Genomic DNA, 72,089 nt, shown 5'->3' on the forward strand with positions numbered 1-72,089 from the left:
TTTTCTTATCTCGTTTTTTACTACGTGAAAGTACATGCACCAAGACTTTGTTGTGTTTAGTATTAGTTTATTTCTATCCATCCAGTCAATGACGGCAGACATGGTGGAATCTACTGCATTACATAACTCAACGTAAGTTTCACCAGTTACTAATATATTTGTATCGTCAGCATACAGATCAATTTTAGCAGAGTCTAAACATTGTGGCAAATCATTTATATATATTAAAAATAGAATAGGGCCTAAGATGGAACCTTGAGGAACTCCAAATTTTAACTCTTTGGTATCTGAATAACATTTGCTTACTCCCTGAGTTTGACAGTTAATTTCAACAGTTTGCCTTCTGTTGGAAATATACGATTTAAACCAGTCATAAGCATTTCCCCTAATACCATAATCTTGCAATTTTTTAAGTAAAATTTGATGATCAATTGTATCGAAAGCTTTGCTAAGATCAAGAAATATGCCGGTTGTATATTTCTTAGCGTTTATTGAATTTAAAGCAGAATAGATAAAGGAGTAAAGAGCAGTTTCAGTAGACTTATTTGATCTAAAGCCATTTTGAGCAGGAGATATTAAGTTAAAATTATTTAGAAAGCTAACTAGTCTTATATACATAAGTTTTTCAAAAAGTTTAGAGAAGGTAGACAGACATGATATTGGTCTATAGTTCGATGTAAGATCTTTCTTGCCACTTTTATAAGGGCTTAACAACTGCTAGCTTCAATGCCTCTGGAAAAACGCCACTACTAAGAGTTATTTACTATGAAGCATAAGATATCAGCAATTTCATAGGAGCATTGCTTTAGAATTTTATCAGGAACTTCATCATATCCTGAAGAACTCTTATTTTTCATTTTCAGTGTAGTATTTAAGATTTCCTGACTAGTTACTGGGTGCAAGAACAATGATTTTTCGAAAATATCGTTGTGTCTACTAACGTATTGTTTGCTAGGTAGTTTATTGTTCGCGTTATTAGTGATAAGCTTTTCCACTTCATTCGTGAAGTAATCGTTAAAAGTATTTGCAATTTCAGTCGGATTTTTAATAATTTTATTTTGACAAGAAACGCTAGTTATCTTAGAGGAGGGTTTTCGTTCCCCAGATTCTTTCCGAATAATTTGCCATGTAGCTTTCATTTTATTGGAAGCTTTCCCAATGTAAGTATCATTCTCTAACATTTTTGCCTGTTTTATGACCTTATGTAAAACTCGTCTGTACATTTTGTGGTATCGTTTAAACACGGGAGTACGGCACCATCGGGATAGTTGATGTAAATAGCGCATTTTTTCTAGAGAAACCTTTATTCCAAAAGTCTTCCACTTCGAACTGACATTTACCGATTTATTTATCTTAAATTTTTGTTTAGGAAAAGCAATATTAAAATAATGAGTAAATATACATAAAAAGGAATTAAATTGGTCGTTAACATTACATTCAATATAAACATCTTCCCACGACTCAGTTTTCAACAAGTATCTGAAATATGCCACGTTAGTGGGTGTAAATGAACGCCGTTCAGACCATTCCACGCCCACGTTTGTATTCTTATTAATTATTTCTGTGTAAAAATAGAGAAGTTGAGCATTATGATCAGAATAGCCTAGGTTTAGTACATCAACATGAGATACGAAATCATCACGTGGAATTATAATTTGGTCAAGAGCAGAGATTCTTGTTTTGCCTATTCTGGTAGGAGTATTGACGATAGGTTTCAGATTAAATGATGTGCAGAGCGAAATGAGATCTTCTTTTTCTTTGCTATTACTTAGTAAAAAATCAATATTAATATCACCACAAATTACTAACGACTTTTTAGAGGACGAGAATTCCGATATAAGCCTTTCTAATTTATTCAAAAAGTCATTGACATTACTGTCTGGCGTGCGATAGAGACAGGTAAGTATTAAATTATGATTTTGATTCCAATTCAGCTTTTTATCGAGATGTAATCTTAAATATTTGATAACATTTTCTGACAAGTTTAATATTTATATTGTAGGTAATATTGAGGTATAGTTTTCTTTCTAGTGAAGATTATAAATTTCGTTTTACGCCAACTTAGCTGAGGACCATTATTCTGCATCCAAGTATTGATTTTATGGACATTCATTTCCATTTTAGGTATACTCTGTTCTATCTCAGAAGCTGGAACACTAATGATGACGTCATCGGCGAATTCAACGAGGCCATTGAGTATTTCTCGTAGGCATCGCGAATTCAATAAGTGCTACTTTATATCCAATGTTGCAGCTGACTTGAAAAATTCATAACGTCAAGTTTCTTTCTATTTCGAGGAATAAGGATCTTTTCTAAAAGGACTAGCTCAGGATAGTAATGCTCCCGGAAGTAGGAACGAAAAACAAAATTCTGATTGGTTGGCGTTATCCATTTCTTGCCACGTTGCATTCAAATAGCAGAAATCAAACGATTGTTGTTGTCCATCTTCGTGGCTGAGTGGGCTAGCGCTATATGCTAATAACGAAAATCTCTTTTGGCGTGAGTTCACACCCGGCCCGAGGAGTTTTTTTTTTTACATTTTGATAACATTTTTTACATTAAAATAATATGAAAATAATACTCAAAAAAGTGATTTACTTACTTTTGTGCAGATAAGTAGTAGTAGTAGTAGGAACGGGTTAGAAGCCCCGCAGGGCTCGTTTAGTTCCCCTTGTACTCCATGATATAAATTTTGTGACCAACTTAAAACAACTGGCTAGAATAGCGCGTAAAACAGCTGGCTAGAGTAGCGCACGAAAAAACGTACTTCCAGGATCATTACTCTCCCGAGCGGGTCGTTATCTAAACCCATGTTAGTAATAATTCATTGGGTTTTATATATAGTCGTATCGATTTAGCCCAGTCGATCTCGCCACTAATATTGCTTTGTATAAATGTTATAGTATTAAGTTACCAGTCCACGTGGACGATAAGCCTGTTCCAGTGGCGTAGCAGCTACCCCCGCAGTGCGGGGGGGCCCGAAGTCTTGCGATGAATAAAGATTTAAAGAAGTAGAACTTCAACCTTACTTCTGTCGGCTTTACAACTAGGGCCCCTTCTCTATACTTTGCGGGGGGGCCGCAAAAGTGTGCTACGCCACTGGCCTGTTCTAAGTAAAATTGATTTAAAATTAGAATTGTAAAAATAGTGGGGATACAATCTGGAAAAAGGAACGTCAAAATTAACAAAAGATCAAATTCAGGAAACAAGTTCAGACGGAGTAATAGGGCTAAATACCCAGACGGTCGGAGGAAAAAAGTTGGAGAAAAGTAAGAAATATGGAATGAAAAAAGAAAAAGCGTAAAAATGAAGGGGATATATGTACGAGTAAATGTAGAAAGAAAAATGTAAATGTAGTACATAGTGACGGATCCATGGGGCAATTGATCCCCCCCCCCCCCCAGAAGAGCAAAATGTTTTTAATTTTATATAAAAATAAAACCCATCCCAGAGTTAGGAGCTCTTAAAAGTAGCTCTAAGTAGCAGTATTACACCCCGCCCCCAGAAGCCCGTCCTCGATCCGCCCCTGGTAGTACATGTGTGAAGACAATTCTATTTTACACCCTTTCTCTTGACAATATTACAGTAATACCTTGGGCACACGATTGCGGTCACTGACGAACTCTTCCATACAATGATTAGTTTGAAGGCTTCCAGCTGTGCAATGTCGGAATAGATTGCTACTAAGGTATCCACCGTAAATCCCATTCCGTAATAGTTTGGGTAAGCGCAACACAAAATCTGCTTTCTAAGGGGCCTTGCCAAGCTACAAGAACTTGTAGCTGTCAAAAAAAATCTTGAAACCCTAACATATTTCACCATGTAAACAGTCTTGAAAGGGGCACACATTTTTTTTTTCGTCTTGCAAGGAGTTAAACCATGTGCAACTTACTGGGACGTCTTGCTTGCTACCTGCTATCGCCCTCTCGCTGACACAAAGGAAAAACCAGTTTCGCCGCTTCCGAAACAACGGATTCTTTTGGACAGGGAGGGGAAGTGCGTCAAAATACGTTTTTAATGAAGAGGTTCACTGTTTGTCCACTAGAGTGCAGTGCTGCATGGGTGAAGATAATCTACCTTTCTTGCTTTCAGAAAGTTGTAACATCTAAACAGTAAATAGAAAGTTCGGGCTGCATTTTTTTTATGACAGCTACAAGCTCTTGTAGCGTGACAATGTGCCTTTAGCTAATTATAATAATTTTGAAAGTATTAGAAATTCTACATATGTCACGGATTAATAGTATATATACCCTTTTCGGGTTTAGTTGTCTTAAATTTAACAACTAAATAAATTTACCGAGTAGTTATATGGGATTTAGTTGTAATATTAATATTCTCTGCATTATTTTCCTTCAACTTAAATATATGGCTTGTTACTATGACTGTACCTAGTCTAGCCATAAAAACTGTTACAAAATCTCACGCACGCTGTACATCCGGGGGAAGAGGAAAGAACCGCCAGTATGCTCACGGGAACCTTGAACTGTGTGCTTGTCTGTGGAAGAGGAAGCATTGAGCTGCAAGAGGAACCATGGAATACGCCGACTATGAAAACCGTGCTGTCGCGATAGGGTCACATTAAGTTGGATAATCTGCAAGTGGCATTTTCAAGACGCTACAAAAGCTCCAAATCAGTCATATGTTTGTGTATCACATCATTGAGCGCTTCAATGAAACCGAGACTGTAAACAAAGGATAGTCTGAGAACGGGTCGTCCATGCAGTGTCAGGACCCCAGCAGATAATACCAAAGCGGTGGCGGCTCGTGGTGCGAAGAAATGCAGAAGGAACCAGGGTTCGTGAAATGAACATTTCGAAACGGTCAATGTTCAAGTTTCTTTGCGAGAAGCTTGGACTACGGGCTTATTGCCGAGGTACTGGACATTACCTTGACCCACGCCTAAAGAAGCTGAGAGTGGTAAAATGTAGACATATCCTGCAGCGATACGCTCATAACGTTCATCGGAAAATTCTCTTTACCGATGAGAAAATATTCATCATTGAACAGTCGTTCAACCGGTAAAACGATAAGGTGTATGAATCAACCTCTCAGGAACCCCATAAAAAGGTTCCAAATGTTCAGAGGGCCGAGCATCCTTCCTCAGTGATGGTGTGGTGGAAAGTGAGTCCTTCCAGCTCCACCCAGTTGTATTTTTGCGAAAATGGAGTTAAAACCAGCACCGAGTGTACAAAAGCACAGTTTTGGAGCCTATTGTGAAGAAAAAAATGAAATCTTTGAGTTTTACGTCTCACGTGTATGCTGGTTAGACTAAAAGAGACGTGGAGAGAGAAATGAATGAAATGGTGGAATGAAGAAAGTGGGAGAACCTCGAGAAAAACCACACACACGGTGTTTGTCCGCCACAAAGTTCACTTGGCGGGGGCTGGGATCGAACCCGAAATCCCAAGCACCAGAGATGAACGCTCTACCACTGAGCAATCGCGGCCCCCTATTGTGAAGAATATAAATGGCATATTATTTCACAACCAACCCTGGACATTTCAGCAGTATTTTGCACCCCTCCACAAGGCCAGGTCAACTCAAGGGTGGTTTCAGCGTCATATCCCTGAGTTCATTTCGCCTAAAGATTCGCCCAGTAGCAGTTCGGACCTCAACCCTCTGGACTACCGGTTGTGAGCAATGGAGGGCATCATCTGCAAGAGAAGACACCCCACAATTGACAGTTTAAAGCGTTCTCTGTTGGCAGCAGTGGCAGACTTTCCCTTGGATGTCATCTGTTCAGCAATAGACGAGTGACCACACAGACTGAGAGCCTGTGCCCATGCTAAAGGTGACCATTTCGAACAATGATTAGTGCTATGTGTAATGAATGCATGTAAGAACAACATACGCAAATTAAAATCATTCTCATGATTGTTTCGTTATTCAGTTGTAACAGTATTTATGGCTAGACTAGGTATTATACAGTATTGTTTCGATTTCCTCGAAAAAATTTCATTTTTTTAAACCAAATTTAAAAATTGCTAGAAGTAAATATGAGTTGTCAGCGAAACCAGATAATAATTCCTTTCCCTTCCGTTCATCCACGACAATAGCCCCCTGAAGTCACTTGCTCCGTGTCCAAGACTCGCAGAATCCAATAGAGACAAGCCTTGTCAACATGTTACCTCAGTTGCTTGATTAAATGTTGATTCATGAGTCATGAACCCTGCAACACAGCTTAAGCGGGATTGGAGTGGCAGACGAGTATAAACTACGAACTATTCTCTCTCAGAATCATCTAATGTGTGTGGAAGCATTTACTACGATATCGTCTCAGGATCTTGTTCTCAAATACTTTCAGTCTATGTTCTTCCCTCAGAGTAAGGGACCGTGTTTCGAAACCATACAGAACAGGCATGATTATCGTCTTATAGATTTTAAGCTTCAAATTCCACGACAGAATTCGCGACGATAAGAGAATTTGAACTAAATAATAACACGAATTCCCTGCTTTAAATAGACGTTTAATTTCTTCGTGAATATGATTTTCGTCTGTTAACACTGATCCTAGATATTTGAAACTATCCACTTTATCAAAAGTATTAATATCGCATCCATAATTTGCCAATAAATAGTCCCGACGCACTTCCATGTATTTAAACGGCGTGATAAACACCTTGGCATTTGAAGGCGGCGCTCCAAGATACCTTTAAATGCTACAGGCCAGCGGTATTGCCACGTTTATTTTGCACACATCCACGTCTATCCCCTGTCACCTGATCACGCTGTAGTTTGCTTATCCATAGCCACATCCATTTACCACTTGGCAGCTTCACGCCAGAGCTTGCGTTTTATTAGTTTAGCTGAAATGCCAAGATGTTTGTCACAGGCCTTAGTTTTCTCTGCATTTACTTCTAAACCCATGTCCCTGCAGGCGTTTAATAAGATCTCTGCATTTCTTTCTATTGATCTCCTGTCATCCACTATTAAATTAACATCATCAACATTTGCCATAACCTGGTGAATACCGTTCAACTCTAGACCCTGGTTGCTATCTTTGATATGTCCGTGAACCTGGCCCCACCCACATCGGCAATAATTTTAAAACATATGCCAAAAATTAGTGCCCAATTAGTGCTGACGCCTGTAATGTTTAAAAAAAATTGTGCCGTTACACGGACTTCAAAAAACAAAAAAGATTCTGGGTGGGGCTAGGTTCACGCTAGCCCCACCCACTCAACAGATACAGATGAAACCTATATCCAAACTTACGGTTAAATTAGTGCTGTCGATACCGCATAAAAAGAAAATTAGTGCTATTATCACAAGGCCAAAATATATTCGAAAATGTTCAATGGCGGCATCATCAAAGAAAACAAAAATCCCTCATTTTTATGATAAGGTATATAGCACTAATCTTCTTTCTATGCAGTATCGTCAGCACTAATTTTTGGCATAGTTTACAAAATTAGTGTTCCATTATTAAAAGTGGGTGGGGCTGTCTTCACGTGAACTTGGCCCTACCCACAGCGGCACTAATTTCAAAACATATGACAAAAGTTAGTACCCTAATTAGTGCTGACGACCTATAATGTTAAAAAAATTAGTGCTGTTACACAAACGTCAAAAAACCAAGAATATGTGGGTGGGGCTAGCGTGAACCTACCCCACCCACTCAACCGATTGATATGAAACCTATGTACAATGTTAGTGTTAAATTAGTGCTGTCGATATCGCATAAAAAGAAAATTAGTGCCATTATCAATGGGCCAAATATATTCGAAAATCTAATATGGCGGCATCATCAAAGGAAACAACTGATCCTCATTTTTATCATAATATACATAGCACTAATTTTCTTTCTATGCTTCATCGTCAGCACTAACCTAGCACTAATTTTTGGCATAGTTTACAAAATTAGTGCTGTTACACAAACGAAAAAAAAACATAATATGTGGGTGGGGCTAGCGTGAACCTAGCCCCACCCACTCAACCGATTGAGATGAAACCTATGCACAATGTTAGTGTTAAATTAGTGCTTTCGATACCGCATAAAAAGAAAATTAGTGCCATTATCAGTAGGACAAATATATTAGAAAATCTAATATGGCGGCATCATCAAAGAAAACAATCGATCCTCATTTTTATCCTAATATACATAGCACTAATTTTCTTTCTATGCTTTATCCTCAGCACTAACTTAGCACTAATTTTTGGCATAGTTTTCAAAATTAGTGCTGTTACACAAACGTCAAAAAACAATAATATATGGGTGGGGCTAGCGTGAACCTAGCCCCACCCACTCAACCGATTGAGATGAAACCTATGCACAATGTTAGTGTTAAATTAGTGTTGTCGATATCGCATAAAAAGAAAATTAGTGCCATTATCAGTAGGCCAAATATATTTGAAAATCTAACATGGCGGCATCATCAAAGAAAACAATCGATCCTCATTTTTACCATAATATACAAAGTACTAATTTTCTTTCTATGCGGCATCGTCAACACTAACTTAGCACAAATTTTTGGCATAGTTTTCAAAATAAGTGCTGTTACACAAACGTCAAAAAACCAAGAATATGTGGGTGGGGCTAGCGTGAACCTAGCCCCACCTACTCAATCGATTGAGATGAAACCTATGCACAATGTTAGTTTTAAATTAGTGCTGTCGATATCGCATAAAAAGAAAATTAGTGCCACTATCAGTAGGCCAAATATATTCGAAAATCTAATATGGCGGCATCGCCAAAGAAAACAATCCATCCTCATTTTTATCATACTATACATGGCACTAATTTTCTTTCTATGCGGCATGGTCAGCACTAATTTTTTTGCATAGTTTTCAAAAATAGTGGTGCCACACAAATGTCAAAAAACCAAGAATATGTGGGTGGGGCTAGCGTGGGGTTAGCCACACCCACTCAACCGATTGAGATGAAACCTATGCACAATGTTAGTGTTAAATTAGTGCTGTCGATATCGCATAAAAAGAAAATTAGTGCCATTATCAGTAGGCCAAATATATTCGAAAATCTAATATGGCGGCATCGTCAAAGAAAACAATCGATCCTCATTTTTATCATACTATACATGGCACTAATTTTCTTTCTATGCGGCATCGTCAGCACTAATTTTTGGCATAGTTTTCAAAAATAGTGGTGCCACACAAATGTCAAAAAACCAAGAATATGTGGGTGGGGCTAGCGTGAACCTAGCCCCACTTACTCAACCGATTGAGATGAAACCTATGCACAATGTTAGTGTTAAATTAGTGCTGTCGATATCGCATAAAAAGAAAATTAGTGCCATTATCAGTAGGCCAAATATATTCAAAAATCTAATATGCCAGCATCGTCAAAGAAAACAATCGATCCTCATTTATATCATACTATACATGACACTAATTTTCTTTCTATGCTTTATTGTCAGCACTAATTTTTGGCATAGTTTTCAAAAATAGTGGTGCCACACAAATGTCAAAAAACCAAGAATATGTGGGTGGGGCTAGCGTGAACTTAGCCACACCCACTCAACCGATTGAGATGAAACCTATGCACAATGTTAGTGTTAAATTAGTGCTGTCAATACCGCATAAAAAGAAAATTAGTGCCATTATCAGTAGGCCAAATATATTGGAAAATCTAATATGGCGGCATCATCAAAGAAAACAATCGATCCTCATTTTTATCCTAATATACATAGCACTAATTTTCTTTCTATGCTTTATCCTCAGCACTAACTTAGCACTAATTTTTGGCATAGTTTTCAAAATTAGTGCTGTTACACAAACGTCAAAAAACCAAGAATATGTGGGTGGGGCTAGCGTGAACCTAGCCCCACCTACTCAACCGATTGAGATGAAACCTATGCACAATGTTAGTGTTAAATTAGTGCTGTCGATATCGCATAAAAAGAAAATTAGTGCCATTATCAGTAGGCCAAATATATTTGAAAATCTAACATGGCGGCATCATCAAAGAAAACAATCAATCCTCATTTTTACCATAATATACAAAGCACTAATTTTCTTTCTATGCGGCATCGTCAGCACTAACTTAGCACAAATTTTTGGCATAGTTTTCAAAATAAGTGCTGTTACACAAACGTCAAAAAACCAAGAATATGTGGGTGGGGCTAGCGTGAATTTGATATTTCTGAAGTTGGCCCCACCAAAAATGTTGATTAAATCCCAAAATTCGGTATCACTAAGGTCAGTGCTTAGTGCGTTTAAGTGTACTAACGGCGCACTAACGATTGCAGTTAACCCCGTATTTCTACATCAATGTGTATGGAATTTGATATTTTTAAGTTGGCCCCCCACCAAAAATCTTCAATAACTCGTAAACTCTGATATCACTAACGTTAGTGCTTATTACGTTTAGTGCATTAATGATGCACTAACAATTGCGACGTTTGTTGTAATTTGGAAGGTGGGGGGGGCAAACTTCAGACACGTCGCATAGAAAGAATATTGGTGCTATGTATAAATGTGCTTGAAGTTGGCTCCCATCTCTTCCAAATTATACCAAACGTCGCACATCGTTAGTGCACTTAAACGCACTAAGCACAAAGGGTAGTGCTATCTGAGTTTACGAGTAATTGAAGATTTTTGGTGAGGGGGCGAACTTCAGATATATCAGATTCCATACAAATTGATGTAGAAACATGGAGTTTGAACGGCAGTCGTTAGTGCATCGTTAGTACACTTAAACGCACTAATCACTAACGTTAGTGCCATCATATTTTGTGATTTATTGAAATTGTTTAGTGGTGGGGCTGTTTCAGAAATATGAAGTTAGACCCTACCAAAAATCTTGAATATCTCGGAAATTGTGATTGCACTAACGTGTACTAACGAAGCACTAACGACGTACGACGTTTGTTGTATTTTGGTAGAGGTAGGGAGAGGGCAACTTCAAACACGTCGCATTGAAAGAAAAATATTGCTATGTATACACGTGCTTGAAGTTGGCCCCCCACCTCTCCCAAATTATACCAAACGTCGCACATCGTTAGTGCATTGAAAAGTGCACTAATTTTCTTTTATGCGGTATCGACAGCACTAATTTAACACTAACATTGTACATAGGTTTCATCTCAATCGGTTGAGTGGGTGGGGCTAGGTTCCCGCTAGCCCCAACGACATATTCTTGGTTTTTTGACATTTGTGTAACAGCACTATTTTTTTTTAACATAGGTCGTCAGCACTAATTAGGGTACTAACTTTTGTCATATGTTTTGAAATTAGTGCCGCTGTGGGTAGGGCCAAGTTCACGTGAAGACAGCCCCACCCACTTTTAATAATGGAACACTAATTTTGTAAACTATGCCAAAAATTAGTGCTGACGATACTGCATAGAAAGAAGATTAGTGCTATATATCTTATCATAAAAATGAGGGATCTTTTGTTTTCTTTGATGATGCCGCCATTGAACATTTTCGAATATATTTTGGCCTTGTGATAATAGCACTAATTTTCTTTTTATGCGGTATCGACAGCACTAATTTAACCCTAAGTTTGGATATAGGTTTCATCTCTATCGGTTGAGTGGGTGGGGCTAGCGTGAACCTAGCCCCAACCAGAATATTTTTTGTTTTTTGAAGTCCGTGTAACGACACAATTTTTTTTTAACATTACAGGTCGTCAGCACTAATTTTTGGCATGTTTTAAAATTAGTGCCGATGTGAGTGGGGCCAGGTTCACGGACATATCTTTGATTTCTTTTATAGCGTATTCCACAACAAAGTTGAATAATAATGGCGACAACGCATCTCCTTGTTTCAGGCCATTTTCGACGTGAAAGCTCGTGGACAAAGATTTTTCCTATCCGGCTTTACTTTGGGATTCATTTAAACATATCTTAATTAATCTAATTAGCTTTATCGGTATTCTAAATTCAGTAAGAACGTTGTATTTTTTTTTACTAACCGAGTCGTACGCCTTTCTAAAATCAATAAATAGTTGATGTACCGGGGTATTGTATTCCCACTTTTTTCGAGTATTTGGCGAATGGTAAATATTTGGTCGATAGTTGATCGATTTCGTCTAAATCCGCACTGATAATCTCCAATAATTTCATCTGCGTATGGGGTCAGCCTTGTTAATAGAATATTTGAAAGGATTTTATAAGATGTTGACAGAAGAGAAATGCCTCGATAATTATTAGTCAGTTTTGTCGCCTTTCTTGTGAATTGGAACAATGATTGATTCTTTCCACTCTTGTGGCAATTCTTCCTTGTTCCAGATAAGAAGAATGAGTTTGTGTACCTTGTTCCACAATTTTTCGCCTCCAGCTAAAATTAACTCAGCCGGAATCTCTCAGCCAGAGGTTGCGTTTTATTAGTTTAGCTGAAATGCCAAGATGTTTGTCACAGGCCTTAGTTTTCTCTGCATTTACTTCTAAACCCATGTCCCTGCAGGCGTTTAATAAGATCTCTGCATTTCTTTCTATTGATCTCCTGTCATCTACTATTAAATTAACATCATCAACATTTGCCATAACCTGGTGAATACCGTTCAACTCTAGACCCTGGTTGCTATCTTTGATATGTCCGTGAACCTGGCCCCACCCACATCGGCAATAATTTTAAAACATATGCGAAAAATTAGTGCCCAATTAGTGCTGACGACCTGTAATGTTTTAAAAAATTGTGCCGTTACACAGACTTTAAAAAACAAAAAAGATTCTGGGTGGGGCTAGGTTCACGCTAGCCCCACCCACTCAACCGATAGAGATGAAACCTATATCCAAACTTACGGTTAAATTAGTGCTGTCGATACCGCATAAAAAGAAAATTAGTGCTATTATCACAAGGCCAAAATATATTCGAAAATGTTCAATGGCGGCATCATCAAAGAAAACAAAAATCCCTCATTTTTATGATAAGGTATATAGCACTAATCTTCTTTCTATGCAGTATCGTCAGCACTAATTTTTGGCATAGTTTACAAAATTAGTGTTCCATTATTAAAAGTGTCTTCACGTGAACCTGGCCCTACCCACAGCGGCACGAATTTTAAAACATATGACAAAAGTTAGAGCCTAATTAGTGCTGACGACCTATACTGTTAAAAAAAATAGTGCTGTTACACAAACGTCAAAAAACCAAGAATATGAGGTTGGGGCTAGCGTGAACCTAGCCCCACCCACTCAACCGATTGAGATTAAACCTATGTACAATGTTAGTGTTAAATTAGTGCTGTCGATATCGCATAAAAAGAAAATTAGTGCCATTACACTAGTTAACAAAGGTTTTGTTACATAAAAGGAAATACCTGTTCTTAAAGGAACTTTTTGCGCTGAATTCGAATATGCACTCGGTTTTTCTCCATCACGTACGATTTTCCTGTAACAGAGGGATTTTCGGGAAAATCCCTCAAAAATTTCCCTTTTCGTTTATTTTACACCCCAAGATCTTGTCCCCTTGCATATACTAACATAGAAATTATACCTAAGTATACTTTGATTCATATTTAACAAACCCTCCAAGTTTCGTAATAATAGCTTTATTCTTTCTAGAGAAAAATATGTTTGTATGTATACTGTGTGTACTGTTTATTGCACCTTATAGTAATGCTTTCAGATCTCTTAAGTTGAGGTAAAACGTTTTGCTTTATTACCACAAACACATATATAAAATATAATACAATATAATTTACATGTGTGACAATTTACAATAAACAATAATACAAATGTGCCAAAAGTTCATGAAAAGACAATCAAAACTATCACAATATATGAAACTTCCATTGGGTTACAAAAACGTACACTACTTCCTTCTTTTGTAAGAAATGTTGCATTCTCTAACAAGACCCCAACAATAGTCCCCCATCATTGAAGGATCCCATCGTCCCTGGTACCTTTTCTCCATTGCCATTATATCTTGGTGGAATCTTTCCCCCTGTTCGTCGTTGAGAGCACCTAGGTTAGCAGGAATGAAGCTGAGGTGGGAGTGCAAAAAGTGGATTTTTAAAGACATCCTACAACCCAACTCTTTGTATTTCTGTATCATGTCCTGTACGATTTCTGTGTAACTCTCAGCTTTGTTATTGCCCAGAAAGTTGCGCACAACACACTTAAATGCTGTCCAGGCAGCTAGCTCAGCACTGTTTAACTTGCTGTCAAAGCTATCATCAAGCATTAATTTCCTAATTTGGGGACCAATAAACACTCCCACTGAAATCTTAGCATCACTCAGGTTAGGGAACTTATCTCGCAAATACTTAAAAACCTTCACCAGATGTGTCCATGGCTTTGACAAAGTTTTTCATAAGTCCTAACTTGATATGAAGTGGCGGTAGTAGTATCTTATTAGGATCTACCAAAGGAGCGTATTTGACGTTGCATTCTCCAGGTACGTAATTCACTCTAGGTTCCCATTCCTTCACTTCATAATGTTTGTCATCAGCTCGGCTATCCCATAAACATAAAAAACATTGGTACTTCGTGTAACCGCACTGCAGTCCTAATAAAATACCAACTACCTTGAGATCAGAACATATTTGCCAACAATGGTCCTTGTAATTTATAAGATTTAGCAAAGTTGACATGGTGTCATAGGATTCCTTAATCTTCACTGAGTGCGCAAGTGGTATAGAAGCTTTTTTATTTCCATTATGTAAAAGAACAGCTTTAAGGCTGACCTTTGACGCGTCGATAAATAACCTCCATTCTTCTGGAACGTAAGGAATTCCTAGCTCCGCCATCAACCCATTTATATCGGTACATACGCACATATTATCTTGCATTGAGAAATAGCTTGAAAATTGAACATGCCTTTTCCTGTACACTGATATGTTCGTTTCTGCATCCAATAAGTTCCACTGCTGGATCCTTGATCCCAGAAGTTCCGCCTCTTGTTTTGTCAGGTGCAAATCACGGACTAGGTCATTAAGTTCACATTGCCGGATGAAATATGGCTCGCGAACACAGTCAGGGATGAACATGTTGATGTGATCCTTGGATGTACATGTTGATGTCGATGGTTCATCAAGGTCATGATCATCATCCGAGTCTTTTGGCCATATCTCTTCCCAGTTGGTAGAAGGCTCGGAAAGTGGAAGTTCATCCCCGTGCGGAATAGGTCTAATTGCGGATTTAACGTTGGGATAACTTATTGTGTATTTGCTTTTTTTAGAATGTCCCTTAACTACTGTGAGACAAAAATAACAATCATCCAGATGGTTGGTGGGTTCTCTCCACACCATTGGTACAGCAAATTTCATGAACCTCCGTTTCCCTTTGGCCCATGCAAGTAAAGTGACGTAGCACGACGCACAAATTATGTTGGGTGCCCAAGTTTTGTCCTGATCTCCCACACGACATCCGAAATATATATAATATGCTAGTTTCACCGATGGCGTAATGGAGCTACACTGTCCTTTAACCACAAACTGGCCACACACATAACAAAAACTATTTGGTGAGTTAACACACGAACGCCGTCCTCTTGACGCCATTGTACTGATCACAAACTAAACTTCTGGTCTTAGTTGGGTATAATGCCGTTAAGATCAAACATGAAAGCACTCTTAGCAGCAAAGACAACTTTGAAAGTGAAGTAGTGTTAAACCACACGTCAATATAAAAATGTACAAAACTCCCTCACCAGGTGTCAAGAACACAAGAAAGAAAGAAATGCGCGGGGGGAGGGGGGAAACGATACCGTAGTAGAAAATTCAGACTGCATTAGTTCATTGTTGTCAACAATGAGTCTGTATTCCATTCTTTCTTTTGCATTCTGTTACATTTGATAACAAATATTGATAACCATTTCATGAACAAAACGAAAAAACTTGGAGAATTGTGTATATATATGTATTAAGATATACATATACTGTACGTTTAAAAAAATATACGTTGGAAGTACATTCAATTTTTATACACGTTTCTAATTTACAGAGAGCAATACAAGTGTGTTGTTGACTATTGTAAATATTCATTTTTTTGTCTGTGTTTGTAGTAATAAAGCAAATCGTTTTTGCCCCAACTCAGGAGATCTGAAAGCATTACTATCAGGTGCAATAAACAGTGCACACAGTATACATACAAATATATTTATTTCTCTAGAAACAACAAAGCGATTTTTACGAAACTTTTAGGGTTTATTAAATATAAATCAAGGTATACTTAGGTATAATTTCTATGTTACTATATGTAAGGGGACAGCAGCTAGGGGAATAAAATATCTGAAAAAGGGAAATTTTTGAGGGAATTTCCCGAAAATCCCTCTGTTACGGGAAAACTGTACGTGATGGAGAGAAACCGAGTGCATATTCGAAATCAGCGCAAAAAGTTCCTTTAAGATCAGGTGATTTTTCTCATGTAACAAACAAAAAGTTTAAATTTGTTAACTAGTGTTATCAGTAGGCCTAATATATTCAAAAATCTAATATGGAGGCATCATCAAAGAAAACAATTGATCCTCATTTTTATCATACTATACATGGCACTAATTTTCTTTCTATGCTTTATCGTCAGCACTAATTTTTGGCAGTTTTAAAAAATAGTGGTGCCACACAAATGTCAAAAAACCAAGAATATGTGGGTGGGGCTAGGGTGAACCTAGCCACACCCACTCAACCGATTGAGATGAAACCTATGCACAATGTTAGTGTTAAATTAGTGCTGTCGATACCGCATAAAAAGAAAATTAGTGCCATTATCAGTAGGCCTAATATATTCAAAAATCTAATATGGCGGCATCATCAAAGAAAACAATTGATCCTCATTTTTATCATAATATACATAGCACTAATTTTCTCTCTATGCGGCATCGTCAGCACTAACCTAGCACTAATTTTTGGCATAGTTTACAAAATTAGTGCTGTTACACAACGTAAAAAAAAACAATATGTGGGTGGGGCTAGCGTGAACCTAGCCCCACCCACTCAACCGATTGAGATGAAACCTATGCACAATGTTAGTGTTAAATTAGTGCTGTCGATACCGCATAAAAAGAAAATTAGTGCCATTATCAGTAGGCCAAATATATTCGAAAATCTAATATGGCGGCATCATCAAAGAAAACAATCGATCCTCATTTTTATCATAATATACATTGCACTAATTTTCTTTCTATGCTTTATCGTCAGCACTAATTTAGCACTAATTTTGGCCTAGTTTACAAAATTAGTGCTATTACACAAACCGCAAAAGCCGCACTAATGTTTCCTTTATTGCTTATGTGGAAGTGCAGAGTTATGTCATGAAACTCCCATATGAAATACATGGGGATATTTTATTGCGCCAAATCCTATCACATTCGAAACCACTAATTACCTCTAATAGTGCAATTTTTAGTGATTCGTAAGTGCTTCGTAGTGCACCAACAACTGAAGTTAATGCTTTATTAGTATAGGTGCTACAAATAAAATAGTTTTGAATGTTAGAGTGAAGTTAGTGCTCCCACTTCAAGTACTAACTAAAAAATAAGTGGCATTCGTTAGTGCATTGTTAGTGCTTCAAAAAACTAATAGATTCAATAATGTTAGACTATTAGTTTAGTTATGGCCAATTACATGTCACGAAATTCACATAAAAAATTTATGGGGAATTTTTCATTGCATTAATTTCCGCTAAATAAAATGCACTAATGATCTCTTCTAAGGAAATCGTTAGTTCATTTTTAGTTCTTCTTTGTGCACCAACACCTAATGTTAGTGTTTCGTTAGTATAGGCCGTGCGTGAACTTGGCGCCGCCACTTCAAGTACTAACGAAAATATTAGTACCATTCCTTAGTGCATCTTTAGTGGTTGTATGAAACACTTAAGTCTCGTTAGTGCTTCACTGTAGTGTAATTATGGCCAATTACATGTCAGGAAACACAGATAAGAAATGTATGTTGAATTTTTCATTGCGTCAAATTTCCGCCAAATTCAAAAGCACTAATGATCTCTTCTAGTGCAATCGTAAGTGCATCATTAGTACTTCTTTGTGCAGGAACCACTAACGCTAGTGCTTCATTCGTGTAGGTGCTAAAAGTAAAATATTTTTTGGTTTGCTTGAACTTGCCCCGACTTCAAGCACTACCGAAAAAATTAGTGATATTCGTTAGTATATCGATAGTGCTTCCATTAAACACTAACAGCTTGTATGGAATTTGATGTTTCTGAAGTTGGCCCCTCAATAAAAATCTTCAGTAAGTCACAAAATATGTTAGCACTAACGTTAATGCTTAGTACGTTTAAATGCACTAACAATTACAACGAGATACTTTGTATCGGTTGATAATTACTTGTATCTTGGGCAGAAAGTGCTTCTACACAAGCACTATACCTGATATAATGTTAACTAAAAATAACAAAAGAAGAATGTTTTAATATATGTAAGAAATATACATTATTGTATATTTGGTTGCTATGTAGTTGTTTATAGATACTCAATGGACATGTTTGATTGCAAGTCAGTTTATGTGAATATACGTTAAAAGAGAATCAACGAATAAATTATCTAATACTTATCATGGACTTGTAATTTCAGTATAAAAGGTGATAATACTAGTGACTATAATTACGGAAGATATTTTAAGGTGTAAACAATTATTGCCACTAAAGATTTACTTATATTATTAGCCGAACCAGGGTTGACGACTACCTTTGGTGAGTCGTTGTACAATGCTATAACGATTCACGTTAACCCCATGTTTCTACATCAATTTGTATAGATATGGATATTTCTGAAGTTGTTTCCCAACCAAAAATCTCCAATAACTCGTAAACTCTGATACCACTAACGTTAGTGCTTAATTCGTTTACGCGCACTAATGATGCACTAAGGATTGCCATTAACCCCAAATTTCTACGTCAATTTATATGGAATTTGATATTTCTAAAGTTGGCCCCATCAAAAATGTTGATTAAATCCCAAAATATGGTATCACTAAGTTTAGTGCTTAGTGCGTTTAAGTGTACTAACGGCGCACTAACGATTGCAGTTAACCCCGTATTTCTACATCAATGTGTATGGAATTTGATACTTTTAAGTTGGCCCCCCACCAAAAATCTTCAATAACTCGTAAACTCTGATATCACTAACGTTAGTGCTTATTACGTTTAGTGCATTAATGATGCACTAACAATTGCGACGTTTGTTGTAATTTGGAAGGTGGGGGGGGGCAAACTTCAGACACGTCGCATAGAAAGAATATTGGTGCTATGTATAAATGTGCTTGAAGTTGGCTCCCATCTCTTCCAAATTATACCAAACGTCGCACATCGTTAGTGCACTTAAACGCACTAAGCACAAAGGGTAGTGCTATCTGAGTTTACGAGTAATTGAAGATTTTTGGTGAGGGGGCGAACTTCAGATATATCAGATTCCATACAAATTGATGTAGAAACATGGAGTTTGAACGGCAGTCGTTAGTGCATCGTTAGTACACTTAAACGCACTAATCACTAACGTTAGTGCCATCATATTTTGTGATTTATTGAAATTGTTTGGTGGTGGGGCTGTTTCAGAAATATGAAGTTAGCCCCTACCAAAAATCTTGAATATCTCGGAAATTGTGATTGCACTAACGTGTACTAACGAAGCACTAACGATGTACGACGTTTGTTGTATTTTGGTAGAGGTAGGGGGAGAGCAACTTCAAACACGTCGCATAGAAAGAAAAATATTGCTATGTATACACGTGCTTGAAGTTGGCCCCCCCACCTCTCCCAAATTATACCAAACGTCGCACATCGTTAGTGCATTGAAAAGTGCACTAATTTTCTTTTTATGCGGTATCGACAGCACTAATTTAACACTAACATTGTACATAGGTTTCATCTCAATCGGTTGAGTGGGTGGGGCTAGGTTCCCGCTAGCCCCAACGACATATTCTTGGTTTTTTGACATTAGTGTAACAGCACTATTTTTTTAAACATAGGTCGTCAGCACTAATTAGGGTACTAACTTTTGTCATATGTTTTGAAATTAGTGCCGCTGTGGGTAGGGCCAAGTTCACGTGAAGACAGCCCCACCCACTTTTAATAATGGAACACTAATTTTGTAAACTATGCCAAAAATTAGTGCTGACGATACTGCATAGAAAGAAGATTAGTGCTATATACCTTATCATAAAAATGAGGGATCTTTTGTTTTCTTTGATGATGCCGCCATTGAATATTTTCGAATATATTTTGGCCTTGTGATAATAGCACTAATTTTCTTTTTATGCGGTATCGACAGCACTAATTTAACCCTAAGTTTGGATATAGGTTTCATCTCTATCGGTTGAGTGGGTGGGGCTAGCGTGAACCTAGCCCCACCCAGAATCTTTTTTGTTTTTTGAAGTCTGTGTAACGACACAATTTTTTTTTAACATTACAGGTCGTCAGCACTAATTTTTGGCATGTTTTAAAATTAGTGCCGATGTGAGTGGGGCCAGGTTCACGGACATATCTTTGATTTCTTTTATAGCGTATTCCACAACAAAGTTGAATAATAATGGCGACAACGCATCTCCTTGTTTCAGGCCATTTTCGACGTGAAAGCTCGTGGACAAAGATTTTTCCTATCCGGCTTTACTTTGGGATTCATTTAAACATATCTTAATTAATCTAATTAGCTTTATCGGTATTCTAAATTCAGTAAGAACGTTGTATTTTTTTTAATTTTATTTTTTTTACTAACCGAGTCGTAAGCCTTTCTAAAATCAATAAATAGTTATGTACCGGGGTATTGTATTCCCACTACTTTATGAATATTTGGCGAATGGTAAATATTCGGTCGATTTCGTCTAAATCCGCACTGATATTCTCCAATAATTTCATCTGCGTATGGAGTCAATCTTGCTAATAGAATATTTGAAAGAATTATATAAGATGTTGGCAGAAGAGAAATGCCTCGATAATTATTAGTCAGTTTTGTCGCCTTTCTTGTGAATTGGAACAATGATTGATTCTTTCCACTCTTGTGGCAATTCTTCCTTGTTCCAGATAAGAAGAATGAGTTTGTGTATCTTGTTCCACAATTTTTCGCCTCCAGCTAAAATTAACTCAGCCGGAATCTCATCCCGTAAAAGAACGTAAAATTTCCGGAATTCACAGATCCATTTCCTTCCCACCTAACTTTCTGAACTCCTACTAGGTCCATCCTGTATTTCTCTAACTCACTCGTTACAGATTTTAACGCCCCTGCCCTATAAAGACTTCTAATATTCCATGTTCCAAATCTCATGTCCATTTTTTTTTTGCTGAGGTCTTGTCAAGTTATCAGTCCTTGTCCGAGGCGTATGTGAATGTTTCTGAACAAGTTTTTTTTTTTTTTTTTTTTTTTTTTTTTTTTTTTTTTTTTTAATAAGATGAGGTTGTTAGCCTTACCCAAACCCCCAAGCTGGAGAACCAATCGTAGTCGTATGTTCGCGACTTCTTATTCAGTATATTCGCAGCTAACCTCTTCTATCTAGAGGCCTTCTCTTCGATCCGCAACCTGAGGACGCGCCATGCCGTGGTGACAGGAACCAACGTTACACGGATTTGCCAACGGAACACGCGACCAAACCATGAAGTTTCTTTCCAATAGTACTTAATCGTTAGACCCTATCACCATGTGGATTAAGATGCTAGTTTCAGACTTACATTCGATTAGTGTCTCAGAACGGTACGAAATATCCAATTTTGTTTGTTTTAAACAATATACGAGGGTCGTTCGGAAAGTAACCTCTAATTGGTTAAAAAAGAAACACCAAAGTAAATAAGAATAATTTAGTATATACATCTGAAAACTTCTTTGCACTATGTTTTAACATAATTTACATAGACATTCAAACATTTATCATATCATATGGTAGCATTAGCTTAGAAATTGAATCATCACAAAAATCTCCCGCGTATGCCTTGAGTCAGCCTGTGGCCGCATCTTTCAGCTCCTCCTCATCATCAAAGCGCTGAAATTCAAGATACTTCTTCATATGCATGAAGAGATGATAATGACCACTTTCAGAAACTTTTCCATCAATATTCTGAACAAATTCATCAGCGACCACTGACGGCCTGCCACTCCTATCTTCGTCCACTTGTTCGTTTGTTCGTCCACTTTTAAATGAACGAAACTATTCACGAAAAACTCATTCATGCATCACACTTGGTCCACACACGGGACAAAGTTCCCGGTGAATAGCTACTGCTGAATATTTATTGTCTTAAGAAAACGTATAACATATCGCACCTGTACTTGGTGCGGTTTTCTACTGCAACACACATTTTGAGATGCTAAAAAAAGTGGAACTACTGACCAGACAACATTCACTCAACCACGGCAGGATGTACACTGGTCTTCTGCACACGTCTGTGCAATAATACTAGGGCTACCCCCATTACTTCACGCATAAGTGACCCATCGGAGATTATTTTTCGAACGCGCCTCGTAAATTGTATTTAAATCAAAGTTTTTTATAAAACAAATCATTCTATTTAAACCACTTTGATTTAAATCAATCGACTTTGGCATAACGAAAAAACAACAAATAAATAAATACTATTTAAACAGCAATTAAAGGCCGGTCTTGGACAAGAGAGAAAAATCTAATGAAGGATTTTTACGGGTATGTGTATTTCATTTGTTTATTTTTTCGAATATTAAAATATGTTGTGAAGTTTATAAACACTAATATTTACATAGAATAAATAATTTCAATAAACTTCCAAGTACATAACAAACGCACACACATACATAAATATGTCTTTTTCTTTCCTTTCAGGTACCTATCTTCAGTCAACGTGCTAAACATCTTTAATTTATAGCGATAGTATTTCCACGAAATTCTATTTTTAAAGTGAACACAGAACTGAAAAATTCAAGCCAATGAGGAGATCATTAACCCTGGTCCTTCTAAAACTGGCTTTTCTTGTGTTTGAGCACAAGTTTCTGTTTTACCTAATATGTCATTAACCTGTGTTAGAAGCTCCTTTATTTTACTTTTGGCCAGTGATGCTTTTTCTGGTGGTAATTTCTTTATGTAGCATACAACACCCGCACAGAAAATGTCATCGTCGTCTGGAATTTTGTTCTTGCAATGAGACCTATCACTCGCACATTTGTCTGTCTTCTTTGCACTCAATAATGATCTTTCTTTATGCGGAGTTATTTTAGTAACGACATCTTCTACCATTCTTTCTACCGAATCCTTGTCTTTTTCTGTTATACTTTGTCCAATATTATAATTCGATTGTCTTTTGTCTTTATATTCAATGAATGACTGCTTCTCACTTAGTTCAGATATTACTTCACCACTGTCCGACTGGGACAACTGATCCGCACAGACATCTTGTAACAATTGTTGAATTTTCATCTTTATAAATGTCTTTTTCTCGGAAGGTAAACTACGCAGTGATTCTGTCATCGTAACACAGAAAACCTCATCTTCGTCCACTGTATTGTTATCAAGTGCCGTCTCAGTCATTCTGGCACCAACACGTGTTTGAGGCGTCTCTCGGTCAGACAACGAAGATTCTTTACACTTCTCTTCATATTCATTATCACTGAGACGCTCTTCTTTGACTATTATTTCACAGATCTCACTTACATTAAAAGAACTATCACCAGTTACTACTTCACCTGCAGAATTTCCAGCTGTATCACCCGACCTTAATATGACTGTGGGATCTGCGGTGAATTGGGATGTTTGCTTCGAATATCTGTGAACAAATAAGCAAAAAAAGAAAAATAGTTAGCAATTAGTGTTAACTATTTATATATAAACTTATCTTTTAAGATTAAGAATGTGTATATTAGCATTGTTCCCTCTCCGGGACCTCCCTAAGTAAATCCTCTCCTGCGGATTTCTTTCCTTAATTATTCATCTACATGGAGGACACATCAGACAACGGAATCTGCCGAAAAATCTAATAAACTCATGTGTGCCTTTTAAATCCTCATACATTTTCAATTATAAATATTTATTCGTGAAGAGTAAATTTTAGCCACTTACTCAAGCCATATGTTAAGTGGCTAAAATTCAATTTTCAAGAGCAGATGTCCATAAGTAAAGGTGAGTTAGGATCTACATGCTACATATGAATTTACTGAGTTTTCGGCAAATTTCAAGTTAATGATGTTTCAAGAATGTCCTCCACATGGATGAGTAATTAAGACAGCAGCAAAAGAGCAGTCACTTAGAAGGTCCTCAGAGAGAGTAGAAATCGTATAACAAGAAATAATCTTTCTGGATACAAGGCTAGAACCTCCAAGTGAATGAATATTTAAGGGGGAAAAAATAACAGCAAGTGAAGAGTTACTCAGGAACGCTCCAGGGAAGGTCGAAATCATGTAAGAACAGGAAATAATCTTTCTCAATATACAAGATTAATGCTTATTTTTAATCTATAAATTATAACCTATAGCACCCATTAGGAAGTTATCTAAGGCAGTTTTTAACGTAAAAATAAGCGAACGTATTAACTATTTACACAAATTTTCGGCAACAGATAGTCGTTGATAATATTTTATAGTAAGACAGAACCATGTACAAAATAGACCTTTGAACAACCTAATTAATGATAATAGTAATATTATCCAAGTATCCACCACATAAATAAATAAATAAATACGAAATCTTTTCAACCGAAAACAATTATCTACAATCGTACTCAAATTATGATTTTCTATTACAATCTCAAAATGAGCTACCACAACTGAGCAGTTGTCTTGTTAGCTTTTGATGACGCCAACAACACGAAACTTCAGAAAATCTGTTACAAAGAGAATAATTACACATACAGGAACACAAGATCAGTAAGAAGCATAAGATTTCGTTTTCAGATTTGCAAATAACAGCAAAATACAGGGTGATTCATTATAGGGTTTACAACTTCAATCAGTTATAATTCTTTATTGGAACCACACACAGTCTTGGTTTATATGTCATTATACTGCAAAACACTTCAAAAGTTTGACTCACGTAGTGAGTAGTTGCGGAGTTGACCACACGCGGAGCCACCGGTCACTCGTTGAAAATGCAGACTTTCACTGTTGCGGAAACAGCTAAGTGCGTGTTTTGGTTTGAAGAAACGAAGTCAGCAACGAGTATACAGCGTAAGTTTCGCACACAATACGGCAAGAAACCATCCATCAGACCAACAGTGTAAAAATGGCATCAGACATTTGTTGAAATAAGTTCTGTGAGGCACACAAAGGCTCCGGGGCGCTCACCCGTGACTGACGATGTAGTGGAAGCAGTTAGGGAGAGGTTTGTCCTCAGTTCTCGAAAATCTACACGATGTGCACCACAAGAAACTGGTATCACTCAGACCACTGTTTGGCGTGTATTGCGTAGACTTTTGTCCATGAAGCCATACAGACTGTCCTTGGTTCAAGCACTGAGTGAAGCGGATAAACATACCTGACATGAATTTTGTGTTACCATATTGGATTGCATTATTGGTGATGAGTCATTCTTGAACAATATGGTATTCAGTGACGAATCAACTTTGCACCTTTCCGGACACACAATTGTCGTATTTGGGGCACGGAAAATCCACATGCGCACGTGGAGCTGGTTCGTAACAGCCATAAAGTGAACGTGTTTTGTGCTGTTTCTAGAACGAAGGTGTATGGACCATTCTTCTTTGCTGAGAGCACCATCATCGGCATAGCCTATCTTGATATGCTCCATAAGTTCCTTGTTCCACAGTTAGAGATGAACATGACCACGATGGCCGCTTATGGTAGCAACAAGATGGCCGCCCCGCCTCACTACCTGATAGATGTAAGGGAATTTCTTGATCAGCGTTTCCCAAATAAGTGGATAGGTCGTGGTGGACCAATTGCCTGGACACCACGGTCCCCAGATTACATGCCATTTGACTTCTTTCTGTGGGGTTTGTGAAAGATAAGGTGTACACCCCTCCCCTACCTGATAATGTTAATAAACTGAAACATCGCATCACAACACAAATCGCGGAAGTTACCCCGAAATGCTGGCTACTGTTTGACGGATGTGTCCAGGATGACCGCAGGTGCACACATTGAGCCATAATGGATTTGTCACAAGTGTTTGCAGTATATGGCATATAAATCAAGTCTGTATGTGGTTCCAATAAAGAATTATAACTGATTGAAGTTCTAAACCCTATAAAGAATCATCCTGTATACTGAGAAATAAAAATATACGAATAAATAGTAGTTTGCAAAGACAAAAGAAATCTCAGAAGAGACAAGTTTCAAACTCAGTAGGACATGAGTCTGTGTTGAAACCAAAACACAAGCACAATCCAGAATCTCACACGAACAATCAAAATTCTGTATATCCTCTTTTTTTTTTTTTTTTTTTTTTTTTTTAACATAAATGGTTATCCACACTTCTCAATCTCAGCATACTGTCACTCTCAACTGTCGACGACAGTTCAGACATTCAGACATTTCACACAAAGGGTCTTTCTAAGTGTCAATGTGGCTTTCCTTACCTTTACCAGAAGATAAATAGGTGCATTGTGAGGATCAAAAGAATTAGAAGCTGGGAAAAATTTCTGAAGACAGGCATCGACTAGTTTGTGAATTGCCATTGGCTCTCCAGTTAACCGAATTCTGCTGACGAGACTACTATCATCCTTCAAGTCAGTCAGGCACGTGGCCCGAGGATGTAAATTTACGACGGTGTCTTTCCCCAAAGCCTGAAGCCAATGAGGTCCAGCGACAGCCAAAACATTTTGAAGGTGAAGGAATTCAGATGCTCTATAATTATATGACTCGAATAATTAACATGCATAGTATATCCCTACTAAAAGGATTATTTCAGAATATAGTAGATATTCTAAAAAATACTGTAAGATGACCAAAATTTAAAAAAAAAATATATATAATAAATGCTACATATACTGTAGCAACAGTAATTTTTGTTGCATAGGCTCCTGTTATAAGTAATAGGGTTCCCTTTTGCTACCCTGCTCCCTAAAATATCAATAGTTTGCTCATTTATGTATACAGGGTATCTATGTTCTGCATAGACAGCTGAACATACTAAAGAGCCCCAACTCTGCTCGCAATCGTATCCGCTGCCAATCATGATCCCTGTGAGCATTTTCTTTGCACCGACAGTAAAACACGATTCGTTCCTCGCGAAACGTGTCATGGTACGTAACTGTCCGTGAAATACCATTACGCGAGAGATAAATGTTGGCATCATCGAATATGACAACCGTCTTAGATTTTGACACTTCCTTCCCAAGTGACTTTCCTACATTTAGCGGCTGTTTGCTTGTATTAGGAATTGTGACACCTGAGAAGGTTCCGCCTGACAGTGGACTAAGTCATATTTAATCTCTGCACTGTGTTACGTTAAGCTGGTGCTTTCTGGTCTGCCAGTCGACGTATTCCACGAGCACCTGAAGCGAACCTCTCGCTGATAACCTACAATAGCCCGTATTGGTCTCGAATCCTTCTGCATGAATACCATTTGTGTTTGCTATGGTCTCTTTGATCATTAAATATTTTCTGGACATTGTTTCACAATTCGGTTCCACAAAAGAATGTGTGTGTGGGGAAAGAAACATGATGTACACTCATGTCCAAAATGATTGTCGCATATCTGTAACTGTCTCCTTGTAAGAATATAATTTGATAATGATTTTGCAGGATACTTTTAATACTGATACTATGTGTATAATCGGGAAATGTATATTTGTGGTAAATTTCATAAGAAAAGAATTATAAACACGAAAATTAGAATGAGTAAAACAAAATGTTGCTAAATGGACAAGGAAGTTTTATTTTCATTTTATTGTTGTTATTCACTGCTCTTTTAACATGAAATTTTCCACACACATATTAAAATTATAAAATATACTGGGCGAATTCGTTATCAAATTATATTCCTACAACATATTTATAGGTATGCGACAATAATTTTGGACATGAGTGTACCTTTCCCAAGAAAAGTTTACTAGTACTAACACGATACCTGCGAGCTGAGGCACTACACTGATAACCACCGGTGCCAGCAGCGTTGTAAACTTGTTTGGATATAATCCAAAAAACTTTCAGTGTCATTTTTATAAATTTTGGAAATTTCGGTGAAAAGAGGATATTTAACGATTATTACATGTTTATCTTGAATCGTCCCACGTACAATGTACGAAATCTGGCACTGTAGATATTTTATGCTTCAAAGAATATCAATCTGCCATTCATTGACCAGAATTCATATGGAAAACAATGAACGATAGACGAAGAGAGAGGGCTGGACGAAAAATTTTGTCAGCAATTATATGAGGAAATGGGAGCGTTTCCTGTCATGAAATAAAATGTGTTCCTAGATGCAGTGAACCTCTGCAGCAACACAAAAGAGATCAGTAATAAATCTGTTACACGGTAATGATTTTACTCTCAATGAAAAATATGTCAAGAGCCATATTTCAATATTGATTCTTAACATATTTGAGAACAAGATCCTGAGACGAATATTCGGACCCAAGAGGAACGGGAATGGGGAGTGGCGGAAACTTCATAACAAGGAGCTACATGATTTATATGGTTTACCAAACATTGTTAGGGTTAAATCTAGGACGCTCAGGTAAGTAGGTCATGTAGCCAGAAGGAAGTAGGAACGCTTTTAAAGTTTTAACTGGAAGTTCAATCGGAAAACGACCATTAGGAAGACCTAAGCGTAGATGGGAGGACAATATTAAGATGAGTGTCGCAGAAACAGGAACATAAAGTAGAAACTGGATCCAGTTGGCTAAGGGTAGAAGTCAATGAGAAGATTTTGTGAACGCGCCATTGAACGTTCGGGTTCCGTAGGCCATAGAGTTAGTTAATTAGATAGTTTTAATATTCAGAGAGGTACGGATTTCTCACTGATGCACCACTATGCTTTATCTTAGGGGCACGTGCCCTCAGGAAAGATTGTTGCAGAGTATTACGTTTTAGATACAACCTTGAGTAGTGGTTAGATTCCACTTTAATAATATCCTTAAGACTCTACTGTTGCAAAAGGACATAAGCAATTACTTAATATTCAGAAATGAAATGAAAACTTTAACATCCCACGATTATGCCCTTCAGGCTGAGAGAGACGATGATGAAAGCAAGTGAATGATGATAGAAGGATTGGCGGAATGAGAAAGTGGGAGGAAACAGGAGTACTCCGACAAAACCAACGGATACGATGTAGTACACCACACATTTACATGACCGGGGATCGAACCAAAGACCCCACGCACCAGAGGTAAGCGCTCTACCATTGATCCACCGTGTCTCGTTATTTAATATTCGGGGAGAACACTTACTTACCCCCAGAATAATAAAACACTCACAAAATATAAGTGAGAAAAAGAAAGAATGAGCTTTCGCTAGGTCTTCATCAGATGAAGAAAGAGAAATATCGAAAAGAGCAACAACTGTTCTAATCTTTAACATACTTTCTCCCTTCTTCTCCCTTGTATGATGAAGGATTAGTAAATGTTATTCTTTCCCTTTTTGGTTCTTGTTAGATCAATGTAGGGTAAATAATTTGTTTTCCTGAGAATATAGTGATAGTTGCTACGCATCTTTCTTTCTTTGTTTATGTCCGCTTCCTATTTTCTCTATTCCAACTATATATTTAGAAGATATTTATAGATACCGTATAAATATATCAATCCAATATTAATAACAAAAGCAGTATAAATAGTGTTTTTTGCTGAGTTTCTCTTTCGTTTTAATAGTTCATAACTTTGAGAGTTCAAAGGACTTATCGCTCGCCAACAGTAGTGTTAAAAAGGTAGACGATCTCCATGAAGGCGACAATGCGAGTAGGTCCTTAGTTGTGTCAAATGTAAATACAACCGGAAGTGATTAAACTGTAAAAAAAAAAAAAAAAAAAAAAAAAAAAAGTTGGCCTACCAAAACGAGAAATGTTCCGAGGTCTAAATTGGCTAGTTTCTTTGAACAGTTTGCCTTTAAAGATAGAAAAACAACCTCAATAGATAAATGCCAATTTTGAAAACCAAAGATTTTTCTAAATTTGAACAAGTGGATGTTCAAATTTCCAATTGAAAAATTCAAAAGAGCAGATAAGACTGAATCTAGTTGTGACACCATTTGTGTAAACTTTTCCCCTAGTTAGGTATTATGAACATAAGTTTAACTAAAATAATTAAACGAAGTTAATGAAAATTTCGCCAAAGAATTAAACCAGGTTAATGACTCGTTAGGTAAAACAACTGTAATGATTGCCAATCTTACATCTAAAATCTATCAACATGTATCGGAAAGTACAAGAAATGTAAAAAGGAAATTAATGCGATCAAAGTGTAGGTGCAGATTTAAAAAGTGTAGGGTCGGATCACGAACAAAAATGACCCTAAAAGTCATCCAAGCTTATGATTGGGTATTGAATAACTTACCTGACGAATCAACGCAAATACGGCTCCAAAATTATATCCATCCGCTCCGTCGAGATATTGTGTTTATGTGCCACAAACGATCGGCTGTGTTTATATGGCATATTCGTCCATAAAGAATTAATAATTAGCATTTTGTTAAAGTTTTTATATTAGTTTACTAACTAATTAAAAAAACACAGGGCTATTCAAAATGATCTTTCCGATTACAAATTTGGTTCATTATGATCTCAGAGGGACATCGTTCTTCTTTTTCTTCATACCTGTCAAGCAGGTGTTTCTTCCAGCTCCAGTCAGCTCCACCCCTTTTGCCCCCAGGCGGTAAGACTAATACGTTCCGATTTCAGGAGGACATCATAATCAGCACATGAAATTTAGTATGATCATAATATGAAGCTTTTAAACAATATTGAGAAAGTAAAGGCATTGAAAAAAAAATTGCAGCTTTCCTTCACACTTTATTCAGGCTTAGGACTGACAATGTAAGAATTATTTCTACATTGGCGTGTTTAAAAGCTGTGGAGCACTTTTGAGTTTCCTTGTCATATGTCTTTACATGTACAGTATATACAAAAGCAGCAGATCAGTTGAGTCTCATTGTCAAAACCTTTTACAGAAATATATAAAATATGTAAAAAAAAAAAAAAAAAAAGCTGGATAGTGTCCATTGTCATAAATTAGGCCATCTATCTATGGCTACAGTCAAATTAATAAGGGTAGAAATACGCAGTAGCTCGAAGAAAGTCTTCGAAAAGATCTTGGCTTATACGAAACCTGCTAAGCCGTACGTATTCACATAGGAACAATTCTGTTCTAATTATGCTCATTCTTCCAATTCGCTATTGCTTGTCATGCTTTACTCGACTCCAATATCCTTCTATATTCTGGGTATGTCTTGGCCTCTCATTAGGGTTTACAAAATATAAACTGTGGCTAACAGTATCAAGTTGGTATCCTAAATATCCTAAACCCGCAAACCTGCTACACCATCTTCAGCAATCAGCTTTTATTATAGTTCCTGACAAGACATTTGTCGGCAATTATATTCTCCAAAGTTCCACCATCCCTTCTTTCTACTAATACCATAAAAGTTTGCAGCATGTTCCTATCAATACCTCTAACTTCCCCTCGGCTTATGCGACCTCTGTTGTACTTTCGCTTTCCAAAAACACTCTCGTCTATTTTAACTGTGTGTTCTATGCCTCCGATTTTTTGGCTAGTTTCCAACAGCCACATTGAAAGAAGTTGTCTGAATTCATTCAGCAGTTTGAATACAGTACTTTTGTCCAATACTGTCTCACTTAAAATCAGTGGCCGGGTAACGCAAAATCCACGCAAAACTACTTCTAAAAATGTGCGAATTTCGACACCCGTGTTATTGCGAAGAAAGTACCTTGTCAAATAGAAAGATTTTTTTTCTGCACGTTTTTGTTCCGCATCTGTACATTGGCTCCCTACCTACAAAGAAAAAAAAAGTTTCATCGTCAGGGTGACTAAATAGGATTTTTTTTTTAATCAACTTTAAACATTGAAGCAACGATAATGTTTAGAACTAGGGATCCCAAACGTCCCGGTTTATCCGGGATAATCCCGGATTTAATAATCTGACCCCCAAAAATTGTTCAAAACTCCAATTGTCCTGTTTTCTTCCAAAACATAAGTTAATATCGTTCGTGAGAATTTTTTTTAAAATCCTGTTTTTTTTATTAATCATCAATATTTAACTAATAAGAATAATCTACTTTCTGTCACTCACTTTGGTGAGTGTTGATCTTTTATTCCATTACATTTGAATAGTAAAGAAGTGTATAACTATGAATATACTGTAAATATTCAAAAAATGGCCCGTTTTTTTAGTCTTGAAATTTGGGAGGCATATTCAAAACAATAAAAAAAATTTAATACTGAGTAATTTAAGTCTTGAAAGGAGTGAGAGTAGGGCTTCTGTATATTTAAGGAAAAGCCTACACTTACTTCAGATCAGTACTATCAGTAACCGAGAAAAAAAAAGTTAAAAAGAAGTGACAATTACTTAATAGATGCAGAATAATCATCTCCTATCTTGAGTACAAGAAAAGAAAAAGATCAGGGGCCTCATTCCATATTGGTTTTCACAAAATTTGTGGATTGCAACACAGCGTAGATGGTGTAATAGTCAATTATAATCACTGTGTTGATTATCGGTAACTAAAACGGAAATTTTACATTGCGTTACACAAACTACCACAGAATGAGATCCTAGGCTTTGCTAGGACCTTATACGGGCTTGGTTTTTCAATCATATTATGAACATTTATAGCATATAAATTAACAATTATACTATTACAAGTGCTAATTCTTCTTTTCTATCATTTAGATTTAAGCAGAATCAACCTAGAATGAATCAATTCAGTATGTTTAGTGTAGGATTTTAATATAAAATAATTAGCAAATATTAGCACATAGATAATGTTTAACAAACCACTCGATAACACTAGCTTGCATGGAAAGATTGTCAATGAAGAAATACTGTATTACTTACCATTTCCATTTCCGGAAATTCTACTATTACCTTCACACAAGCTGCAGACTTTCAAAGGTCTTACGAAGTTGCAGTTCAGAAGAAACTCTCTTCATCCGTTCCTTTCAATAGCAGCACGTAAGCTTGTGATCCTGCTTAAAGCATCCATATTCTTCAATTCTTACTTAGTAGTAATAGATTAATTAGTAAGTTAAATAATCTATGGTAATATGCTGCCTCTTTTAAAGCTTCTCAAAAAATGTCAAGTTCTCATGCTGTCCCCCTAAGAATGGAACATGTTAGTCTTACCGCCTGGGGAAAGATCAGATAACATCAGAGATGTTGCTCGGGAAAAGGGGACCGAGCTGACTCGAGCTTGAAGAAACGCTTGCTTAACAGGTATAAAAAAAAAAGAAAAAAAGAAGAAGAAGAACGATATCACCATGAGATCATAATGAACCCATCAAGCCTGTAGTCAAATTCTTGCCAACCACGTAGTAACATTTCGCGATCGATGGATAACATTGCGTCTGTAATGCTTACTTGAAGATCATTTATAATGGTTGTTAGGAGCAACTTGTAATTTTTTCTCAAAACCTCACAGAAAGAAGTCACACGGGTTAAGGTCAAGGAAATGTGGAGGCCAAGAAAACAGCTCTTCATCCCTACGACCTGCGCGTCCAATTCATTTATGTGGTAGTCTTTTGTTCAGTTCCTTATAACATATCTATGAAAATACGATGGTGCTTCATCCTGCTGAAAAACGAGATCCTTATGTTCCTCTTCTAGCTGTAGGAATAGCCATGTCTGCAGCATGTGTAAGTACGAAAGTCCTGTGACAGTATCCCAATCAAAGAAGAAAGGGCCGTACACTTTTTCTTGGCCGACCGCGCAAAACACATTCACCTTCGGGGAATTGTAAACATGCTCCTCAAACACACTACGATTTTCCGAACCCCAGATTCGCACAATTTGTTTGTTCACTGTACCTGAAAGGTGATTCCAGGAAACCATCAGTTTCCATTAGGTTTTGCATCGTAATGCAGAACTCGAGTGGCTAGGTTGTAATGCTAAGGAAATTGTATTTTGGAAAACGCTTGGCAATATTCTGTGTCACGTTGCCTTCTCTTATTATTTATAAACGAACTAGCCACGACGTAACACACAAGTTATATTTTTTTTAGCATGGGTCGCCACTTCTTATAAAAAGAAGAAAAAACTTATCAAGGAACTAATTTTACTTCACGTATTCAGGTTCGTTGCTTCTAGACTTGTGCTATTATAATTTCGCTGCCACATGACACTTTATATTAAATCTGAACCTCAGTTATTGAAAAAAAACTAGCGGTCATTCCTGAAGGACGATAAAATATCAGTTATTTAACACTTACTGTACAGGCTATACTGTACGCCGAAAATCTTACCGTAGTAAGTTTACACCTGTAATACTTTGCAGCTGTGCTGTAATACTTAAAGAATGCAGATGAGTCTTTAGTATTTTCCGATTTTTTTATAATACTATTATTTATAAGTGCAAAAACCACATGCTAGCAGCACTATAGATATCAATACCCGTTTGCTATTTTCACTTTGATTTTCCGTTAGTTTTTATTCATAACTTTGAAGATTAAAATTCACAAGGAATGTTGTATTTTAAATGTTCTATTTCCTTAAAAGATATACTTATCCTGTTAATGCGTTATGAGTTTTAAGGCTAATTATTAGATAAGTAACACGCTCCAATCTCTCTGCCTTAGTTGCCGCACAATTCTGGACGGTGAACAGTTTAACTTACCCTCTTTCTTTACGGAAATACTTTACAAAGCACAGTATACAAATTATAAAACTAATTTTGACAATTGAAAAAACACTAGTTAAACAATATCAAAAACACACCAAACCAAAAGAGTAAACCATAATCAGAATTACATAAACAAATGAAAACAGACAAAAACATTATAAACAGAATGTTCAAAATATTGTAGGGGAAAAACTGAACGCTACATCCTCCCCTGCCACACAAAAAAATAATACGAGTAAAAAAATTAACAGTTTTTAAATCGTCCTTTTTTGCTTATATTATTTAACCTCACTTAAATATTTCACTAAATATACTTAGTTTTCAATATATAAAAGTTTGTTGAAGAATAATGGAAAAATAATTCACTATTTCAGTGTCCAGTAGATACACAAATGCTATCAAAGAATATCTATATCACGAAGACGAAAACAAACTATAAATTTACTAAATATTGATATATATATAAAAAGTGCACAAAACAAACTAACTTCATGTAACTACAACATAATCCTTTAACAGTTCTTCTCGTTTCTCTCGGGAACAATCAAATATTTTTAAATTTGAAAAATTCTGAATGCCAGCAGCATTTCCTTTAAGATCCTGCAACATAGCACTATTCTTCATAAATTTAACCACTACATACGGTCCTGTGTAAGTACTCATGTATTTGTGTATTCTCTTCTTACAGGATGAGGAAAGCGCATGTGTTTTCACCAAAACCAAATCCCTTTCTTTGATTATCACTTCCCTTCCTGATGACTTCACCGTGTTTTTGTCCTTTTTAGAATTTATTTCTGACACAACTTCTAGGAAACGATCCTTGATATCCACATTCTCCATTTCCTTAGGCCAGGGATAGTTAGATTTAAAACGTTCTGATGCTGAATAGGAAAGAAATAGTTCAGATGGAGTATACCCCGTGCTGCTACAAAGTGAATTATTTATTAGATCCTGTGCTCTTTTCAATACTTTACTCCAGTGTGTGTGATTATCATGACAATACACTCTGATGATAGTATTTAAGTCTCTATGTTTCCTTTCCACTAAACCATTACACTTTGGATTATAAGGGGATGTCATGATATGCCGCATTTTATATTTTGTACAAAATTCCTTCCACACTTTCGAATTGAACTGAGCTCCTTGATCAGTAATACAACATGCTGGAATAGGATAATGATGGAAATATCTCTTTTCTAATATTGCAACAATTTCTTTCGTTTTCGCTAATTTTAGTGGGTAAAAACAAATGAACCTTGAAAAAACATCCAAAACGGAAAGTATAAAATAGTATCCTGAACTGCCTGGAAGTTTACCAACAATATCAACACAAATCTTCTCGTGTGGTTTCTCACCAGTAATGTGATAGGTTTCTCTAGCTATTTTTCTATTAGCGAACTTAGACGTAACACAATCAAGGCAGTCCTTTATGCATTTCGCGAAGGCAGATTTCATACCTTTACAATAAAACACTGATTTAGCGAACGCTAAACACTTCCTTAATCCCAAATGTCCGTTAACATGTATCTTTTGTGCCAAATCGGAAATCATCTTACTGGGGATCACTAACAACCAATTTTGAGTTTTAGGATTTCTTTGATAAATTACGCCATCCAAAATTTTAACTTTATCTTGAAACTGTAAATCTGCTGCCAAAGATTTTAGCTTTACACAATAATCATCTGAAGCTTGACCTTCTTTTATTTCGTCAAAACTTAGAAGTGAATCATCTTCTTGAGACATGAAGTTTACTCGGTATATTTGAGGTTCTTTTTCTTTTACATCAGGTGGGTACCTGCTCAAAATGTCCGCAAATCTGTTTTCTACTCCTGGCAAATGTACAAACTCCAAGTCAAACCTCTGTAGTTTTAGAATGATGCGGGTCGTGCGCGGATCCAAGTTCTTAAGAGTCAACGCATGTTTTACTCCGGCATTATCACAATGTATGATAGCTTTTCTTCCTAATAGATAATATGAAAACTGCTCGCACAAAAATAACACTGCCAGTAGTTCTAACTGAAATATTGATAATGACATCTCATGGGCTTTAACACGTCTGCTAGCGTAACCAATTACATTCATTTCTTCTTGTTCTTCAGGATGTTGTGCTATATAACCAGCGAGATTTTGGGCAGTTGCATCAGTATAGACATGGAATGTTAGATTAAAATCTGGCTGAGATAACGCAGGAGGTGAACTCAATATGACTCTCAATTTGTCGAAAGATTCTAAAGCTTCAGGTGTCCATTCAAATTTATTGACTTTCTTTAATAGGTCGTACAAAGGTGATGTTAGCTCAGAAAAATTACTGACGAAACGTCTTCTCCATCCAACAAGCCCTAAAAATGCTTTCAAGTGCTTCTTGTTTTTGGGAACTGGAAAATTCCGAATAGCCTCGTTATGTTTAGGATTCACCTGTATGGAATTTCCACTTATTACATGTCCTAAGAACAAAATTTCGGATTTCAGAAATTGACATTTCTTAAAAGTTCAATGAAAAGTTTCCTGTTCGAAAAATTTCTAAGACTCTTTCCAAGTGAGAAAAATGATCCTCGTACGAAGGTGAGAAGCACATCACATCATCTAAATAACATATGACAAAATCCTTAGTACTAATATCAAAATAATGATTCATAACACTTTGAAAAACTGATCCTGAAGATATTAATCCCATTGGCATTCGTAAAAAGATGAACTGTCTTCCTAAATAAAGGAAACTAGTACAAAGAGATGACTCTGGGTGAAGTGCAATACCATAGTATGAATCCGTAGAATCCAATGAAGAAAAAATAGTAGACCCTGACATACGATTTAAAATGTCTTGTCACCGTCCTACAGCTCATTTTTTGCAATTTAAAAGAAACATTGAGAAAATAGATTTATTTTGAACTTTATTAACCAACCCTCGTATAAACCCAAGTGTTCTAGAAACTCTTTGTCAACGCTTTGGAATGTTTGTTCATCTGTGTTAGTAGACTTCCGTTCGATTTCATAACCATGTATGGACATACGACGCAGAAACAACAACTCTCTTTGTGAACGCTTTCAGTCCCGAAAGAAACGGGAAAGTCGCAAAAACACTTTACTTCTTGATGGTGCTCAACGCTGATTTGATTATTTAAAATGACCGCACTTCTTCAGCCAAGGAGTGTGAACTTGGTAGTATACGTCATCATCGGGGCGCTCGAGCACCCAGAACTTATACACAATAGTTGACTGGACAAAGGAGCAGTTGCTCTGCACCTAATCGACGAGGCAATCGTCGACGTTCGTTCCAACGCGCTTCCGAAAGCAGCATTTAGGCTGCCTATACTCACTTTGACTAATAGTCAATGACGTGCACGGAAACATTCTATATTAAAACTCAAAGTGACAAAGTTTTTTTATCCATATGTGGAAGTGATAGTTTGTTGTTCTTCACATCAAAATTTTTATATAAGTGTACTCGTCTAATAATACGGCAACAACTTGGAATTCTCATCGAGGAAGTAGCAGTTAACATTTCAACGTTGGACTTCAACTTCAACAACTACGCATATATTTGAATACAGGACAGAGGAGATGTAACGTCAACAGGCTAGCCGAAGAAACACGTGAGTTATCTATTATATTAAGCCACCACATTACCTGCTATTCAAGCCACCACACCGTTGTGTTACTGATACTGAGTTGTTAACAGTAGATGCATTTGAAACATACATGCTTGTAATATTTGTGCTTATATAGTAACATTACACTCGTTTTACCAAAAGGTTATTTTGTCATTTGTTGTAATATCATATGTGTAACTTAACCATTATTTTATTTACGTTGCTTGCATTTTCATCTACCATATTCCCAGTTATCGTAGGTGAAACTGTAAGCATGGGCAAGTGATCGTATACGTCATGGTGTAACTGGGAATCACAATTAAGAAAAGGGGACATATGAGAAATAAAAGTCGTTCCGAACCACGACGTAAATAACGATCACACCCGAAATGGCTCAACCGTGACAAGACGTACTTTAATCTTCGGATAGAACTGCATTTAATTATTTCAGAGTTCATTTATTAAAATACGAAAATAGTAAACATTTGAATCACGTAGTTGCAAGCAGGCAACTGGGCATAGAATCATGCGTAGATTGTTTTAACTCGTGAAAAGAAAAGAGCAAGAGGAAAGAAAATAAATAGGGTTTGAAAAAGAAAAGAAAACAGAAAGTAAATTCAATTACCACGGAAATATAATTAGTACAATTTGTTTTGTAAGAAATTAAAACATTTTTGTTTGTTCGCGAATTTTTCTTCCGCTAACTTTTCATAGTACGAAAGCACTGAACAGCTGATCATAGCCACACACACACACACACACTCACAGTAGTATATGCGCCTCTGTAAAATAATGAATGAATAACAGTGTGTTTATGTTGATTGTCTATCGAAACATTTTTACAAAATGAAAATTTGAAATAAAATAAAAACTTTGTGTAACTGAAATAATGAAATAGTTTGAGAAAAGTGTTTGTTTATATTGTTACTTACTTCAAGTGTTTGTTGCTGCATGTTTTGTATTGTGATTTGGTTTGTTTTAAGTTAAGTAAATATGGAAGCGAATATTTTAGAACAATTTCAGGCAATGTTAACAGAACAATTAGAGAAACAGTCTGAGAAATTAGAGCATAAAATTGATAGTACTAACGAGCGAATAAAGGAATTGGCAAACGAGTGCACGAACAATAAGTTAGAGCTAGGAAATAAGTTTGATTGCAAATTCGATCAACTAAGTACCGGTATTACAACCACCAATAATTCCATTATCGAGGTACACTCTGGACTAATTGATGTGACCAATCAAGTTGAGGCAGGAACTGTTGAGTTTAAAAATAGTGTAGCAAAATGTAAGGAAAGTCTCGTTGAGTTTCATGAATGCATGCAGACGGCACGACTTGAATGCAAAAAAGTGCAAGGCGAAAGTGAAATCGTAAATACTCTTGAATTCGCGCAGGCCCCCATTGCGGAAGATAGATGCCTCATAAGTCAGAGAGTTAGTTATAGTCAGGAAAAGGAAATACGTAGTGTGGAAGTAGTAGTAAGCAAAAGCTTGTTATGTGTATCCGTAGACAATTGTGATTCTAGTATACTTAGCGTTATTGATTTACCGGCTAGGGATGCCGATGGCTCACACACAACGAATGGTAGCGTTGGGAATACGCGTACCCATCCTCTCCAAGAAGTCAGGGAAGACTTAAGAGTTGAATTGTTGTTTTTGTGTGAAGATGTAGTTACAGTGTTGTCGCTTTTACGTCGCGGGCAAGTGGCCTTGCGCGACCTAACAGATTCAAATGTGTCTTTGGTACCATACACGGCCAACGTGAATTGCATTTTTATACTGCAGATCCATTCTGACTTTACTAACTTTGAGTACGGTAGTAAGAGACAACTCCAGATTGATAATTTGAAGTGTAGGCCTATCCAGCGAATTGTGTTTTACGTGCTAAGCGCTTTATTTGTGGATACCTTGTCAGAAACGTTTACGGTAGTTGAGCCTAAAAGTAACATTCTTACTCAAGTGCATGCAGATAAAGGGAAATTGTCACCAGTGAAAAAGTTAAAATGTAATACCGAGGTCAAGAATAACAGTGAGATAGTCCACGATAACCAGTTGAATTTTGCTAATTCAGTAGTTTACCTGAATTCGGTCCCAATGCGTACCGATAGTAAACATGCTGTAGAAGGGCGTAAATTAGATTCTAGTATGGTCACCTTTTATCAAGCTAGTACGTCATCATTGCGAAATTGTCGAAAACGAAGGTTCAAATGTAAATCTACTCAAAAATAGCTGATCGTTCGTGATTATGTTCATGCTCGCCAATTTCAATGCAAAACGTTCTCACAGCGCGCACAATCCCACAGTAGGTATGCAGCGAACAGCAGGGCAAAAGTAAAACAAAAGCGTTCTCGAAAACGAAAGTTGGCACAAAGTAATCGTGGGAGAAAGAAATTTAAGTGTAAATCGAAGTTAGTGGCATATCAACAAACTCGTGAGAAAGCCAAAACGCGAAAAAGGTGTATGTCGACTCCGAAGAATGCTAAAAGGCGCAAGTGTAAATACGTACGAGTCTCGTGCAGCAAGTTACATGGTAAATACAGTAGTAGTAAGTGTAAACTTAAAAGAAAAGTTGTGCATGATCCTAAATTTAAGCGCCGTAAACGAAAGCGTCTCATCGCGTGGAAGTTTAGTAAATGCGCTGCAAAAAGGAGAAAAGCCCCGCGAATCATAAAAAGTAATTGGAAAAGTACTCGTAAGCGTATGAAATTGCAGGCGTACAAGTGTAATCGGCATCGGTGGAAAATGAAAGTTTTAGCGTAACCAAAGTGTGAATTTTGCCCGAATTTGGACTGAATCCCGAAAGAGACGAGAAATTAAACACTGAATAAGACTTTTAAGCTTTTATAAGAAATGAAAATAAAGATTATTACTCTTTTACTTCAATTATTCCCCATCGAATTGCGAAAGTTAGGAATTTGTTTTTCAGTCTCAAGTGTGTGCACACGGTCACCGACGCGCCCAGCCAGAGGAACCACCAGTATCCATTCATAATCAGGTACGTTCATTTAAATACCATGTTTTATTGTTTCTTTATAGTTTTTGGAGATGAGAGATGAATGTGAAAAGCAGAGGAAGGACAGTATTGGAAATTTTAAATAGGTAATCAATTTAGATCGCGATCTCGGACTTTGAAATTTTAATAATACCCCTCCACTTTTGGAAACTTTGATTATCCCGCTTTGGATACAGAACTTCTGTATTGAATTTTGTTAGGATGTTTATATTTTGTATGTTTTATTTCTTTTCAGGTATTTCCAGTCTTGGGAACCAAACATTATTAATAAAATTTTACCATTGTATTTTCTTTCGAGTTTTTATTCGTTTACCTTGTATGATTATAAACATTTAGCTGTCCCCATATCATTAGGCATTTAGAGAAATGTTAGGCAATTAGAGATATTTGAAAACTCAATTAGAGAAATACTAATGAATGTTACAATTAATTATGAAATTTGGATTTTGAAAAAAAAAAGGGTGTATTCTTCAGTTGATGAATCTTTTCATCCAACTTTGTTATTAAAAGCTTGTATAAAAGCATATTGAATGTGTAACATAAAACTAGTTAGGCGTTGAGATACTGAAAATTAAATATTATTTATTATGATTTTGAAAGTAATTGAAAATAATGCTGAATTTAAGAAATCTGTTTACGAAATTATTTACATATGATGTTCGTTATGTAAAGTCAGTGGGTATTTGTTACGACACTAATAAAGTTTTGAACTTAATTCAATTTAATTACAAAAACTGTTTTACAAGTTAAGAAGAGGTAAAAGATTGAAAATTATAATTCAACCCTTAGAGGCGTCACTACTATTCTCTTTCAAAATTAAAGTGACGAAATCGGGTTGGCGTCCGGTTGGGCCTCAGCTAGTGTGTGAATTTGGCCTTTAGACACACACACTTCTAAATTCCATTTCGGCTTGTGACATTCTAAATCTATTTATTTAAGGACAAGATATTTAATTTGACGCTTAAAATTTCACATTTTATTAGATATTCATTTTTAATTTGACGAAAAGGAGATCATAAATTGTGTTTATTTGGGATTTTGGCAAATAACTTTTCTCTTCTTTCCTTTCTGTAGTACGCTTTTCGAGAAACGTTACGTATAAATATAGTAATGTTTCTCGAAAACTGTACTACCAATGATCACCGACACAATTTGGTATCGATATATATAAAGTATTTCTTTTGTTTAGGTATTATTACCTATAACATATTCGGTACATTTAAAAGTGGAATATTTTATTAAAAGTGAATAATATTTTGCATCGTAAAGAATTCAATGTTGAAGTATTCTCGTTATTTGTTTAAGTTTGCATCAGAAAGTTGTTTCAGTTTACTTAAATGTTTTCGAAATCAGTTTTGTTCAGTTTGAAATGCTTTAAAAAAAAAGAGAGAGAGAGAGAGAGAGAGACGTATAGTGGCAGTGAGTAACTGAGATATGCAAGGCAAAGGCCAATGGTAATTTAAGAACTATAATTGGGCAAAAATGGATTAGGCTAATAAGTAGCTTCCATGTTGCGGGTTAATGCCGGTGTCAAAGGCTATTTTGAAGAGCGACACCGATGTTGCGTTTTAGGATACTAGCGATAATATTCGCATACAAGGCGATCATAGCGTATAAGGCCTACGGAGAGGCAAACGCTTGTATTGAGGACCATGAATTATATATATTGCGAAGTGTGCACGATGCAAAGGGCAATGAAAGGCCGCATCTGTGTTTTTCGAGGTTGATTTTTCCCTCGTTGTCGTTGTTAAGTTCCCAGCCAAGGGTGCTGGAAGAGGCAAGAAGCCTATATTTTTGTGCGTTTATGCTATTAAATGACAATGGTCCATAAGGTTGATATGTATATCCCTTTTACGTCCGATGTTGGGGATGTGTAGGAAATATTTCTAGAAACGCCCATGCTTTGAGGTGAAGTTATCCCTCTTATGTTGTGTAAATTGTCTTTTTAAAGACAACCGCAATATGAATTATTCTAGCTCAGTTTTATAAGTGCCCATAACCCAGTTAGTTGCCATTAAACGTCTATCACAAAATTGTTGTTAATAAGTTGTTATAGCCATGTTAAAAATAAATAAATAAATAAACTTAAGATGTTAAGTTGGGATTTCAAGCAATGTTTTTTCAGAATTAAATTTATGTTAGGAGAATACATCAACTTTATTACGTAACAGCAGATGCTAAACTGTATTAATATTTAATGAATGAGTTATAAATATTATGGAAATTTGATAATTAAATTCATCATCGATTTTGAATTCATTAACATTATCGGTTTGACCTTAGACAAAATTCGATGAATACTGTTTTAAATTTTGAAATGAGTGTATTTTAGAAATTGAGGAAATATGAATAATAAATGCCATAAGGTGAAATTAATTGAATAACGAATGTGACATTCTGATTGTAAGTGATATGGTCACCACCCGATATGGCTAAATGTATTGATTTATTCCCGATTATGACTTATTCCCGGATGTGACGATATTACTGATGTTGATAAGTGCATTTTTGCCAGGAGGCCGGCACATTTTTTGGCTAGCGCTCTTTAAAGGAATGCAATTGTAAACCTACTAATTTTGTAGGTATGAGCGGGCCTAAAACAATTAATAGTTATTGAGTGATTGATGATATTGAGGTGCAGGGCTGTAGTATCGAACTTACAACAGGGTATTCTTGTTGTCCTTTTCATATATTTATTTTCTCGAAACACCTTCTTTAGGTCTAGATACTGACAGCCTAATTGGGGTTGGAAAATTTTACCCGGTTATGACATAGCTATGATGCGTAAAGCATCTAGCTGGGAGGGACAAAGGATTTCGTGCAGGAGCGATTTATTCAAATCGTCGGGGAGCTCAACGACCCCGCACACTCCAGTTATGGGAAATAGTAAGTCGGTGCCTTTTTGGTCTTCGGGACCAATTCATTAACCTATATTTTTGTTTAATTAACGACTTACGACCTGAGGTGCCAACCAGTGACACTCAGGATGGCACTATGTAAGGCCTAACCGCCGTTTAACTTATGTACATATTAAAATGTTTTAAAGTTCACTAGTTAGGTTATGTAATGCAAATATATAGGTTGATATTTTAACTGTTTTGCATATTATGATATAATACGTAAAAAATGTCAGTATATAGGCAGATTTAGTTTAGTTTTGAACTTTACTAGTTTTATGAATACATTTTGCATATTCAGTGAGAAAATGTAATTAGAATTTGAATTTCGTTCATACATCGTACTACGATTATATATTATGTTCGCATATTCGAATCATTATTCTGAAAAACGGATATTTAGAAATGAATAAGTAATCTTAATGTGGAAAACATATTTTAAAAAAAGTTTACTTTTGTAGTTTTTACACGTTTATCTATTGCTCAACGACTCACACAAAGGAGAGAATACCTAATTTTGTTTTCTTTTGTCTTCAATAATTCATACAGGTGGAAAATTTTAGTTTAATTCACTTTATTAGAGTTTTTACCTATGTCAATTTGGGAAAAGTATTAGTTGAAACTTTCGCTACATGGTTCATTTGAACAGAACGATTGTGATTAACGAAGTATTTTGTTGTTTATCCGATTACTTTTTGTGTCCGAAAGTTTAAAAAGGAGAGAATATCGTTTTGAATCAGCACTTGTCAATAAACTCACACAACTATAACGAAAATTTAGGTTGAATTTGAGCATTTTGAGAATTGAGAATTTAAAAAATAAATAAATAAATAAATAAATAATGGAAAGAAATTGGTTTGTTGTACGATTTAACAGTAACTGATAGATTCCATTGCTTATAGTATGTTGAGGCAATCAAGTTTAAATTTGATAGTCACGTTGACATTGATAATGGTCATCGAGCGAACAATCATTGTGTGTAAAGGATTTGAGCTGTATACGTTTGAGTTCAACCGAATGGCAATTGAGCATTACAAGTGAGTTAGGGCTATTTTCGAGGTGCCAAAAGGCTGTATAGAGCGGCATCCTTATATGAGTTTATTGTTATGATATATGCGTATTTTAACGTGCAACCAAAGGCCAATAGAGGGCGGTTCACGTTTAGAGATGTTACTTCCTGAATACCTAGATTGCTCCTAGACGAGTAGGGAATGTCTTTTCTAAGTGTTTAATGTGTTTAGAGGTGGATTGTATATCCCTCTTGTTATATGTGTTTGCGTTTAATGCCCGTAAAATGGAGTTGTATTTTGCCTTTGCCAATGAGATGTTTGTTGAAAATGAGATTCGGAAATGATTGTATCAGCCAAAAGTCATATGTTCGCTAATGTTATACGAGATCCGTGCACTAGTATTGATGTCTACATACTACTTGCAATTAATAAATAAATGAAGGAATAAAATAAAAGTTTACATTTGTTGTTAGTAATACTGACAAAAAAAAAGTGAGTTGACATGTGAATCCAAATTTATTTGAAACAATTTGATGAATCTCTTGTTTGTTGTTTGAGCAATACGATTACTGAAACTTGATAGTATATTTGATTTAGATTCCTTTAGTACTCTTGATGTTTAATAAGCTGAAATATAGTATTCCGAATAATTAGTATGTAATTTACTTCATGACTATTTTACGAATTTTTGTTTTGAAAACTCTTTTGGATTATTAATACTTTATATGTATGGATATATATTAGTTGATATAATCATTTGATGTTATATTAGATTTTTATGTTTGATAATCGAATGTTATGAAAATTTTGAATAAGAAAATTTAAGTATCAATCTTGTTGTAAGAAGGTGCATATACACACATTACACTACACAAGCTACATATTAGGAATTTCAATATTACCGTTCGTTACGTTGCGAGGCTACACTTTCGAAATCGGTATACACATTTTGCTATTGTTTAGTAGTTAAGTATTTTCTATATTAATGTTCATTTGTACATTTATTTGGCTTAACATGTTTAAGTATATCATGTGTTTTGCAAAAGATAATTGAAAAGTGAATTAAAATATTTTTTATTATGGTGAGAAACCAGTATTTGAAAAATAAATAAATAAATAAATAAATAAATAAAAGAGACTATAAACTGAAAAAATGAACAATCTATTAATGGTGGCATAAAGGTGGCTTTGTTTAAACAAAAGGTGGCTTAATTAAAACTTAAAAGTGGCGGACTCAAAAGTGGCTTCATATAAGTAAAAGGTGGCTTTAAAGAACGTAATAGGTGGCTTTAACAAAGGTGGCTTGTTGTCATACAGGGTGAATAACCACACGGTTACTTAGTGAAGTGCAATATATAGTGCAGTCCCAATACGTCGAATTTTCAAAGTGAGTTCCCAACGATCTTCGCTTCATATACAGTGTAGTCCCGATATACTGAATCTTTATGGTGAACTCTCAGTGACGGTTGATTTATATACAGGGCGTTCCCAAAATACAATGATCATTAAGTGACATTCCAGTATGGACTATTAACCCCTCAACGGCCAGGGTTCTCTTCACAAATTGAAGCAATTTGCTCGGACACTGCTCGGGCCCCAATAGGATGTCACCGTCCTACAGCTCATTTTTTGCAATTTAAAAGAAACATTGAGAAAATAGATTTATTTTGAACTTTATTAACCAACCCTCGTATAAACCCAAGTGTTCTAGAAACTCTTTGTCAACGCTTTGGAATGTTTGTTCATCTGTGTTAGTAGACTTCCGTTCGATTTCATAACCATGTATGGACATACGACGCAGAAACAACAACTCTCTTTGTGAACGCTTTCAGTCCCGAAAGAAACGGGAAAGTCGCAAAAACACTTTACTTCTTGATGGTGCTCAACGCTGATTTGATTATTTAAAATGACCGCACTTCTTCAGCCAAGGAGTGTGAACTTGGTAGTATACGTCATCATCGGGGCGCTCGAGCACCCAGAACTTATACACAATAGTTGACTGGACAAAGGAGCAGTTGCTCTGCACCTAATCGACGAGGCAATCGTCGACGTTCGTTCCAACGCGCTTCCGAAAGCAGCATTTAGGCTGCCTATACTCACTTTGACTAATAGTCAATGACGTGCACGGAAACATTCTATATTAAAACTCAAAGTGACAAAGTTTTTTATCCATATGTGAAAGTGATAGTTTGTTGTTCTTCACATCAAAATTTTTATATAAGTGTACTCGTCTAATAATACGGCGACAACTTGGAATTCTCATCGAGGAAGTAGCAGTTAACATTTCAACGTTGGACTTCAACTTCAACAACTACGCATATATTTGAATACAGGACAGAGGAGATGTAACGTCAACAGGCTAGCCGAAGAAACACGTGAGTTATCTATTATATTAAGCCACCACATTATCTGCTATTCAAGCCACCACACCGTTGTGTTACTGATACTGAGTTGTTAACAGTAGATGCATTTGAAACATACATGCTCGTAATATTTGTGCTTATATAGTAACATTACACTCGTTTTACCAAAAGGTTATTTTGTCATTTGTTGTAATATCATATGTGTAACTTTACCATTATTTTATTTACGTTGCTTGCATTTTCATCTACCATATTCCCAGTTATCGTAGGTGAAACTGTAAGCATGGGCAAGTGATCGTATACGTCATGGTGTAACTGGGAATCACAATTAAGAAAAGGGGACATATGAGAAATAAAAGTCGTTCCGAACCACGACGTAAATAACGATTACAGTCTGTTATTGGTTCCACCTGTACCCTTGGTGATATAACTTTAGTATTCAATTGTCGCAAATCTAATACAGGCCTCACGCTTCCTGATGACTTGCGAACGCAATGTATTGGATTTTTATAAGGACTAACACATTCTTTCACTACACCAATACGTATCCATTTACTCAAGGTTTTCTCGAACTCGCCCTGCATGTGTTGAGGAATTGGGTAAGATTTACCTACTACGGGCTCGTTATCCTTTAACTGAATTTTATACGGCTCTGTTTTAATTTTTCTCGGATACTCACAAAACAACGTACGATATTTCAGCAACAATGATAATAATTTTGACTTCGTCTCGTTATCCAAGTCATTTCTTTCACGAACGTAATTCTCGATTTCTTCTTGGGATATTACACCCTCTTCTTCTTCTTGGATCGGATCATGCACTTCTAACTTTGCCAAAAAGATATTATATTCATCTAAGTTTACAGTAACTTTTGTTTCGTTAGAATCCTCGAAGGACAGGATTTTGTTTTTCCAATTTAACACAGCATTATATCTTTTAATGAATGGAACACCTAGTATCATATCAGTCTTCAGGTTTTTCACCACATACACTGGCGTCTCGAATATCTTGCCCTGGATATCTAGATTCAAAAGTTGGTAACCTTTCACTAAGTATTTCTCGTTTCCAGCAAAACCACACAAAACAATATTAGGATCTGGGCGTAATTTGGCGGAAGGATATATATTCTTTATTTTATTCCAAACAGATAAACTGAGTAAATTTAACTCTGAGCCACTATCAATTATGCACTTTATAGGAAGTCCAGCTACTTCGCAATCCACAGTAGGAGGATGACACTTTGTTATTTCTACCCTAGAATTACTTAACTCACTCTCTTCATCGATAACAAAACGTATTTGCAATGGCACGTTTCGGCTTCGCGGTACAAGTGGATAATTATCCTGCCAAGGTTTGTAAACCAATTCTGAGGACGATTCTGAAATTTTACTTGATGCACAACCGCTATCCACTGAAATTTTATTAAGTCGAACTTCTTCACCCTCTTCTTGGATATTGTTAACACAAACAATAGATTTATCACCATGCAAAGTGTTCGTTAAATCGAAACATCTATTACCAAAAGTATTTTCGAAATTTGAGTACTGCCGGGGACTCAAACTGCAGTCGAAATCGCCCCCTTCTAATGTCGACTGCACGGGAAGTTTTCCTCGCGCGAGTGATGAACAACAGCATCTGTCACTACCGTATTTCTGTTAGGATTTCTCTGAATGGAATCAGCTCCCATACGATAATTTACATTCCTTTCGCCTTCGTCATTCTCTGATGAATATTGTACTCTTGGCGACTCATTAGGATACGAATTAAACTCGGGGTCGTCACGTCTCCAATTTGAATTATAATCCCTATTATTATCATTATTATACATCCTTTTCCTACCACGACCATTTCTTCTGAACTTATTATTCCGTTGGTAGCGGTATGGCTTGTAAGAATACTGATAACCTTCACGGTCAGAAGTTTCACTGTTTCCATTACCAAAAAACTGCTCTGTTTGCACCGAAGAATCAATTTTCGTCTTTTTACTCTCTTGAACATTAACATTTCTAACAAAAGCTCTTTTTGTTTGCTTCACATTAGAGGATTGACACTCTGCAACGTCCGTCTGTGCTTCTAATTCCATCAAATGAGCAATTAGGGATTCCGTATCCTGACAACCTACTAGTCTTAACAATTTTGACTCTCCATCTGGTAAACACTCGAGTATTAGATCTAATAGCTCTGTTTCATTTACCGTATCGCAAATACTGTAATACTGATTTACAATGTACCATACAAAATCTACCATTCGCGGGAACTTCAACTGTCTTTTCTGTGCACGTTCCAGGCGCGCTGAGAAATACTGCTTTCTAAACTGATATACAAAATCATTGAATGAATTTATTTCTCCTGAAACTGACTTTAGCCACGCTGACGCCGAATGTGTCAACAATCTTTGAATTACTAACAATTTCTCCCTTTCTGACATATTATACAATTCCATGCACTGAACTAACTCTCTTAAAAAGTTTCGAGCGGCACCTTGCGTTGGATTACCATCATATTTTGGAAACGCATTTAAATCTCTTAAGGAAAAGCTTGTATTGTTACCATTTTCTCGTTTACTAGACTCTTGAGTTGAATATGGGAACATACTTACGTTTCTACTCAAACCAGTATCACTTTGATTCATTGGTCGAAAGTAGAAAGGATTGTTAACACTATTAGCACTAAAAGTATTTGTATTTGGTTGAAAAGAACTTAAACCAGAGCATGCAACAGCAGTTGAACAACCTACCTGGCTTTTAGTAGTGTTAAAAGGATAAAAGCTATTAGCATTACTATGAACGTTTGTCGCTTCAATACCATATACTGTATTTGCCGTAAGTGGTTCAAGAGGCAAACTAAAAGGCGATGTAACATTAATTCGTTGATTGCACGGAGTAGTACTAGCTATTGTAGTAACAATACTTGTAGTAGTACAATCCCGGTAACTACTTGCGATTGGAATTCCTCGCACCTCAACTTCAGAATTTCTAGAACCTACAGTATATTGCAGTTGTTTTCGATTATCAATGCAATTACTTTCTGATGTAGCTTTATTTTCACCTGAACTAAAGATTTCCACCTTCGTTTCTAATTCTTTCAAACGTTGGTCTAGGTGTTGACTCTTTACGCTACACAAATGGACATTTCTTTCAATGCTTTGCTCTATTTCGTTATTGATAACCCTATTTCCTTCTTCTAATGAATTTACACGTGAATTTAACTGACAAATACTAGATTCGTGTCTCTTCTTATCATTTTCTAAAGTCACTAAACGGTCATTCAGGTCTTCTACTTGTGAATCTACTTCTTCACACTTGTTCTTCAAAGTTTCAACATCGTCCTGTACAAGTTCTAAGTCCCTACGAATTTCAACGCAAGTCTCTAACTGAAAAGCCTTTAATTCACCCTGTAACTCAATTATCTTTCTATCAAAATTATCACTTATTGCTTTAACCTGGGTTTCTAACCTTTCACTAAATTCCCTTGCCTGACAGTCTAATCTTTCAGTTAACAATTTTGACTGATTATCCTGTTTTATCGACATTTCGTTTAATTTCTCTAACAGCATTACAAACTCGACGTTTGAACTGGTTTGATTACTAGCGTTAACAAGATCTTCCGTTTCATTTACTAAATCACTGCTTACTTTTTGTATGGTAACGTTTGAAGCACCATCTATCTCAATTTCCTTACCGGTAACTTTAATTTCCTCGACACTGTTCCCTACAACGTTACCATTATCTGTGATTTCGGCATTACGGCGATCTATATTCTTTTCTCTATCTGTACCGTTTTTTAACATACACTCTGAGCAACTCCATTTTACACTTTTCATTTTTAGTATTTCATATTCCATATTTGGTATCCCCTGACACCTTAAATGATACCAGCGTTTACAGGTACTACAAGCTACACTGTACCTATATTTTCGATTGCAACAACTATGTCCAACACTTTCGTCGTAAGAATCTTCTCCACTACTGCTATCGCTCGACATTTTGATATTTACTATTAAATTTCCTTCAGAAGCTCACTTAAAAGTTCAGTAAACACAAATTGTTTATAACCATACTATTAAAAATACTTTCTATCTTGGCTTCTTTGAAACAAAACCTAGCAGTCAACGTCTAGAAGCAAATATCCTGGCTGGGTCGCCATTTATTATGTAATGCTAAGGAAATTGTATTTTGGAAAACGCTTGGCAATATTCTGTGTCACGTTGCCTTCTCTTATTATTTATAAACGAACTAGCCACGACGTAAAACACAAGTTATATTTTTTTAGCATGGGTCGCCACTTCTTATAAAAAGAAGAAAAAACTTATCAAGGAACTAATTTTACTTCACGTATTCAGGTTCGTTGCTTCTAGACTTGTGCTATTATAATTTCGCTGCCACATGACACTTTATATTAAATCTGAACCTCAGTCATTGAAAAAAAATACTAGCGGTCATTCCTGAAGGACGATAAAATATCAGTTATTTAACACTTACTGTACAGGCTATACTGTACGCCGAAAATCTTACCGTAGTAAGTTTACACCTGTAATACTTTGCAGCTGTGCTGTAATACTTAAAGAATGCAGATGAGTCTTTAGTATTTTCCGATTTTTTTTATAATACTATTATTTATAAGTGCAAAAACCACATGCTAGCAGCACTATAATGATATCAATACCCGTTTGCTATTTTCACTTTGATTTTCCGTTAGTTTTTATTCATAACTTTGAAGATTAAAATTCACAAGGAATGTTGTATTTTAAATGTTCTATTTCCTTAAAAGATATACTTATCCTGTTAATGCGTTATGAGTTTTAAGGCTAATTATTAGATAAGTAACACGCTCCAATCTCTCTGCCTTAGTTGCCGCACAATTCTGGACGGTGAACAGTTTAACTTACCCTCTTTCTTTACGGAAATACTTTTCAAAGCACAGTATACAAATTATAAAACTAATTTTGACAATTGAAAAAACACTAGTTAAACAATATCAAAAACACACCAAACCAAAAGAGTAAACCATAATCAGAATTACATAAACAAATGAAAACAGACAAAAACATTATGAACAGAATGTTCAAAATATTGTAGGGGAAAAACTGAACGCTACAAGGTTTCAAGGCTTCCAACACTGCCAAATCGTATGGATAAAATTTCACTCACTTATAGATAATCCTCCACACAGTAGACTGCGGTATCTGCAATTCTCTGCTTGCTTTCACCGTGGATTTCTGTGGACTTCTCATGAAACTGGCCCGAACACGCTCCACTGTTTCCGCACTTGCCCATGGGCGGCCGGGCGACTTCTTCTTGCAGATGCATCCTCTTGCTTTAAAATCGAAGTACCATATACGAATACTGTATCTGCTAAGGTGTTCTTCTCCAAACTTCTTTGGATACTAGTAGCAGAAGGGTTACTTTGAAAATTTACCACACAAAAAGCTTTCCTGTCTTCATTTGCTGCCATCATGTGTTACTGTCACCCTAGCGGCCAGCTGCGTAACTAATACATCAGCGTTGCCAGATTCTAAAACGTTTTGAAAAATGAAATGAAATCTTTAAGTTTGACGTCCCACGGTTATGCCGGTTAGGCTAAAGGAGACAGTGATGATGAGAGATGAGTGAAATGATGGAATGAAGAAAGTGGGAGGAAACGGGAGAACTCCGAGAAAGCCCACGAGCACAGTGTTTGCCCACCACAAAGTCCACACGGCGCGAGCTGGGATCGAACCAGGGACCCCAAGCACCGGAGATGAACGTTCTACCACTCAGCCACCGCGCCTCCCTCTAAAACGTTTTGAATTTCTCTTTCATTGGATATCATTTTTACGAATGTGCGTGTTTAGAAACGTGAGTTATTAAAATTTGTAATCGGAAAGATAATGTTAAATAACCCTGTAGAGACATAAATCTTGTTTGACCGTTATGGTACATCTTCCACAAGTTTCAGTATCATTTGGTGACTTACCCAGGCATCTCGAATGAACACTCATCGCCTGTCACAGTTTCTGGTGTCCTGTAAAGACAAAATATGCATCATGTAAAAAAAGGAAATCTGAAAAAGTACAATAGAATTACCACTCGGATCTCATAAAATTGGTTTGAAAATATTAATTAATGATTATATAATATACAAGTGAGGCGTCGATTAATTTCCGGCTTAAAATTAGGATTAGGAATTACATTTCTGGGCTTTCGGCATCTGTGGCCATAATAGCTCGTCATCTGAGATCACACTATCCGAGGAACGGAAGGAGGGAAACGGCCTGGAACTTGTATGTTAAGTACCATCCCGGTATTTGCCTGGTGTAAATGAGGAAAACTCAGGAAAACCTCACTCAGGATGGCTGGTCTGAAAAAACGTTTGCACTTTCTCAACCGAGTGTCCGCACCGTTTCTGGCTCACGAGATCCTAGCAGAGCTTCCTCCTATTATATGCCCAACACATTCGCCTTTGAAATGAGAAACTTCTGTTCGATTCTAGGTGGGATTTACGAAGTTTAAACCCCATGTTGAGCTGCACATTCATGTCTTTCTTATTCTTAATTTAAGATCAAACGATTAACCTAGGTTACGGGAAATTATGATGGTGAAATGGATGATAAAAATGGAATGAAGAAAGTGGGTGAAAATGGAAGAACACTAAGAAAACCCATGTACACGTTATATGCCCACTACAAAGTACACTTGGCGGGAGCTGGTATCAAACCAGAGACTCCACGCTCTACTACTGAGCCAAATGAGCACTCTACTACTGAGCCACCTTGGTCTCACAAGCCTTTATATTGACTTCATGTTGAAAGGGATGTTAAGCTCTAAATTAACTAATCAAGATCTTAGCGAACATCGATTATTATTTTGACCAATAAACAATTTAATTTCTGTTTTGTCTTCCTTCAATTTGGAAAGGAGAATCGCCATACAAAGTAAGGAGCAATAATGCTAACACACAACGTTGTGAAAACTGGCGTTATTTAATCTTTCAATAAAACTCAAAGTACCGCAAACATTAACGTATTAATTTTTGTTTACGTGCTTGCATATTAATGTACGAGTATAATAATAAGTGAAATAAAATAAATATATTATTATTATACCTGTAAGATTGTGAATCCCGAAGCTTCCCTTCTCTTGGTAGTAACTCCCCTTGAGTCAATACCAAGGCAGTATTTATTAAACTAAGATTTATATATGCGAAAGCTTTTATTTATTTTTTTTATGCTGAAGTGTTAAACCTTTCACGAATATGAACGCTCATTCATAACACTTTGTGAACTTCGAATTCCCAACTACGGCAGAAACAGAAAACGACCAATGTTTGTTTATGAAAAAAGATAAGTCACAAAGGAACTCGAGAACTAAATTTCGAACTGTCAGAGAGTATTTTTTTTTTTTAAGCAATTATCGACAATCTCACATTACAACTCAGGAAACCACGAAATTGCGCTATACCTCACTTCAATAACTGATTTAAATATTCAGAAACATCAACGAAAAATAAAAACAGGGCATAGAAATTAAAGCAAAAAGACTTGCATTTCTAACAACGAGATTATGAACATAACTTGGTAGAAGAATGTTTCTATTTCCAAGCGATGTGAAACTGGAAAAAATAAGTTGTCTTCGTGAGTTATACATTAGTTGTATTCACAACCACCTCACAATTTTCCAAATTTAGAAGTAACAATGACAATTTATTTGAAATTGGCTGTTACCAATTGCAGAACAAAGAGAAGTTTCTCGAAGTATTCTAAACATAATATAAAATAAATAAATAAAAGAACTAAAAATTAAAAAAGATCAGCGATGAAAGAAGAGAAGTTTAGTTGCTTAACGCTGTGTTCTAAGAATAACATTACTATGAAAACGGATTTTACGGACATCGTTGACGAGTCTGCTTATTCTAAGTAGATAGCAGATCATGTCAAAGAAGAAGCTTAAGACTTTTTTTTTTTATTTATTTATTTATTTATTTTAAGGAGGAGGTCCATATTACTGTAGGAAAGTATAATTTAACTGATACTCTTTCCACTAATAATCATTACACCTTCTATCCCGAAAGAATATTTGTTCTGTTATTTATATAATTTCGACCCTCCCTGGGGTCTTCCTCAGAAGTGCTCCTTCTGCTATTAGTTTTCTTGAAGGTTCAACCATGAGAAGGGCATTCTTGAAATACCGAAAACTACGAATATCACGCCTTTTTTTTTTTTTTTTTTTTTTTTTTAAATCATTCATCTTCCAGTTTTAAACCTTTGTTCTGGAATTTTAAGTACGTAAATGATGAAAATGAATATTTACAAAAGTATACCATTCATATTCGAACACATCTATTCTTCCAACGCTACTGCGCAAATGATTATTCATATTTACATAAAAAAACATTTTCTCACTTACCCATAACCTTCTTGCTGAAATAACTGAACTCCTACTCTATTAAAGTTTGTTAAATTTGGAAATTAAAAATTTAATGTCCTTTTGCAAAATCATTTATTTTAGTTATTAACATGCGTCCTAGAGTTTCTATTAGCAAATGTTACTCTCTATCAATTGTCCATTTTATCAACAGCTGCTTGGACACACATGTTTAATTGATTGTGGATAATTAAAAGATTCTCAGTTCACGGTTTAAATGAGAAACTGCTTCCGAACCAAAACTACCCTATTATTCTCTAAAACGATGCCATGATGTTTTATGTCCAAAGTCCTGTTATTGTTAAAAACTGGTCTACCCTGTATATAGTGTGTAATTGCCATTCAGTTTATTCAAGAGAAAGGCGAATCTAAAATTATTTTTAAAGTATTTTTATAGACAATTATGTAAAAAAAAAAAAAAATAAATAAAAATAAATAAATAAATAAATAAATAAATATGGATATACTTTTCTCTTGGCTAAATTGAATGGCCAATACATAAAATATTATTGCCAACGAGACTAGAGACGTGATAAGATATAACTCTTGCCCCCTGACCCTACTTCCCTATTTTCAGGTGATTATTTTGATCAATATATGTTTAAAATTTATGCAGTCAAAAATGTAAGGTGAATTGACGTGACTCCACAACAGTTATTTCTGCCCCATCGGTTTAGTGTTCTGGCTAATTGCCTGTGTTTCACACAATTGCTTTTGAGACGAGATGGCTTCAATTTCCTCTTATAGCAAACTAAAAAATATTCGATCTCTGTATTCTTATGATGTTTTCCACAGAAAAAAAAAAATATGGGTGCTGATTACAATTGTACGTCAAAAGAATGGTAACATAACTGTTAAAATGAGTGAATGACTATGAAAGAGAGGATTGTATTAGATAATAATTTCGGTGCAGTTTTACTATACGGATCCATAGATTGTAAAATGCACGGGAAAATGTAGGGTCTTTAATTTGCCAATTTTATGTCGAGAACAGAAGTCAACGAACCCCTGCGGGGCTTCTAACCCGTTCCTACTCCTACTGCTTATCCTATGGATCCGTACAGTAAAACTGCACGCTTTTCCATCAGCGGAGTGTTTTTAAGCACTGTAATAGGGAGGCTATAACTTCGCTTACACGAGCAAAGCTACTAGTGCGAAACCAATGTACACGCTATAGGAAGTCGTACCTGTTGATAATTCTGAATACTGAGACCAACGTTTACAGCAGAAAATGTATTGCTATCAAGAGAGTTATCTCCTGTATATTATACACATTGAAACATTTAAAAACCCACGTTAAGGGGGTTGTACCTACAACATCCAAGCACAATGGAACTCCTACTTGTAGTGGCGAGCTAGCACTGGTTGGTACTTTTTTCCCCATGAATAATTGTTCTCGCGTATACTCACGGTCGCCTCGTACCTGCACTTTACAGATATACCCCCGCGTTGGCCCACTAGCTTCGCCTTGCACCGATTTCGAATAGATAAAATTTTTGCTTGGCCATTTTGCCTGATTTACGCATGAATAATAGCTTTTAACCCATCAGTTTGCATGTAAACTGTTTACCTGTACGCAGTGGCGTAGGGAAGGGGGGGGCCGGAGGGGCCGGGCCCCCCCCAAAGAGGTCCGACAATGTACTTTGGTACTTTGATGTTTGTAATTTTTTTATATATTTTTATGTTTATATATTTTTTTGTTTGTAATTTTTCTATATGTGCCTATAACAGCAGTTGGGCCCCCCCCAAACACACATCCTGGCTACGCTACTGCCTGTACGCAATTATTTTAACACAATTAACATACGCCACGAAAATGCGAATATGAAATGTCTTAGAGAATCAGGCAAGTCTTTACTTTGACTCAAACAGTGACTTTAATCGGTTCTTATAGGTTTAGTCACTTCCTGGAACTGTTTGCGCGTGAGTCACTTGTTGGAACCGTTCGTGCCTTTGGTGTGACGTCTTAGTTCATATTTTTCCCACTAGGTGTCTATGTACAGTCATATGGTAGGTTGTTAGTGTGATGTCACATGTGTGTGCTGTTGTTGGTGGCATGAGGGGAGCGCGTAACTGAATTTTCGTTTCATGGCGACGATCGAGTTAGCAAATGCGATTGAGAAACAGTTTCATGAATTTAATACAACGAATTTGAACTCGTCGTTTTTAAATAAGTTTGTATTAGATTCGGATATTAACTCATATCGCTTTGCAGCACTTTCTGGTTTTGGTTTAATTGAGTTAGAGAAAACCTATCATGGTTGTGGTCTAAGGTTGAAGATATTTTCGACGTATGGTAAAAGAGGACTAGCTCTGGAGAGTAATGCTCCCGAAAATAGAAACGAGAAACACACTTCTGATTGGTTGGCTTTATCCACTTCTTGCCACGTTGTATTAAAATAGCAAAAATCAAACGATTGCTCCAGTTGGCCTTCGTGGCCGAGTGTGCTAGCGCTATATGCTAGTAATAAGTCTCTTTTGGCGCGAGTTCAAACCCGGCCCGAGGAAGGTTTTTTTTACATTTTTTATAACACTTATTAAATTAAAATAATATGAAAATAATACTTAAAAAAGTGATTTATTTATGTTTGTGCAGATAAGTAGTTGTAGTACTTACGCCCTTGTACTCCATGATATAGGGCTCGTTTTGTTCCCCTTGTACTTCATTATATAAATTTTGTGACCAACTTAAAACAACTGGCTAGGATAGCGCGTAAAACAGCTGGCTAGAGTAGCACGCGGAAAAACGTACTTCCGGGAGTATTACTCTCCCGAGCGGGTCATGGTAAAAGTGGGTGTTTATTGGTTTTTCTTGTTTGTAATAATAGCAAGTGTGCTCGGTTTAATAAAACGACGTGTGTGAGGAAAGGAACATTTTTGAGTAATGTTGAGTATTGCGCACGTGTTCTTGCTATCTTATTTTTTCGTGTGTGGAATCAGCAATTAATGAGTTCATTATTCATGAGTGTTCTCCTATGGCGAAATGGGTTTTTTTTTTTTTAATTCATATTATTTTTATTCTTGATTTGTTTTGCATTTGAGTATAGGCAAAGTATTTGGTTTGCTGCTGGTTGTTCTATTGTCTTGTTGAGATGTAATTTATTTTTATTTGTCATGCACTGATTTATGATTAGTGACGTTTTTTTTTTTAAATTTCCCTTCTTATGTTAGCTTTATAGTAGTGGTGTGATCATTTATTGTTGTTTTGAATGTTTTTATAGTACTTGAGCGGGGGGTTTGGGGGGCGGTAGACCCCATTTAGATCTCAAAATTGATAGTCACCGCTTCACTTGAATTGATTTCTCGGAAGACTTTAGGAATGGTATTTAGTAACATTTTGGCCCTTGTACTTATAGTATAATTCTTAACATCGTACATTACTTTGACTGTGATAGTAACTCTAAGCGATTCATCTGATCCGGTTCCGGGAGCAGTTTAGGAATGATTCCTAAACTGCTCCGGGAACCGGATCAGATGAATAGGTTGAAGTCACTGTTTGACTCAAAGTAAAAATTTGCTGAGAGTCATATTAAGCAAGGGAAGTAAAGGAAACTTATTTCTTTTTCTAATTCGAAGAACCACTGAAACCCTCAACGATCCTTGGCTTACTCACCGATTATTACTCGTCATAATTTTATTCGACAGAACTTCATTTCTCCTCCATTTAACAGCACGTTCTTGCAATGTGCGACTCATCGCCCGTTTCCGAAGATCTGGAAAAATGTGGGGAACTGCTCCTGGTTTTAGTTTCCACTTTTGCCTCGGCATTTCAACTTTCTCTCCGTTCACAATAAATATATCAGCTTTCACCAGATCACTATCGGAGAAATGACAGTCACAAATACTACTATTTCGTGACAATGGTCTGCCTTTTCTTGGAATAGCTTGTGCCCACTTACGAAATTCATCCTCGTCCTGCGGTGGGGTAAAATAATGATTACCGGCAACTTTCCCGTTGTATCTCGATTCACAACCTAACACAAAACACGATGGCATTTTTCATTAAAAATTTTTCTCGTCAAACTCCAGCTGTTCCAATGATTACTGTATTTACAAACAAACTCACTTCTTCCTTTTCTTACAAGGATAATAGTTGCAATGCAAAGTGTTGCCGAACGTCTTATAAAAGACTTGTCGGCAATTTTTACAAGTGTATGCAACGTAATAAGTATTATGAATTAAAAAAAAAAAGAGAGAGAGAGAGAGAGAGAGAGAGAGAATCAACTGGTAAGTAGAACGCAGTAATAGAAACCGTACGAAGTAAACATACATATAAAATTTCTATTTTTAACTTATGATAATTTGTTGTGGGTCTCATTCCGTAGCGAATATCGCCAAAGCAACGCAAAATTTCCATTTTAATTTCCGATATAAATGAAATGAATTTTTTGTTTAACGTCCCATTTGTATGTCCTTTAGATTAAAGAAGATTAGAGGACTAATGAAAATGAATAATAGTGAAACCTATGATGACTACTTTGTGGTTGTGTAGGCAGATCTGTTAGTCGTTTCCTCCCATTACTTGGTACTAAAATAGGTATTTTCTCGAAATACTGTGTAGGCAAGCCAACAGACTCAAACCAAAGGTGGCCATTTTCCACTGGGCTCGCTCGGGCTCGCGCTCACCTGTCTCAGCTGGGCTCGCACTCACTTGGGCTCGCGCTCATCTCTCTGGACTGGGCTCGCACTCACTCGCGCTCGCGCTCACCAGTCTCAACTGGACTCGCGATCACTAGTGCTCGCGATCACTTCTCTCAACTGGGCTCGCGCTCACTCGCGCTCGCACTAACTAATCTTATCTGAGCTCGCACTCACTCGGGCTCGCGCTCATCTCTCTCGACTGAGCTCGCACTCACTCGGGCTCGCGCTCACGTCTCTCGACTGGGCTCGCACTCACCCGGGCTCGCGCTCACTTGTCTCAACTGGACTTGCGATCACTAACGCTCGCGATCACTTCTCCCAACTGGGTTCGCACTCACTCGCTCTCGCGCTCACTTCTCCCAACTGGTCTCGCACTCACTCGGGCTCGCGCTCACTTCTCTCCAATAGGCTTGCGCTCACCCGGGCTCACGCTCACTTGCCTTAATTGGCCTCGCGGGTATATGATGGGTATAAAGAGGTATTAAAATCTAGACTTTGACTAGCAGTAGGCCTAATTCAGTAGAAAATAGAGCTATTAATGCTATATATCAGTTGTCAGATATAAAAATAAAATAATAAAGATGTTGCAGGGTTTAATGTATTAAACGTGGGCGGACTTTGAGGAACTTGAAACAAAATGCTCCTGATATTTAAATCTGTGTTTTGACTACTAGTAGGCCTAGTTCTTCAATAGAAAATAGGCTATATGACTAACGTCATATAGGAGTTATCAGACATCAGAATAAAATATTAAGAGTGTTGCAGAGTTCAAGTCTTAAGGCTGTCATCACACTTGCAGACCAATACTCATTAAATGAATCTCTTTCTTATTTACTAAGATCAAAACAACTTATGAACAAAAAAAAACTTAGTGTTAGTAAATAAGAAAGAAACTTGTTTGAGTGTTTGTCTGCAAGCACGACGGCAGCACTAAGAAGCAAAGCCTAGATTTCGTAAAATAAAAAAATCACCAGTCCTGTTAGCAAGCAAATTCTATTATGTAAGTACTCATGCCTTATCATGAAATTATTTTAATGCAGTTGATGAATTGTCAAGCTTATAAGAAAAAATTGGTTCGAAAATTTCCAGGGCCAAAATTAGGCTTACTATCGCCCATGTTTCACGGGGCGCGGACAAAATCCAAGCGGACAAAATCCAAGAGGACAAAATCCAAGCGGACAAAATCCAAGAGGACAAAATCCAAGCTAAATTCTGGCAAGGCGGACAAAATCCAAGCGGATAAAATCCAAGGAACAGTATCATGTGCGTAGCTGTGGTATGTGCCTGTGAACACCCTAATTAAATTGTGTGTTTGTTTCTTTCTTCAATTGTCATGCATTCTAAAGTTTTATCTGTAATTCTTTAATTTATTGAAATAACATCTCATTTACTTTTAAAGAACTGAAAATCCAATAGAACATGTAAGATTGTCACAGTAAGAGTGCAGATGGGCTTTAATTACTTATCACATCCATATGAAAGTATGTAAAAGTATTAGGTATGTACAAATACATTGTAAAAGTATGTATTTTCATCTCAATTTTATTATACACAGTATTTTGAAACAAATAATTCTGATATACTGATCAAATTTTCGTCAGAAATGATCAAAATGTGAAACATGTACGGTAGTTGTAGAATGCTGTTTTTATTTATTTATTTATTTATTTATTTATTATTTATTTATTTTATTTATTTATTTATTTATTTTTGTATTCTCGTGTTTTGCTTATACCTTAAATAAGTGAAATATAGATGTACCTATTAAGATCAAAATGTGAATATGGCAATGGTAGAATGCTGAATGTTTTTATTTTTTTAACTCGTTGCTATCCATCATTTATTATGTTTGAATGCTATTGAAGTGTGTATTTTTAATAATGTAATAATGCGTGTGAATTAAATAATGTAAAAGTGTTATCTAGAAAATCGAAATGTGAAAATGTGTCTAGACAAACTAAATGAATATATATATATTATTGGTTATTTTCAAAAGTGTAACTGATGTAAATACTTTGAGGGTAGAGAAGTATTTTTTTTTAATCTCAATTATATCTTTTTAATTTTATTTCTACTTTAATTCTCAATGAATAGAATAGAATTACGTAAGTGTACTCTTTTAAGACTGGGCTGCTTTGCTGTTATTTGTTATCTCTGATTTAGCAAGTGAGTGCTTTCATTTTCTGGTTATTTATGTGAATATACTCTTTTTAGTCAAAATATTTCTGATCACCCTAAATTGAATCCACCTGGGCATGTCCTAGCAGTAGCCAGAATATATTATGAGTAATTAAAGCTCATCTGCACTCTTACTGTGACATTCTTTCATATTTTATTGGATTTTCAGTTCTTTAAAAGTAAATGAGATGTTATTTCAATAAATTAAAGAATTACAGATAAAACTTTAGAATGCAATTGACAATTGAAGAAAGAAACAAACACACAATTTAATTAGGGTGTTCACAGGCACATACCACAGCTACGCACATGATACTGTTCCTTGGATTTTATCCGCTTGGATTTTGTCCGACTTACCAGAATCTAGCTTGGATTTTGTCCTCTTGGATTTTGTCCGCTTGGATTTTGTCCTACACTCATGTTTCACACATTAAACTTGCAACATCCCTATTTTATTCTGATATCTGATAACTGCTATACGACATTAGTAGCTCTACTTTCTACCGAGTTATTTGGCCTATTTGTAATTGTAGTCAAAAGCTAGATTTTAATATCCAGGGCATTTTATTACAAGTTCCTCAAGGTCTGCCCACGTTTAATACAACACAACTCCGCAACGTCCTTATTATTATTTTTTTATACCTGATAGATAAGTCATATAAGATAGTAGCTCCATTTTCTGCTTAGGAAGTAACTAACACCTGAATTTCAATATTCGGTGAATTTTATTACAAGTCCTTCAAGGAAGCTTATGTTTGCTATCGGTGAGCTATTGTCCATCCCTGTAATATGAGACTGTCGGTGAGCTTTCTGCCGGTGAGCTTATGTCCAACACCCACATTACGCATAGATATCTCTTGTTTTTAACTAACACACAGATTCTTAGGTTTTACTTTTTTATTTATTTATATTTTTGTGAGAAGACAGCTTTAGAAGAAAAAATAGAAGTAGAAATTTAGGGAGACATTACAGGTATTCAACATTCGTGAAATTACAAAACTTATAATAACAAGAGCTAAACGTTTCCCGAAAATCTGCTAAACGTTTGGTAAAGGAAGTAGCAGGATCTGATATCAGTGACTCTAAGTGTTTGTTAAAACCATTTTATAATAAAACAGCTACCTCTGCGGAAGCTAAAAGCAAACCAAAAGGTAAAAGGGAACTTTCTCTGATCCCTTTATATCAGTTTGAATGTAACACAACGAAATAATAGTACTTCAGAGGGTATTGCAATGTCAATGGTCTCATAGGCCCCAGTAATACTTGCAGGAGTTCCGGCCTATCCTACAGGGCTGTGCTAATCAAAGCACTAAAAATTAAAGATTTTTGAGAAATTTTGGTAGTGTATACTGTAACGTTCCTCTTTGAGCGTTACATTTTCTCAAAGAGAATATTTGCGGAAATGTTCAATCAGCTCTCAGCTAATATTATTTCTTTTTATTTTCTCAATTCTCGACTCTCATGAAGGATTCAAGATGGTCGACAATTGGACCAGTGCGTGTAGATGTAGTATGCTACTTTCCTTTGTACGTCTATGGTTTGCGTTGAGCGGCTTTTGAGAGTAGCTCGAATCGTTTGAAATAATTTAAATTTTTGTGTTTCATGTAAAACGGAAGGATTATTATGAATCTGCATATATAAATGCCCGTTTATATAATTTTTATTCTCCTTTAGTTATATTTGTTTTATTATAAAATCTGTTATTTCCATTCTACGCTCTGATGCGTAGTATGGAATGACCAATCCGGAAGTGAGAGGGCTGCGGAGAGCCCCCTCTGGTTCACCTTTTCTTTGTACTACGAACTGCGAACATGGCCGTGGTGAGGTGAAAAGCACGATTGTCCATATTTTCGGATATTAATTTACAGTGAATTATGCAGTGAGTGGCCGTTCTTTAATATAAATATTTAAAGAAGCTGTTTAGTCGAACGTTATGCTAGGCCAGCGGGTATAAACAAGAATCACAAGAGAACTTACTCAAATATTCGACCTGTGCGTTTTGGAATATGGCTGGGATTGGTTAGATATTTCCTAACTGTTAATGTGATGAAAGCTGAAGTTCAGAAATCCCTTTTGTGCTGTCTCTGAGACCGAACTCGATTGATGTATGGCTTCCTTCTCTTGACGTTGTAAATTTTCCGTCCACCCTTACTACGTTTTCTTGGCAAGGGACTTCGTCCTGTATTACTTGTTGTCAGCTCAGCCTGCCTCTCCGGAATTTAATGTGTCTAACTGTGGTCGCTGTTGTGAGGATGAACATTGCAGCAGCTTTGCAGTGATTGTTTGTCTACCTGGTGGAGATAGCAGTGGAACGTATGCTTTGCTGTTAACCAAGGAGGGGTCGTCGTGTGATCAATCCACGCCGAGGTTATGGCTGTACACATGGTGAGATGTTGGAGGAGTCGTCAGGACCAGTCGCCACCCTGGAGTGCTGTTTCACAGTGTTTCCTCAGTGTCCCTATTCGTAAAATGAAACCACGGTCGGGTGAGCTTTGGTAACTGTCTACTAGGTAAATATGTCTATTTCTTTTTATTCCGTCTTGTGAAGAAACTGGTATCATCCGGGAAGTTGCGGAAGAAATTGTCCACCGTTTATAGTTGTCCAAATTGTCTTAAATATAACGTCTAACGTCATATTAATGTCTTCGTGTGTTCATTATCTTACTACAGATTACTTATGGACAAACAATAATATACGTTTAATAATTCTCAGTTTTCTTGGTGTATACATATATATATATATTATCCGAGTCAGTTTATAATGTCCATAATATTGTCCGAAATGAGTTTTGTCCGGAATATGTCCGAGTAAACGAGAGTGAGTCTCTATCCAGTAAGTTGAATCATACGGCAGCGGGGTAGTCTGATATCAAAGCCGTTTCTCTCTTGCTCTGAATAAAATCATCTCTTAGAGTTGTCTAGATGTATAATATATTACTCGCTGCCATCTAGCACATGTACGTTAGCAACAGGTATTCCGTATTGTTTATTCTCTCAGGTATTCTATTTGATAAATTAAGGATTGATTAGCGATGGCTAGTTTACGTCTGTCCAGCAGCGGGCATTCCGTATTGTTCATCAATAACTATATACATAAGTATATCTATATAATTTACAATCTAAGCATTAAGTCGCCGCACCCCAAGTTTGCATTCTCGAGTTGTCCTGTTACATTTGATTGTGATGTTGCTCACTAGATCAGTGAGGCACATTAAGACGGTGGGTGTACGATACCACTCGTACTTCAATGCGGGAGTGTCAGAAGTCGAGTCTAATTTCATTGGCTGGTTTTGTGTTCCCCATAATGTGCTACAGAGTTTAATGTTATTACCGCCGCTGCTAATAGTAAATGTCGAGGGAAATGCCCTCTTAGCAGTTGGATGCGGGTGAAGTGGAGAAGTTATGTACTAAAACGGGGAAGGTTAATCGACGCAGCCGTAGGTCTCTCTCTCTGCAAGGAGATGGTTACGAGTGGTAATGTAATTGGTAAATTTCCTTTGGTGAAGTAGCCTACCAAGGACTTTGTGCTATTGTCTAGAAATGTAAACAACTCTCTTACTGTTAGTACAGTGTGGCTTAATTTATATTGTTATTTACCTTTGAGTTGTGTTGGCGTTAAAAGGTTTGAGAAACTTAAACGGAATACAAAGATTTTTTTTTCTCCTGAATCTAGCTATCCACGATCATAAATGTCAATGAGAGTCTTTTGTTATACGTTTATTACAAGGAAAGTTAAATAAACAGAGATGCAAGATATATGGTGTTATCTTAAATGATTTTTTTTCTTTTCCTCGTCTTTTCCTTAGCATCGACAACGCAAGTAGTGTACAAGAATCTGGAGTAAGTAGCGTTGTGTTTACTGGTCTATAAATTATAGTGTAAGAAGGAATAACGGCGACCCAATGTTTTTTTTTCTTTTCTTTTCCTTCGTTTCCTTAATGTCAGCTACGGATACAAAATTCAAGGTAATATAAGACGCAAGGTAGCGCTTTTCAGGTTCGGTTCCCATAGCCAGGATTTTAAGGGAAATCTTGTCACGCCTCAAGTTTGGCTACCCAGCCATGGAATCGAACTAGCGTAACCAGCGCTTTTCAATACCTCCAGAGCAATAATTTTTATATATAGAGAGAAGGAAAAGTAGAAAAATATTTTCTAAATTTTTTAAAATGTACTTTTAATCGGAAGGGGTTTGTAAGAGAAGTAACACGGATAAAAATTAAAAGACTTTTTGTTGCTTCAAACTAAAAGAAGAAAACTTCCCTACTATATTAATTGTCGTATACAACAATCAGGGCCGGACTTCAGCAGATTGGACCGATTGTTCCCAGTCGGGTCCCGCGATAGAGTGTAATCTACTATTCATGCCGTCTTAGCAGCATAATGTTCCCCTGTAGAAACCAGTGTGGGTCCTATGACTAAATTCTGCAAGTAATACATGCAATTAATACATTCTACTTGCGGGTCCCTCGGCCAAGTGATCATCAGACTGTTAGATGGCTCTATTACTCTTGGCTTGTGGAATACTCACAATAACATATTGTAATACATGTATTATCTGTCAGGAAAGTAAATGTACACCTATTTTTCGAGTCTGGCATTCCTGCGCTCCATCCGTGGAGAGTATGAGAATTAAATCAATCAAATGTTTAGTGAGGGGCAAAAAGAAAAGTCTAATCTAAATAAGACATTGCAGAGGGACACAAGCTGTGAATACGGATAGTGCATAGTGTAAATAAAAGACGACACCGAAAGAGAAAGCCAGAAACAGCTCTTAAACGGAGAAAAAAGACTAAAAATTGTCGAAGTGGGAACATAAAACACAAATACAACAATTACACCGACAACTAAACGTTTACCACGCGGTGATCTTGGTGTAGTGGTTAAGGTGCTGGCTTACAAATGGTTAGGGCGCCAGTTCGAATCCTCGGCAAGGACATTTTAAAAATTTTTTGTTAATAATACATACAGCTCGTGAGAGATGGTAAAAGAGGTCGTATTTAGTCTTTCGTAGCAATTATTATTGGTAATGTTTAGTACTGATAATACTTTTTGTCTTTGCGTATTGCTTTTATTCTTGTCTTCATTTCGAAAGAGAATAATATCCGAACAAATGCCACCAAAATTCCTCTTATTTTGAATGTAAACGCCATTTGCAATTAGTAAAGAATAAAAATTGAACGTTCCGACGTAGCTGCAAAAAGTAAAAAAAAAAAATAAGGAAGTGGAGAGGTTCGAACCCATACTCATGATTATTAAAAGTAATATCTCTACATGCCTTACACCTCTCGACCATATTTCTACGTTAACAAATAACAGGCTTGTCTTTAGGTTATGCTGGTCAATACGTTTTGCAAAGAGGCCCGGTTTACCTCTGACGCAGCACAGATGCGAGAAGGGAGAAGGGAGCAAAACACTTTTTCTCTCCCCCTCTGTGTGTCTATTTATCTATCTATCTGTATATATATATAACGCTATTTGACCACCCTAAATTTCAGAGGATTGAGACGAAACTTGGCACAAACATTAACTGTTGAAATATCTTGATGAGTTCGTTAACCAGAATAATCAGATGAAAATGTTCAAAATGGCGGCCCTTCAAACTCTTAAAAAGTTCCAAGAAAACAAAATTTCACCCATAAATAGGTATTCAAAAAGTTTGAGTAACTTTTCCTCTTTTACAGAAATATTTGTGTGCAGGGACTTATCCTCTTTTATTGAAATATTGGACTTGATTAATAGCCTAAAGATGGTTCACGCCCTTTCGCTACGGTCAGGCATTTTTTTGCGGGAGGGGGGATATTTTCCTATCGGAACAGGATGATTGTTAGTGACGATATCAAATTACACATTGAAAGTGAAATAACTTGTGAAATGTTATTTGAAAGAATAATATAATAAATGTGCTTTCCCCTAACACAGAGAACTGTATCCCGAATCATTTCGAGTTCGGGAGCGTGAATGGCGAGGAGTGTTATTTGATTTGCTTTTTAGTAACACATTGCATTGCAAATAAAGGTAGGCGACATTAGTGGTAAGTAAAACAACAATAATAATAATAATAATAATAATAATAATAATAATAATAATAATAATAATAATAATAATAATAATAATAATAATAGGTGTTGTTTGTGGCAAGACAATATCTTGCTCAATTCTTCTTCAAACGTAATGATTGTAACGCCATATCTCCCTTACAAACAAACTATTAGCAATTTATATCGAGAGAACGGGAAATTGTATAGTGATGGGAGCAACGTTGGACAGTATGCACTCATAGTAGTCAGAAAAATAAACGGTTTCAATGCAAAATGAATGAAGAGTCATGTCATGGGGAGTCATGGGGCCACCGCAGAGCCCTCTTTAGGCAAAATGTTGATAACTTATATCGAGAGAACAGGAGATGATAGTGGGATGGGACCAACGTTGGCCACCGTGGGCCCATAAGGCGCATCGAAAAAATTAGAAGGGGGGGCGCTAAACAGTCTTACTTATTTCCACATAATAATATAAAATTATATTGTCGAAATATACACACGAGTTAGCTAGTAATATTTCATATAATAATAATAATAATAATAATAATAATAATAATAATAATAATTTGGGGATTTACTTTAATCCTCGTGGGGATTAAAGTAAATCCCCAACCGCTCAACCGCAAATCCCCAACCCAATCCGCTCAACGTGGGGATTTACTTTTGAGAAATTTGGTATCAGAGCGCAGTGATCGGAAAAACGAAAATTTCCCGATTTTGCACATGTGAGTTCTACAATAGGAAACTGTTTTAATAAATGTGGCTATTGCAGAGACCATCAAGTCAGAAATGCCGCAAAATTTCTGTGCCCTTATTATGATTATTATTATTATTATTTAAAGTTCGAAGTTTCAAATGAGGCGATCGAGTATTTACGTAAACAAAATGATAATTTATTTGATAATAATCAGTAGTCCACTATACATTTGCGAGGTTTTGGGAAATGTAGTGTATACAACATTGAATAGTAAAAGTATTACAATAAAAATATATTATTAAAAATATTGATTAAGTAATTGGAGTTAAACACACTTACTAGTAAGGATTTTATATATAGAAAGGATTTACTTTAAAGTGCGATGCAAACGAATATTCGAGTTTTAATCCGATTAGAAATCGATAACTTACACAAGAATATTTACTTCGTTAGTTCTATAAATCTTTATGCTTATCGTATTATAATTCACTTTCAAATTATGATTTTTGCATTTCAAAACGTAGAACGAGAAATAAATGTAATATTCTATTTGTTAAGGAAACCTTTCAAACAGTGATTATTTCAGGGCCTGACCTGTGGGAGAATTTGAGACTCTGTCGACATAAATTTCCCTCTTCGTGGCCATAAGTTATCTTCGATCATGCTCAAAGTGGACTAATAATGTTTTATCAGTTTTCTCTCATTCATATATTGACCATTACCGGGGGAGAATCTTCTGAAACCGTCAATGCTTATAATTAGTTTTTCATTATAAATCGAAGGATAATAATGAAGTATTGAACATAATATTTTGTTCTCAGCTGTGGATTTTAGATATGCAATTCATATAATGTTCCCTTCTAATGGAATTTGAGAGAAAAGTAGTTGCCAAAGATTTATTTAAAGAAATGTTGTCAGTCCTCTGATGAAAATAGGAACACATTAAAAAAAACGAATACTCCCTTCAGGGTTTGAACACGTAAACTTCTAATTGATAGACTAGTGAGCCAAACCGCTCGACCAGTTCGTATGTCTTCAGTGCGTCTCTTTTGACTTTTGGGTAAAGTAGTTTCCTGCTCCACACTTCCTTTTGTTTATATCGATACGACTATAAGTTTGTGGTGAATATTTGGCAGTTACAGGTCTTGCAGTGCATAAAAGTCTTTTTCGTATAAATTATATTCAATTTTACGTTTTAATAACTTATATACAACAGGTTGAATCTGTGAAATTATTGGGGTTGGAGTGATCGTAAATGTTTTATTAGTTAGGAGCGTGGATATGCAAACTCGCTCAACGTGGGGATTTACTTTTGAGAAATTTGGTATCAGAGCGCAGTGATCGGAAAAACGAAAATTTCCCGATTTTGCACATGTGAGTCTCTACAATAGGAAACTGTTTTAATAAATGTGGCTATTGCAGAGACCATCAAGTCAGAAATCCCGCAAAATTTCTATGCACTTTTGCCGAACATGACCCTCTGAGACGAAAACCATTCAACCATTCTCAGATCGAAAGTTTCGCTCTCTCCTTCTCTCTCTCTCTCTATATATATATATATATATATATATATATATATATATATATATATATATATATAGAGAGAGAGAGAGAGAGAGAGAGAGAGAGAGAGAGAGAGAGAGAGAGAGAGAGACTATATATATATAACGGTTTTTGTGAACGCAACAACTGTCGTAACTTTCAGCGGATGGAGATTAAACTTGGCACAAACATTAATTGTTGAAATATCTTGGATGAATGCGTTAACCATAATAATCAGATGTAAGTGTTCAAAATGGCGGCATTTCAAACTTTTAAAAAGCTCCAAGGAACCAAATTTGGCCCATAAATGTGTATTCACAATGTTTGAGTGACTTCCTCTTTTATTGAAATATTGGTGTGGAGGGATTTATCTGCTTTTATTGAAGTTTGGATCCGATTAGTCACTTAAAGAAGGTTCACGTCCTTTCGCTACGGCCAGGCTCAGGTTTTCGGAGAGGAATATTTTCCTATCGGAACAATACGATTGTTAGTGATGATGTGAAGTTAGACATTGAAAGTGCTTTCCGCTAACACAGAAAACTATAAATCAAGTATTTGATGTTCGAGAGCGTAAATGGCGAGGAATATAATTTAATTTCTTTTTTAGTAACACATTGCATTGGAAATAGTAATAAGCAACATTAGTGGTAAGTCAAATAATAATAATAATCACTAAAAGGTGTTGTTTATGGCAACTCCGTATCTTCCTCAATTCTTTATCAAACGTAATGATTGAAAGGCCACATCTCCGTTACAGGAAAAATAGTAATATTTATATCTAGAGAACGGGAGGTGGTAGAACAATGGGAGCAACGTTGGACGCTATACACTCATAAGGCCCATCGAAAAGAAATATGTTAAGGCGCTAGCCCCCCACAACTTGATTAAAAAGTAAACAAATGAAAATAAGCGATTTCAATCCAAATAATAGTGAAGAGCGTCCTTCGGGGCATCGTCATGTGGAGTCATGCGGCCACAGTAGAGCCCTCCACAGGCAAAATGTCAATAATTGATATCGAGAGCAGGAGGTAGTAGAGGGATGGGACCAACGTTGGGCACTGTGGACCCACAAGATGCATGGAAAAAATATGAGGGGTACGCCAGCCCCCTGACATATTTTCACATATTAATATTAAATTATATTGTGCGAAATTTACGCACGGG

The 72,089-nt window shown here is 36.3% G+C and overlaps 1 protein-coding gene across 1 annotated transcript; it reads right to left on the minus strand.

Annotated features, from left to right (window-relative positions):
* Window positions 1-21,786: 21,786 nt before the first annotated feature.
* LOC145670522 (uncharacterized) lies at window positions 21,787-59,912 on the minus strand. Its single transcript, XM_081739297.1, has 3 exons — window positions 59,443-59,912; window positions 53,383-53,430; window positions 21,787-23,572 (listed from the first exon to the last, which is right to left on the minus strand). Exons 1-3 carry the CDS (start codon window positions 59,823-59,825, stop codon window positions 22,732-22,734), a joined length of 1,272 nt encoding a protein of 423 aa, XP_081595423.1. The 5' UTR covers window positions 59,826-59,912; the 3' UTR covers window positions 21,787-22,731.
* Between the last annotated feature and the right edge of the window lie 12,177 nt (window positions 59,913-72,089).

Source organism: Thermobia domestica, chromosome 2, assembly GCF_964235325.1.
Source record: "Thermobia domestica chromosome 2, izTheDome1.hap1.1, whole genome shotgun sequence".
Classification (NCBI taxonomy): Eukaryota; Metazoa; Arthropoda; class Insecta; order Zygentoma; family Lepismatidae; genus Thermobia; species Thermobia domestica.

Coding starts and splice junctions, on each gene's coding strand:
- LOC145670522 (XM_081739297.1), bottom strand. CDS start 59,825: ATGCCATCGTGTTTTGTGTTAGGTTGTGAATCGAGATACAACGGGAAA. Junction 53,431..59,442: donor ATTATGACGAGTAATAATCG/GTGAGTAAGCCA, acceptor TTGTCTTTACAG/GACACCAGAAACTGTGACAG. Junction 23,573..53,382: donor TGTTCATTCGAGATGCCTGG/GTAAGTCACCAA, acceptor ATTTGTTCACAG/ATATTCGAAGCAAACATCCC.